The sequence below is a fragment of the Vombatus ursinus genome, unplaced genomic scaffold (assembly GCF_900497805.2).
Source record: "Vombatus ursinus unplaced genomic scaffold, bare-nosed wombat genome assembly UNPS02014781.1, whole genome shotgun sequence".
Classification (NCBI taxonomy): domain Eukaryota; kingdom Metazoa; phylum Chordata; class Mammalia; order Diprotodontia; family Vombatidae; genus Vombatus; species Vombatus ursinus.
Window position 1 is genome coordinate 41,455,361 of NW_020954559.1, and position 65,559 is coordinate 41,520,919.

Genomic DNA, 65,559 nt, shown 5'->3' on the forward strand with positions numbered 1-65,559 from the left:
TCTCCATTGTCCTAGAAGGACCACTATTCTGCCCCATGCTCTATGTTTACCCCGAGGCACTATTTTGTCTTGTTTGTGGGGAAAATCTGGAGAACTTGGATTTTTCTGACCTATTCCACCATCTTCCCAGAATCCTCTCCTCATTGATAATTTCTTGAAATATATCTATGTTCTTTTTGTGATCATAGCTTTTAAGTTGTCAAATAATTCTTAAATTATCTCTCCTCCATCTATTTTCCAAGTCAGTTGTTTTTCTGAGATATTTCACATTTTCTTCTATCTTTTTATTCTTTTGATTTTGTTTTCTTGCTTCTTGAGGTATCACAAAGTCATTAGCTTCTACCTGTCTAAATCTAATTTTTAAGGAATTATTTTCTTCAGTGAGCTTTTGTACCTCTTTTTTTCTACTTAGCCAATTCTGCTTCTTAAGGAGCTCTTTTCTTCAGTTAATTTTTGAATCCCCCCTTCCATTTGACCTATTTTACTTTTAAAGAGTTCTTTCCTTCATTGAATTTTTTGGGCCTCTTTTACCATTAGGCCAATTCTGTTTTTTAAGCTATTTCTTTTAGTATTTTTGTACCTCTTTTAGCAAGCTGTTAATATTCCTTTCATAATTTTCTTGCATCACTATCATTTCTCTTTCCAACTTTTCCTCTAACACTCTTATCTCTTCCTTTAACTCTTCTAGGAATTCTTATTGGGCTTGGATCTAATTGGCATTTTTCTTTGAGACATTGCTTGTAGCTATTTTCCACATCACTGTCATTTTCTGAGTTTATGTCTTGGTCTTCCCTGCCAAGGGAAGGAATTTTTCTAGACTATTTCTTGATTTTGAACTTTGTGTTAAAGTTGGGCTCTGTTGGGGGGGGAAGTGGAGCGGGTACTATGGCAAGCTCTAAGCTTGCTGGTGCTGCTGTTTTCAGAGCTAGTTCTGGAGGTCTGTAAGTTTTCAGTACTTCCAAGATGGTGTGATCCAGGGAGAAATGTGATCACTGCTCTTCTGATCTGTCCTCTGATTGTTACCCAAGAAGGGTCCCTGCTGCCCTGCAGCTGCAAGTGTTAGCACTCCTCTTGGCCCCGGAACTGTGACCATGCCCCTTGCTCTCCTGTAACCACAAGCACTAGTACTCCTCTCTGCCCTGGAATTGCAATCCAGAACTGCATATGGGCTACAGAGTTGCCAATCAGCAGCAGATGTATCTAGTGCAAGGGTCCCCTGTAACCTCTTCTGACCAGTTGTCTGACCTCCTTACCATCTTTGGGCTAAGAATTCTCCAAGCTGCTGCTACTGCTGCTGTTACTACTACTACTACTACTACTACTACTACTACTACTACTACTACTACTACTACTGCTATTACTACTGCCACTGTCCCAGCTGTCTTCAAGGGTCATGGCTGGTGCTGTTGTCATGTCCTGAACTATTTCCCACAATGGCGTACCAGACCTTTCCTGCCAACCTCCTAAATTGTCTTAGGCTTGAAAAATGTCTCACTCTGATCTTTTGTTGGCTCTCCTGCTCCAAAATTTGATTTGAAGAGTTATTTTAAAGTTGTTTGAAAGCAAATGTTGGGAGAGTTCAGCTGGATTGCTGCCTGTACTCTGCCATGTTGGCTATGCCCCGCTTTTCTTTTCAGTACTCCAAAGATCCATAATTTCAAGGAATTGGCCTTTCCTTCTCTAATAGAGATTACAACCGCTTTAGATGGTCTAAATGGAATTGTTATGACAGAGATGAGCTGGGCTGATCTTTGGAAGACAAAGCCTTTCTCTGACCCTGCATTCAAAGTGTTTGGAGTTTGATAGAGCCATCCATTATGTAGGCAGGCTTTGAGAACACAGGGCCACTCCCTGCCACAATGCAGCATCACAGTAGGACATTAATTATAATAGCTAAAACTTATATGACCCTACAAGGTTTGCAGAATACGTAACATCACTTTAGAGGGGTTAAAGAAATTGTAGTGGTCACACTGCTAATAAGCATAGAAAACAGTATTTGAACCAGTCTCTCCTGACTCCAACCAAGTCCATAACTCTTTCCATTATACCATACTCCTTTCTTATTTAGTAAAGGATGTTCTCTTTACTAATCTAAGATGCCCATTCTTCTCCCTACCCTCAATGCTTTTGTAATACCTATATTACCAGTCCCTGATAAATCTCACATCTGCTTTCTCTAGCTCCCAATGTACTCAACTCTTCCAAAGAAAGTGAGAATATTAGGCATATTAGCTCTATTACAAATTCACACTATCTTGAGCATTCAACTCTGCTTGTCATTTTTTTCCACTTCTAGCTGATTGCCTATCACATTCCTGAAATTACCAATACAAACTTTTTCTATTTTCCTCAAGCCCCTAATCCTCACCTTTACACTTTTGACAGATTAATTCCAGTGTTTTATTGAGATGACTGAGACAATCTAGTGTTCTTATTGTTGTTCAGTCTTATACAACTCTTTGTGACCCCATGGATCATAGCACACCAATGCTGCCTGTGGGGTTTTCTTGGCAAAGATTAGAGTGGTTTGCCATTTCCTTCTCCAGTGGATTAAGGCAAACAGGGTTAAGTGACTTGCCCAGGGTCACACAGCTAGTAAGGATCTGAGGTCAGATCTGAACTCTGGTCTTCCTGACTCCCGGCCCAGTCCTCTATCCACTAAGCCACCTTACTGCCTCTGATGATCTAGTAAGCTTCCTCAATTTCTCTCTTCTCTAGCCCAAAGTGCCCCTATACCTTTACTTATCCTTTCTTACCTTTCATCTGTTCAACCCTCCTTAAAACTTGCTGATTTTCCCAGGAGTAAAGCTACCATGACAGAAAACTGTCTATTCAGAATCCATGTAGGGGAATCTAGAAGAGGAGGGGGAGGGTTAGCTCCATGCACAAAAACACCCATGAGCCCACAAAGCATTGAGTGTGGCAAATCATTTCTTACTTCTTATTTAACTCTGACTCTACTTGTCCTCTTACCATGCTAATCTCATGCTCAAAAAACCTTTTGGTGTTGAGGCAGCTAGGTGGCACAGTGGATAAAGCACCGGCCCTGAAGTCAGAAGGATCTGAGCTCAAATCTGGCTTCAGACCAAACACTTGACACTTACTAGATGTGTGACCCTGGGCAAGTCACTTAACCCCAATTGCCTCGCCCCAAAAAAACCAAAACAAAAAAACTTTTTGGTGGCTCCCCATTCCTCTAGGATAAAATCCGAACTCAGCATAGCCTTATTTCATACTACTTCCCTTCACAAACTATTTTGCAGCCAGACTGGACCACTAACTGCTTTATGAATTTAATATTCCATCTCTAGCTTCCATGCATTCTCATAAGCTATTCCTTAAATTCCCTCCTTTCCTCCACCTTTCAGAAAGGCATAGAGACAGGAGATAGAGTGTTATGAATTAGAATGTGAGCTCTTTGAGAGCAGGGACTGTTGCCTTTATATCTCCAGGGCTTATCACAGTGCTTTGCACATAATAAGGACTTAATAATTCATTTACATAATAATTCATTCATGAAGAATAGTAAAAAGATCAGTTTTTCTGGACAGAAGAATCAGTGAAAGAGAGATATTTATAAGCCTGGAAGAGGTAAATTATACCCCAATTGTAGAGCTTTTTAAGTGACAAACAGAGGAGTTATATTTGGTTCTAGGCCACTTGACCATCTGCAGCATGGAAGTTACACTGTCATTTCTCCCTCTATTCTTTAGGACAATCACTTTAGCAAGTGTAGGAGGGATTGTTGTTATTGTTTATCCTTCATTTTTGAAAAGAACCGATGACATTATAAGGGTGATGTCTTGACTTTCTAGTGAATTGGGTTAGATTGGAAATGAAACTGTCGAGGCAAATAGACCAGTTAGGAGGCTATCACAATAATCTAGGCAAGCGATGACAAGCCCCTGAACTAGGATATTATCTGTGTGAGAAGACAGAAGGAGACCAATGTAAGAAGGTAAAACTAATACAATAAATAATAAAAATATTTTAAAAATAATAAAACTAATAAAACTTAGCAATTTGTTAAATATGTGGGGTAAAGGGGCATGAGGAGTTGACAATTACTGAGGTTGCTAATCTGGGTAACCAGAAGATTGGTGAGACCCTCAGATAAATATAAGGAGCTTTAAAACAGGTGTGGTTGAGGTGAGAGAACATAATACGTTCTGCTTTACACCTGCAGCATTTGAGCTACCCATGAGAAATCCAGTTCAAAGTGTCAAACAGGTAGTATTAATGGGTGATATGGGACTGGAACTAAGAAAAGAGTAGAAATGTTGATCTAGCAGTCATCTGCATGGAGATAATTGGATCTATAGGAGCTGACTGGGTTGCTGAGAGAGCAGAGGGCTTAGGACCTAGTCTCGTAGCACACCAGCACCATAGTTAATGGGCATAATGGATGATGATCCAGCAAATGAGACTGAGAAGTGGTCAGCCAGGAAGGAGGTCAATCAAGAGAGAGCAGTGTCACAAAAAACCAGAGAGGAAACAACATCTAGGAAGAAAGGGTGGTAAACAGTGCCAAATACTGCAGAGAGATCAAGAAGAGGAATAAGAAAAATGCCATGGAATATGGCAATGAAGAGATTACTGGTATCTCTGATGAGAGCAGTTTCAGTTGAATGATGAGGTTTGGCTTTCAAGTCAGATTGCACATGATTTAGAAGCAAGTGAGAAGAAAGGAAGTATAGATACCACATAAAGGTTTTGAACAATACACACACACATACACACACACACACACACACACATATGACAAAACACTGGGGATCAGTGAAGGGTTTTTGTTTTTTACAGATGGGAGAAACTTATATGGGTTTGTAGTCTGAAAGGGATGAGCCAATAGGTAGAACGAAATTAAATATTGGGGTGGAAGGGGGAGGAATCTTGTGAGGATAATCTGCCAGAAAAGAAAATATAAGGGCATGGGATCAGAAGTACAAGTAAAGGAGTCTGCCTTGGTAAAGAAAAGGGCCCTGTTGTCACTAAAAACTTAAGTAAAGGAAGAGAGAATGGGGGATGATGTCAAGGAGATATTGAATAAGGGAGAAGAGGGAGTTCATGTTGAATGACCTCTCATTTCTTGGTGAAGTATGAGGAAGATCCTCAGATGAGAGGATAGTGTGGGTGGCATAAGGAGAGGAAAAAAAGATTTAGAATAGCTTCAGTGAGGAATTTTCTAGAAAGTCAATTAAAAGTAGGAGGATTGCCTTGCTGCGGTGAAGGCCTGGCTGAGATGAGATAAAAAAGTTTGCAGTGGACTCAATTAGTACCCCTATATGACTTCCATTAGAAACATTGTGAATAGATAGGAATTTTAGTTTTTTTGCATCTGAAAGATAGGAGGAAAAATTTAAGTATGTCCACTCCCCACCCCTTAAGGCAAAGGAAGGGAAGAAACTGTGCTTAGTAGATAAGCAGGTGTATTGCCAAAGCTCACTGGCATTCGGAAAGGTTCTTAACTGGCTGCATCTGTGGAACAGGTGAATGAATTCAGTCCATAGCCCAGGCATGCAAATACTAAATCGTCAGGAGGGAGGAGGAAGATAGCATTCTCTTGGTAGACAATGAGGAAGTGGAACATTGTAGGATGGGCTCCAGTCTTAGAGGTGACTATGAACGCTAAGCTAGGCCCTAAACTAGATGAATACCTTAGAAACTTAAGTAACTTTTAATCTGTGCTGGATGGAATCTCGTGCACTTGCTTCTGAATACCTTATCCCGGTGTGTTATTTTTGGATTAATGGTCTCTTTTGCTTTGTTAGTAAATATCTTTGCTTAAACCTAGGATGACTCAGGTGTGATAAAAGAGAGCAAGAGGATGCTAAAATAAATGTCAGCAGAACGATGGGAGGGGTAAAAAGGTTAGGTACAAAAGACCCTGCAAACCAAGCAGACTCGAGGACCAGGAAGGTCAAGGGAGCTTGGTGCTTTGAGTTAATGGTTAGAGATCAGTGAAATTTAAAAGTTAGTAAAGGAGAAAGGCCTGGGACCAAAAGTAGTGAGTACACCAAGATTTCTTTCTTCATCAAGGCCAAAGGATAAAGCTTTTACCTCCTGAACATCTTACTCTCTGACTCCCCCCACCCAAAATCACTGTGTTATTGGCTACCACTTCCACCTTGATATTCACATCTTTCTTGGTTTCTTTATCACTGTTCTTTTTCTCTTTTCTTTCTTTCTTTCTGTCTCTTTTCTTTTGCTGACTCTTCTTTCTTCTCCTGCCCATAAAATGTCGGCATTCAATTCAATTCCACAAATACTGTGTACAAGCCTTGTACTAGGGATACAGAGACAAAAACAAAGCAGTACCTGTCATTGGTTCTCCAGGGACCCTTTTAAGGCCAGCTACATCGTACATGGATAGAAAGCTAGGCCTGGGTTCGAGGCCAAGGAGCGAGGGGAGAGGGTGTTTCTGGAGCACAGCCAGCCGGTCGAGGGCCGGTGACCTTGAGCAAGGGATGAGCGAGCGCCCCCAGGGCTCACTCCCTGCTCCAGCTGCTCCTGCTCACTGCCACCCCTCCCTCCCGTGCCCAGATCTGGGCAGGGTCTGGTGGCTGAGAACCCTAGGAGGAGCCCTGAGGAGGGCATTGGCTGCCTCTGCAGTGCTGCCCTCTTCCACTTGGGCATGTGTCAGGCAGCATCTTGCAGCTCCCAAAGGGATGGAGCCCGTGGTCCCTGAGGCCATTAGCCTGACCTTCCTCCCTTTCTGATTCATCATCTGCCTAAGGAGATGGAAGAAAAAGAGAGATGTGGTCAAGCCCCCTCGGCACTCTTCAGTTAAAGTTCACACTTTCTCAGAAGCAAGGAAGAAGGGGACGATGGTCCTGGGTTTTGGACCTTTTTTTTTGGTATCCAGCACTTTAGCAGTAAGAGATAATGGCAAAATAAACTGAGGCATAAAGAGTTGTTTTTCTACTGAAAACAGGATTTTTGGAGGTTTTTATTACTGCTATTTCCAGCCTCTTCTCTGAGATAAATCATGGCCCCTAGAGACCGAGGTGAACCCCCACCAATCCCAGAAAGGAGGCTACATTCTTCCTCATAGGGGAAGGGTGGGGAGCTTCTGAGGCCACCGCTTCCTGGAAAATAAAAACATGAGTTGCATGCCATGGAGAGGTGACAAGACCAAAGCAGAATCATTGGGATTGCCCCAGCCAGCAACTCCCCTCCCAATCTACCATGAGAAGCAGCGCTGGGAGCTGTGTTGAGCTCCACACACTCAACAACGTCTTCCAAGACAGCAATGCTTTCACTCAGGAAACACTACAGGAGATCTTCCAGAGGCTGTCTCCAAAGACCGTGGTGATGTCTCACAAGAAGAGCATGCTGGGAAATGGGAACTACGATGTGAATGTTACTGGGGCAGCCCTTCAGACCCAAAGCTACGAAGCAGTTTGGTGGGACAGCAAAGGGGTGTCGGTGGTGTTGCCCTCCCCTCTAGCCTCTGCTGGGGCCTGTTGAAGCTTCCGCTCAAAAAGCAGCATTGGATCTGTGTCCGAGAAGTGGGAGGCACCTACTACCACCTTGGCTCAAAGCTCAAGGTGCCCAAGTGGATTGGAGAGGAGAGTGAGCTCAGGAAAATTTTGAAACATCAGCTCTGAGGAAAGAACGAGCTGCTGCTTGTGGTCCCAGAAGAGGTGGAGGTCCACCAGAGTTAGAAGACAGAAGTCTAATCCAGCTTGGCCTTTCTTTGCCTCTCCTCCTCCCTGCCTCCCCTCTCCCGGAGAGCCTTCGTTATCTGGCGGCCTCTGCCACCATAGGTCTCTCCCTCTCCTGCCCCCACATCTTGTTGAGTTTGTCCTTCCCAGACTTGACAATGCAATAGGTCAGCTGGGAGGAGAGCCGCTTGTTCCTGGAGAAGGAAGGAAGTGAGGATGTGGTCCAAGTTCCCCTGGGCTTGCTCTCAGAGCAGAGGAGGAGAAAGGATGGTCCTAGCGTTGACTTTCTCCTTCCATGTAGAGGTCATACGTTGGACTTGACACAACCCTTGCAGGAGTTAACCACCCCTTGCCCCTGATCTGGAGATGCTGCCTCCACTTTCCCTTTCAAGTCAAACTAATGGGTCTGAAGAGACTCACATAGCCCAGATGACTGGCTTAGAGGGCCAAAAGCATAGGGATCTCTCAGAAAATCATCTTCATAACCTTACTTAACAATGGTACTGCATGCTGAATGACTCCAACCCTCAGCCCCACCTTAACTGAGAGTATATCACTAAAGGAAAGGAGTATTTTTCAAAAGGAAAGTTTCTTCAAATTGGGTATTAGTTGAATTCTGCTGGGTTTAGGAGGGGCAAGGGTGGGGTAGCTACACATACACTAAGTGAGGGTGTGGCCTGGCCTTGGGTGGCTGGTTTTGTGAAGTCCCCACCATTTCACTACATTTTGCGGAAGTCAGGGGGAGGACATTGTAGTAGGAAGGGAAGTGGACATCTTCAATTTAAACCCCAAGTGTCTCAAGAGAATGAGCTGAAAACATTCTTTTATACAGGGATTTTAGTAGCTGAGGACTAGAATGACATGAAAAGTGTTGGGAGCCAGCAGAAGGACTGGGAACAGAGGCAGCTCCAAGAGCCGGAGCCCTCAAATCAGGTGGCATGAGCTTTGTGGGTCATGGCCTTTGACAAGGTAGCTCAGGAATGATCCTTTTCAGGCGACCACTTTTCTCTTATAACTCTGGAACATGAAGAGCAGAAGGCAAGTAATGGTGATTTGGCTCCTCTGACCCCGATCATCTGAGCACAGTTGTGGCTACTATGGAAACAAAGGCACGGGAGTCACCTGTTTGCCTATTGATGATGGTGCTGACGGGTAAGAGCAGCACAAAGGGCAGACTTCTCTTCAGCAGCAGAACTAGGACCATAGGACAAGCCTGTGCAGGCCTAGCTGGCCTGAACAATCAGTAGTGTTCTCCCACCTGTGACTGGAGCACCTGTTTACCAGCACTCTTCTGCACACTTACCTACAATCCAACAAGGCCATTTTTTTAAGCTGAATGATGGCGGCCAGAAAGCAGTTCCTGCATCATACTCTCCCAGCACCTGGTCACAATGTCTCCTGCACAGTTTTCCGTACTAGACTTGCTGCTTGGCCCCTGAGGAGCTCTTTACCCCTTTCAGATGACATTTCATTCACCACCACAGCCAGAAGATCCAGCCAACTTTGGTGGGCTATAGGAGGAGCTCTGTCCATGACAGCAAGCCATTTCCTGGGAAGGAAATGGAAGATCCATGTAAATGGCACAAGAGGCCATGGAATCCACAAGCCAATGAAATATGCAAAGATGCTTTGCAAAGATGCTTTACAAACATTTCAGGGCTGGTTTCTCTGTTCATATCCAACTCTGGTGCTCAGGAACAGGGACCCATGCTGATGCCCAAGGGCATGGAGACTCCTATCCCTATAAGGAAGGGGGTTCCCCCAGCCTTATTGCCCATCAGTGGACAACCATAGGCTGTTTATTTTTCTTGCTTCCCTTTCTCCCTTTTGTTGGCCCTGTGCTGGGTTTATTTACAGAGAATGTATTTTGTTTGATATTTTTAAAAAATGGAAAACTTTTCACATATAAATCCCCCCCCCAAAAAAAGGATGCTGGACCTGGAACCAGGGAGACCTGAGTTCGAATCCAGCCTCATACACTTAATAGCTGTGTGGTTCTGGACAAGTCATTTAGCCTTTGTCTGCCTCAGTTTCCTCATCTGCAAAATAGGGTTAAAAATAGCACCTACCTCCCAAGGTTGTGAAAATTAAACGAGATAATAATTATAAAGTGCTTAGCAAGTACCTGGAACATAGCCTTTAATAAATGTTCTTTCCTCCCTTCCTTTTTCCTCCTACATTCTTTCTTACAGTGAGTTCATCTACTTCATCACCTACTACCTCTTTGTGAATCATTCCCAAATCTCTATTTCAAACCTTGATCTTTATTTCTAACCTATGATCTTGATTTCTAAGGTTGATTCCAAGCTTCATAACTATATGTCAAATAATTTTCCAGCTACCTCAAACTTAAGATATAAAAAGACTAACTCATCTTCCTCCTCCCTCTCCCAGGAAAAAAAAAAAGGTACTGCCCCTGCTCTTGACTACCTGATGCTAATGGCACCATTATCCTACTACTCAGTTAGCTGTTTAAAATCTCAGTGTCCTTTTCCACTCATCTTTGCCCTTGCCTTTCATATCCAATCAGTTGCCAAGGTGCTGTCAATTTTCCTTCAGCAACATTCATTAATTCCATTCTCTCACCTCCCTACCTTAATTTGGGAGCTTTTTACCTCTTTCTTGCATTTTTGTAGTTGTTTCTATGCTTCCTGTCTTTCTCTTTCTAATATATCTTACACACTAAATGTCAATCATATTCCTAAAACATAGCTCTGATGAAAGACTTGAAGGGACCTTCAGAGATCATAAATCATCAATTTGAAAGAAAGAAAGAGAAAGAAAAAGAAAGAAAACTGAGGACTATTCCTCATTGCCTATAGATTAAAGTCTAAACTCCTTTTCCTGGCACTCAGGGTTCTCCATGGTTTGGTTCAAACTACTGTTTCATCTTTATCTACAGTTTATCAACCTGTGTTCTATGGTGTTAGACTACTAATTATTTCCAAAATGTACCCCACACATTGCCACATTCTTACCTTTGCCCAAATTGTTGACTTTATATGTAATAACTTATTTTATCTCTACTACCTCCTTCACCCTATCAAAGCACTGCCAATTCTACCCTTTTCAAGGCCAAGCTCAATTCCATGTTCTCCACAAAGCCTTTCCTAATTCTTCCTCTTGCATCTAAAGCAAAAAGTAATCCCCTCCCCCCCACTCTCTCTCTCTCCTTTAAACTCCCAAAGTACTCAATTTGTACTTCTCTTATTATCATACTTCTATATTCTGCTATGTATTTTGGTTATGAAAAATCACAGGCTATTATAAGTGGAAGAAACCTCTGACATTCAATTTCTTCATTTACAATTTTTTAAAGTTTTATTGAGGTGTTTTATTTTTACATTACTCACATTTATATATTACTCCTACTTCCTGAAACATCACTTATAACAAAGTAAAACTGATAACGTAGTGATCTCATCTGAAATCACATGCAACATTTCATGCCTATGGAACAAATGCACAACTCTAATGTATGGTTAGCTCAAATTTTCAGGTAGGTCACCTTGGGGGAGGGAGTCAGAAAGTGAGTGATAGGAGAAAAACAAGGGGTAGAGAGAAGGAAGATTGATATTACCTAAGATCTCAAGAAGAAGAGAACTCAAAGATTTTGAACATAAAAGATAAATCAACAGAGAAAGCATTAACAATACATGGAAATATAGCCTCCAAATCTAGTAAAGAAGTCCAAGGGTCTATGAATAAATACTTCAAAATAAAGAATGCTTAATGAAACAGAAGACCTGTGGAATTTAACACACTGTTCCTGAATGGCTCAAAAGAGAAATGAAAATTTTGAGAGCAGAATTTATGGCCCGCATAGACACTTACTAGCTGTGTGACCCTGGGCAAGTCACTTAACCTTGTTTCCTTATCTATAAAATGAGCTGGAAATGGCAAACCACTCCACTATCTTTGCCAAGAAAACCCCAAATGGGATCATAAAGACTCAGACCTGACTGAAAAAAAGACTGAATAACAACAATAGCAAAAAATAATGAACAATTAGAAAAACTGGAATCTGCACTGGCAAATCTTACCAAATAAATAAGAGAGAACAACAGATTGGAAATGCAACTATATATAAGTAAAGGACAATCTAGAAGAAGAGAAGCAAAAATTAAAAAGAAAATATGTTTACTATGGAAGCAAAATATACTGATCTTGAAAATACACAGAGACAACCTAAAGATCATAGGTCTCCCAGGACATGATAGAACATAAAAACCTTAACAGCATAATACAGGAAATAAAAGAGCACTGGCCAGAACTTCTGAACATACAAAGTGAAATACCAATTGGAAAAAATTCACAGATTACCTCCAGAAGGAAAAAAGGGGGGGAAGGGAGATTGTAAATGCCAAGACATAAAGTGGCTAAATTTACCAATTCAATTCAGAAACAACAAGTTCTGTAAGCAATCAGGAGAAAGACTTTCAAATACAACAGAATGGAAATTCAAATAACATAAGACTATTCTGTACCCACTAGAAAATGCAATAAGAAATGAAATAATGTGTTCTGAAGAGCAATGGACCTCAGAATGCACCCTTGGGTGACCTACCTTCAAAACTGAGCTTAACCACACTGAAAAAAAAAAGATAGATTTTCAATAATAAAGAGACACTTGAAATACTCTTAGAAAAAAAAAGAACTGAAAAGATTATCTGTTACCAAACAACAGAAATGGAGGAGAAAATAAATATAGAGGTCAATAAGACAACAACAGAGTGACAGTAGAGACATCAGTGAAAAAAAACTTCCTTCTAAATGTGCACAAGGAGACAAGTGAAGGCAGAGGGCTAGTGGATATAATAGTGACAAGACAGATATAGGGCATTATGGACAGAATCTGGCAATACCCTACCACCCACAGGTAAATCAATGTTTTTTGTTTGTTTTGTTTTAATGACACTACATTATAACATGGGAGGGTACGTGAAAGGGGGGTGTGAAGGAGTAGTCAGAGAGGAATGTGTGATGAGTCCAGAGCAAAATGAGGGCCAGAAATTAGGGAAGGTGACTCCTGTAGGCTCAGGAAGAGACAAGCCTTCAGGAGAATTGCTCATAAGAAACACATGTAAAAAACAGAGACATACATAAAAAACAAGTGAAAAGAAAAGCAGGAGTTATATATACATATTCTCTAACAGATACACACTATCTGACAAAGCAAAAACAAACATTCAGAAAATAAAAAGGGATAAATAAGGAAACTAGATTATGCTGAAAGGAGCCATTGAGGACAAATCAGTAGAAGTAACAAATTTATATACTCCACATGCCTTAGCATCTAAATTCATAAAGGAAACATTATCTGATCTACAAGAAGACATAGACATTAACACAATTATGACAGGAGACTTCAATATTCCTGTTTCAGTTTTGAATAAGTCAAACAGAAAGATAAACAAAAGGGAAAATATAGACCTAAACAAATTGCTGGAAAAGTTAGAATTAAAAGACTTATAGGACCTTTTACCTGAGATAATAAAAGAATATACATGTTTCTCAGCATCACATGGAAATTTTACATGTACTAGTAACCATATACTAGGGCACAGAGATATTGCAAGCAAATATAAAAAGGCAAAAACAGTAAATTCATCCTTTACAGATGATCACAATGCAATAAAAATAGTAATTGGTTCAGGGATCACAAAGAAAAGATACAGATCCAAATGGAAACTTAACAATGAAATCCCAAATAATAAATGGGTCAAAAATATGTCATAAAAAATAATAGAAAATTATAATAATGTCAAAGAAAATTATAATAATGAGACAACATGCAAAAATTTCTGGGATGCTGCTAAATTAGTCCTCAGGGGAAAATTTATATCCCTACAAATATACATTAACAACATAGTAAAAGAGAGGAATAAAACTGAACATGCATTTTAAGAAATTAGAAAGCCAACAAGTAAACAAGCCTAAAATAAACACAAAAAAGAAGATAATAAAAATGAGAGGAGAAATAGACAAATTAAAAACATGAGAAATACAAATGATAAATAAAACTTTTAAAAAATTAATAAAATTAATTTTTAAAAAACCTTAGCTAATCTGATTTTTAAAAGAGTAGAAAATCAAATCAATAAAACAACATATGAGCAAGGTCAAATCACAGCAAAACCAGAAGAAATAAAAATAATAATCAGAACATATTATACAACCATATGCTAACAAACTGAGAACAAAAAGAAATAGAGGAATACGTTCAAAATTATGAAGTATCCATACTATCAGAAGACCGGATAGAGATCTTAAATTAAGCAATGTCAGAAAAAGAATTAGATCTAGTTGTAATTGCCAAAGGAAAAAAAAACTTCTGGTCCTGATGGATTAATAGGATGTCAATCAAACTTTTAAAGAACAGTTAATACCCATACTTTACAAATTGTACTCAAAAATTGAGAAAGAAAGCACCCCACTAGAATTCTTTTATGAGAAAAATATAGTCCTAATACTTAAACCAAGGAAAGATAAAACACAGAAGGAAAACTATAGGCCAGTATCATTAATGAACACTGACTCAAAAAATTTTTAACAAAATCCTATCAAACAACTATGGCAATTTATCCAAGAAATCATTCATCATGATCAGGTGAAATTTATATCAGAGATAAAAGGATGGATAAACATTAGAAAAGCAATCAACATAATTCATCACATTAAAAACCAAAACATCCAAAACCACATAATTATCTCAACAGATGTAGAAAAAAGCCTTTGAAAAAGTACACACTTTTATGCTAAAAACCTACAAAGTATCAGTATAGTGGGACCTTTTTTAAAAATAACAGAAAATGGATCCATCTAAAACCAAAAGCTAGCATCATATGCATTAGGGCTACACTACAACCTTTTCCAATAAATACAGAAGTGAAGCAAGTATGCTCACTTTCCCCACTATTATTCGATATAGTTTAGAAATGCTAGCAATAACAATGAGAGAAGAGAAAATAATTAAAGACATAAAGACAGATAAAGAGAAAAAAAAGCTCCTTATTTGTAGGTGATATGACAGTTTACTTGGAAAATCCTAGAGAATCAACAAAGATACTAATTGAGACAATTAACAGCTTCCACAAAATTACAGGCTATAAAATAAATCCTCAAAAATCAACAGCATTTCTATATAGCAATAACAAAATACAAGTAGTGGCAAAGAATTGGAAATTGAGGGCATGCCCATGTAACTGTGACATGCATAAAATATCTGAGGAGCAAAAAATATAGTCTTCTGGAAAATCACTCTCCTTAAAAGCACTTAAAGGAGCTTATCAATGCTGAGCAGAGGAGAGCCAGGAGTCAGCTGTGAAAGCTCACCCCTTACTGGGTGGACTACTTCCTGACAAGTAGTGACTAGCAAGGGGGTTATAATAGGTGCCATGACAGCCTATTACCAAAGCCATAGAACACAAAAAGGAAGAAATAGGAAAATTAGCCGAACAATTTAACCCTTGGGTAGCTTGGAGATGAGCGAATCCTTTTTGAAATTGCGGTGCTAGAAGATAGACACAGCCATTCCAAAGAGCACTATTGACAGCCAGGTGAAAGCATGGCTGAACAACTAAAATGGAATGTTGTTATTTGACCTTCATTTTTGAAGAGGACCAATGACATCTTGGGGCATCTTGACTTACCTGTGAACTGGATTTAAGTGAGGCAGAGCTGCACAAAATCATCAACCTCACTCAAAGTTCAGTGGAAAGATAAAAGTTAAGATGATGGCTGGGAAGCAGTGGATGACCTTGGCATCTGTGATGCCTAATGAGGCTCCAAGCACTCTGCCAGCACCTATTTCAGCCACCATCATGACCAATGGAACAAATTGTTTTCATCCACCCATTCTGCTGGGAGAAATCTTCACATGTTTAGGGTAGGCATCCCTCTATCTCTTGACAGGTCTGAGGCCCATTGGTTACCCTCAACTTGGTTTAGCCCATCACCAAGATGGTTTACTAGGTGTGGCTGATGTGTATACCACAACTTTTTGGAGCCGCAGGTGAGAGTTGAATGCCAAGTGGATGAGAAGCCCTGGAAAGGTCAGGCTCTCACACTGGAGTTGCTAGTCCTCCCATTAACGGAATAGAATCAGAATGAACCAGTAGAAAAGCCTTGGAAGACATTAATCTCCAGCATGGTAAGTGAAGCTTTCTGATGATTCAGAGAAGATCTAGAAGACTTCTGCTGGTTTATCACCTGGTGATGCACAAGCCAATGTTGGGGTAACCATGGGGCAAAAGATTAGTTCAGCCAGGAAATCTCTTAGAAGGTCATAGAATGGCCGTGTACCCATGTCCTGAAAGGTAAAATATGAACTTATCTTCTGGGTGCCATATGACTTATGGGAGAATAATTATTGGAAGAATATTTAGCTGTAAACTAAAAGATATTTAGGTTCTCTATAGTATTTGAAAATATAAAACTTTGGCCTCATTTCTAAAATATATAGAGAACTGAGTCAAATTTATAAGAATACAAGTCATTCCCCAATTGATAAATGGTCAAAGGATGTGAACAGGCAGTTTTCAGAGGAAGAAACTAAAGCTATCTATAGTCATATGAAAAATGCTCTAAATCACTATTGATTAGAGAAATGCAAGTGAAAATGACTCTTAGGTACCACATTACACCTATCAGATTGGCTAACATGACAAAAGAGGAAAATGATAAATGTTGGAGAAGATGTGGGAAAATTGGAACACTAATGCATTGTTGGTGGAGTTGTGAACTGACAACCATTCTGGAGATCAATTTGGAATTTTGTTTAAAGGGCTATAAAATTGTGAATACCCTTTGACCCAGCAATACCACTTCTGGGTCTGTATGCCAAAGAGATAAAAACAGGAAAAGGACCCACATGTACAAAAATATTTATAGCAGCTCTTTTTTTGTAGTGGCAAAGAATTGGATAATTGAGGGCATGCCCATCAATGGGGAATGGCTGAACAAGTTGTGGTATATGAATGTAATGGAATACTATTGTGCTATGAGAAATGATGAGCAGGCAGACTTCAGAAAAACCTGGAAAGACTTATATGAACTGATGCTGAGTGAAATGAGCAGAACCAGGAGAACACTGTACATAGTAACAGCCACATTGTGTGATGGCTAACTTTCACAGACTTGGCTCTTCTCAGCCATGTAAGGATCTAAGACAGCTCCAAAAGACTCATGATGGAAAATACTATCCACATCCAGAGAAAGAACTATGGAGTCTGAATGCAGATAAAAACATACTATTTGCTCTCCTTTTCTTTTGTTGTTTTGTTTTGTTTCTTCTTTCTTGTGGTTCCTCCCATTAGTTCTAATGCTTCTTTTCATCATGACTAATGTGAAAATATGTTTAATATGAATGTACAAGTAAAGCCTTTATCAGATTGCACACTGTCTTGGGGAGGGAGGAGAGCGAAGGGGAGAAAATGTTAAACTCAAAATCTTATGGAAGCAAATGTTGAAAACTAAAAATAAATAAATAAATTATAAAAAAAGAAAAAGAAAAGAAAATATGAAGCTTTGGGGTGGACATGAGAAAGCAATTCCCCTAAGGAATCTTGCAACTCAGTGTCTCTGCCTTCAGTCTCTATCTTCTTTAAGTTCATCTTATATGCAACTGTGAAATGAATCTTCCTAATGTAAAAATATGATCCTGTCATTCCATGGCTTAAAAACCTGCAATGACTTTGCTATCCTGTCTACTACACTCCTTAACACAGCATAACATTGAACGTAACATAGCACTGAAGGTCTTCTACAGTCTGACTCCAAACTACCTTTCCAATCTTATCTATATTTTTCCTTTCATACCCTATGCCCTAGCCAGATAAGACTACTCATCATATTCCAAATACATACTATCTCTCATACCATCTTTGCCACCTCCTCCCTCTTATTCATGCTGTTTCCTATGCCAAGACTGACTTCTACCTTCCATTTTTAAAAAATTCATTTCGTCTAATCCATCCTTCAAGGTCCCAGTTTAAATGCTACTTTTTTTATGAAACCTTCCCTGATCTACACCCTCAATTAAAAATCCTACAGCATTTAGTACTTCACATTTATACCTATCCAGTTTTCATTTGTTTTAGTGTTTATGTTTATATGTATGTTTATATATGTGTATGTTTATATATATGTTTATATATATGTTTAGCTGTCAAAGAAGTATTCCCCATAGTGTGAGGTCATCTAGATGCTCCTGTTTGCGGGTATCACATTGCTAATTGTCTTAGAGGTTGGAGCATTGCTGAAATTCCTGAATAAGATCCATAACTATTCAAAAGAGTGTTCTAACCAACCACATATGAAAAACCAAGTGTATTAAAAATGCTTGTTTTCCATATTGTATCAGTTATATGCATACCTATAAAATTTGTCCACTAGTGTCATATATTTTAGACAGAAACTGGAGAGAGAAGGGGGAGGGAGGGAGGGAGGGAGAAGGAGAGAGAGAGAGAGAAGCAGAAGGAGAGACAGAGAAGGAGAGAGAAGGAGGGAGAGAAAGAGAGGGAGAGAAAGAATGAGGAAGAGGGATAGAGGGGGAGGGAGAAAAGAGAGGGAAAGAGTGAGGGGGAGGGAGGGAGAGAAAGAGTGAGGGGGAAGGAGGGAGGGAGAGAAGGAGAGAGACAGACAGACAGAGAGAGAGAGACAGAGAGAGAAGTGGAAGAGGTAAAAGAGAAAATAGGTAAGCAGGGAGAGGCAGACTATGAAGGGCCTAGAAGGTATGCTGAGTCATTTGAACTTGATCCTACAGATAATAGTGAGCCATTGAAAGTTTTTATTAGTTTTAACAGAAGAGGAGTATGGTGTAGGAGGAAGAACACTGGACTTGAATTCTAGCTCTGGCTCTGCCATTGACTAGCAATGTGGCATTAGCAAGTTACTTCAGTTTTCTCATACTCACTTTCCTCATCTATGAAATGGAAATGTTACTTGCCCTAACTCACAAGGTTATTGTGAGGAAAGCACACTATAGAAATGAGTTATTGTTAATGAAGAATTATTTTGGGAAGACTAAGATTCCTGCAGCATGCAAAATGGATTAAAATTGGATGAAGATATGAAGTTAACATATCAATTAGGAGCTGGTTACAATAATCTAATCACAGGTGATGAAGGGTAGCAGCAACAGGGAATTTATTTTTTTTTAAATAGTATTTTATTTTTTTCCAATTATATGTAAAGAGAATTTTTAACATCCACTTTTTATAAAATTTTGAGTTCCAAATTTTCTCCCTCCCTCCTCCCTAAGATGATAAGCAAACAGATACAGGATATATATTTCATAGATAGATAGATAGATAGATAGATAGATAGATAGATATGTGTATATATATGTATATATATACATACACATACATACACACATATACATATATACACATACACATATATATTCTTCCATGTACGTATATATATGCAATCATGTAAAACATAATTCCATATTAGTCATGTTGTGAAAGAAGAAACAGACCAAAAAAAAAAAAAACAAACAAGAAAAGAATAAAGAAAGTGAAAATAGTATGCTTCAAGCTGCATTCAGACTCCATCAGTTCTTTCTCTGGAGGTGGATAGCATCTTCTGTCATGAGTCTTTTGAAATTGTCTTGAATCATTGTATTGCTGAGAAGAGCTAAGTCAATCATAGTTGATCATTGCACAATGAGCAACTGGGAATTTAAAGAAAAGGACAGACAACTAAGACTAAGACTAATATTGCTTGTAGGCTTGACAACTAATTGGAGGTGTGGTAAGAGAGGGAAAAAAGTGTCAAAGATAGTCCCTAGGGTTTCTAGTCTGAAAAGACTAAGTATGTGATACATACATATACACATGTATATGTGTATATACACATGTGTGTATATAAATATGGATATGTGAAAATAGTAATATTGTGTGCATGTATATATGCATAAATTATATGTGTATAAATATGTGCATATAATATTTTGCATAAATATATGTATGTATGTTTGTGTTTGTGTATATATTTCTTGTATATGCACGTGTGTCTACATTATATGTGTGCACATGTGTATGTGCATCATATATTAATGTGTGTGTGCAAACTTGCGCCTGTGTTTACATGTACATATATATACCTGTAAATCTGTATATATAAGGCATTGCTTGATGTTGGGATGCAAAAATAAACCTCAAAACTGCTCCGCTCTCAAGAAACTTCATTGTACTGGGAAGAAATAACATGCAAATGGGAAAGTATATAAACAGTTATTTGAATAACAGGAGAGAATTTAATAAAGAACCTGAAAAAAAAGTTACCAATTCCCCTGAATGAGGAATGCCTCTACAAAGGCTTAGAGGTAGAGTGAGGAAGGGAATGGCTTTTATTCTCAGGATTTCTGTCATTAAGCATCTTGAAGGTAGGAGCTATGGAAGTCTTCATCTCTATATATTTGGAGGTAGGAAAGGGAGAGAGAGAAGGGAGACCTGTGAATTCCTTAGTGTAGGGAACTCCTATTTGGGAAGGGAGTTTCCTGAGGACATTGAAAAGTTTTGACCTAGCCAGGGTCCCACATCTGGTGGAAGGACTGGAATACAGGTCTTCCTTCATGATTGGAAGCCAGCTCTCTTTCTTGTACTATCTCTTGACCTTGCACATGATACACTTAATAAATGTTTATTGAATTTGAATCAAATTAAATGATATTACAGCACAAGTTGCTTCATAGATGTGGTCTGATGTTATACATATATGTAAGCATATACATGTGTATATGCTTATGTATTTATATATACCTTTTCAAATTTGCTGTAGAAATTAAGGAAATTGAAGAATAATTATTGCCTACAAAAAGTATCTATACAATGTCACAAAAATACACTCGCATTAATATACACATACATGTACATAAATACACATTAACACATACATGCATGTATATAGAGTACACATTAATACATGTATGCAGTGCATTTATATACATATAAACACATGTGAACCTAACATTGATATACCTATTTATGCACATATAAACATGCATACAGTTTATGCGTGTATATATACAATATACATTGCAATTAATTTTATGCCAATTATGATCGGTTTCAGTGATCTGACAATGTTATGTTTCAATATTAAAAGATCCTTAATTTAGCAAAATGCTTTACAAAAACAGACTCCAAGAGGTATATATAATAATCCCAACAGGTGATTTCTGAAGAAAAGACTGCCTCAGTAAGATCAAGGATCTCTTGAAATACTCCAGAGTTATAATAAATGCTTTCCTCCATTATGGAGACACACCAATATTTATTTTCATTTAGTCTCATTTTTAGGCTCTTAAGGCACTTTTCATTTGGTCGCTTATGAGAATTAAAGCCTCTGCATGGCTAGTGAAATTTAATATAATGAAGAAAGCCTTTGTGTGGGGAAAAAAACCAACACAGTCAAATATAAATTGAATATAAGAAAGCCACTAGAATAATCAAATGATAATATTCAGTTGACTAATATTTAATATCTGAACTTCTATTCTAGCAGAAAGAGATTCTAAATCATCTGAGGAAAAGTAGTCAATTATAAATAATATTGATGTATTCCTAGGAATATGTGGAATAGATCATGCAAGATATAGGTCTTAAGTAAAATAATCAATCTCAGGATAGAGTAATGAAGCCCTTTGAGGAATAACAGGATATTTATCTATTTCAGAGTAAAAGCTAAAACTGAGAATGTATGTCAAGAATTATTTTCTTTCCAAGTTGTTTCCAATCAGTAAGCCTTCTTAGTTAACATAATTTTAAGGTTTGAACATAATAATAACTCATAATTAAGTAGATTTTTGAGATTTAAAATAGTCTATTTTCCTCAAAATTACTGCGAAGTGGGTTGTGCAAGTATTGTTATTTCCATTTATAAATGAAAAAGTTCAGAGTGATCAAATCTGGTCTAAGATCAAAGTCATATAACTAGTGATTTAGTCAAAGCTGGATCACAAGTCATCTGATTCTTAGACCAGGGCTCTTTCCTCTGTACCTTGTTGTATAATATTGTTCTCCATGTCTGCACATGTCATTGCTGACAAGGTTATATTCTGTCTTCAGACATGCCTGCGAGGATCCATAACTGACCTAAAGTTCTCTCTACAGAGTGTTTATTTCTTATGTGACTCCAAAGCAACCGGCGTCACTTCCAGAAAAGGCAAACCTGAATCTTATCTATCTGGAAGAGACAATATCCTCAAAAAGCTTCACGCAGATGGCAATGTTGATTCAATCTACTAATCTTAGACCCAATTGTAAGTGCTTCTAGTCCAACATTCCACAGAAAGGAATATATCTTCTAAAATATCTCTAATATGTGGCCATCCAGCTTCTGTCTAACACTTCCAGCAGAGGGGAACCTACAACCAAACCAAGCAGCCCATTCTATTTTCATATGGCTTCTAAGGCAGTGGAAACAGCACTGGTTCTGAAGTCAGAAGACCTGGGTTCAAATCCCTCTTCTGTTACTTAAATGAAAAAAGTCACTTCACCTCAGTTTCCTTATTTATAAAATGATATTGTACTAAATGGCTCCAAATCAGTGATGATCTTGATTATCACTGTAAAAAATATCTGTATGTTAAGTCAAAATCTGCCTCTCTGTAACTGTTGCTAACGCAGCCTAGTTTTGTCTTTTGAGATTACCCAGAATAAGTCTAATCTCAGTTCTTCACATTCTTATAGACAGCTATCCCATCTTTCCTATGCCTTTCATTTTCTTGACTAAACATGCTACCACACATGAGATCCCAAGACCTCTCACCTTTCTGGTTACTCTCCTCTGGATATACTCTCATGCATTAGATTGTAATTGCTATGGGGGCAGGAGTTACATGTTTTCTGAGCTATGCATGTCCCCTTTTATCAGTCACAGTGCCTTGCACATAATATGTATTTAATAAATGATTCTTGAATCATTATATGATTCCTTTTAAGAGGTGATGCCCCAAAATGACCACAGCTAATTTAATTCTAGTGGCTTTTTAAAATAAATTTTGTTTTAAAATATCAACAAATGAATAGATAAGCAAAATGAGCAGTAGGATCCTAACTAAAGCTTTGACAATTCAGCTTATTTATATTTTGACAAAATAAAAAAGAAACTAATAATGATTTACTTGTTCTGCCCCTTCTTATCTCTTTTCTCTCTCTGTACTAATAAAAGTTTATTGCTAAAGTCATTAAAATATGTATACCCTTTGATACCACTGCTAGATCTATACTCCAAAGAGATCAAAGAAAGAAAAGAACCCATATGTACAAAAATTTATCACAGCTCTTTTTGAGGCAGTGAAATATTGGAAGCTGAAGGGATGCCCATCAATTGGAGAAAGAACTGACCAAGTTATGGCATATATTGTAATTGCATACTATTGTGCTACAAGAAATGATGAAAGAGGTAGTTTAAAAAAGAAACACCTGGGAAGAAGTGGTCAGAGCTACAAGAACAATTTATTTAGTAACAACAATAATGTACAAATAATCAATTTTTGAAAGACTTAGGAACTCTGATCAACACAATGACCGACCACAATTCCAAAAGACTCATGATGAAACAGGCTATCCACCTCTAGATAGACAGGTAATAGGCTCAGAGTGAAAATTGAACTGGTTTCCCTTTCCTTTTCTTTCTTTCTTTCTTTCTTTCTTTCTTTCTTTCTTTCTTTCTTTCTTTCTTTCTTTCTTTCTTTCTGGACAAGGCTGATTTGGGAAATTTGCTATGTTTGACTATACATGTTTGTAATTGGCTTTGTTTTGTTTTTGTTTTTTTGCCTTCTCAATGTAAAGGAGAGAGAGAATCTGAACCTGAAAATAAATAAAATTAAATATTAAAAAGTTTATTATTATATGTCATAGTCAATGTGTTTTTCCTAATTCTGTTTTCTTTATATCACTTCAACCTTTCCATATTTCCTTGTAGCTTTCATATTTGTCATTTTCCATAGTGCAATGACATTCTATTTCATTTAATATGCTCCCAATACTGTAGTGGACCTCAGATCGCACTGATGACTGCATTTGCTACAGATTCCAGCCTATCCATGCCTCCCTGTCCTTTGTGATTCTTGTCAGTTTCCTGCAAGTTCACCACAGGGGATCCATCCAATATTACAGGAGCCTTACACACTTTTTCTTACACTCTAAATTTTATCAACTGATCACACAGGTTTTTCCACTGGTCATATCTTGATTTCACCATGCAATCAGCTACATCATGCATTTTCTATTAACATACCTTACAAAATTAACCTATATAAAAGATGAGCAGAAGATTGAACTAGGGGATTGATGGATGACATTTCAGGTATGGTCATTTTTAAATCTGGGGTGGGGGGAATAAAATTGGCAAAGAAGAGTTTATCAAGATGTACCAAATGTAGTACCTGCTCAAACTCCTCTAGTTAACTCTTTAAACCTTTCACAACATATCCCCAATCCATATTTCTGACCTTTTTCTAGATTATTACCCCTCCTGCACTTTGAGATCCAGCATAAATGGTTTTCTCTCTGTTCTTTGAACATTGCACTCTCTCCTGCCTCTATACCTTGCACAGATGGCCCCCATACCTGGAATGCTCTTACTCCCCACTTCTTCCTAATAGAATCCCTCTTTCTCTTCAAGACACAAATCAAATGCCCTCTTCTACAGGAAGCTTTCCTGATCCCTCACCTGTTAGTGCCCTCTGTCTCAAGCTGCATTGTATTGAACTACTTCACATTTATTCTCTTTTATCTGTTCTATATGTAATCATACATTTCCTTGTTGTCGTCCCCCTTTACAATTTATCCTTGCAGATAGAGATAGTTTCCTTCTTTGTACTTGTATCTCCAATCAGTCAATCAAACATTTATTAAGTGCTTACTATGTGGCAGGTACTGTTTTATGTGCTGGGGATACAAAAAGGCAAAAAACAGCCCCTGCCCTCAAGGAGCTTATAATCTAAAGGGAGAGACAACATACAAACAATTATAAACAAAGCAGGCTATAGATAGGATAAATAGGAAATAATTAAAAGAGGGACAGCATTGGAATTAAGAGTGGTTAGGGAAGGTTTCCTGTAGAGGATGGGATTATAGTTGGGACTTAAACACAGTAGCCAGCACATGGTAAGCACTGAATAAATATTTGTTGATTGACTCTTGATAGAAGAGTCTTATGGGGAACATCCACTTTAAAGAAAAAAGGTTGAGGACACAGAAAAGGAGCCTATGAGAAGCAGGGGAGGGTTGTATCCATTAGGCCATGGGAAGAGTAAGTCTTCAGTAGCAGGCTCAATGGAGAATTCCTGATATAGATTCTTCCTGGTCGTAATGAATTCTTTAAATGAATCTTTAAAAGATATATAGCTACGTGTGTGTGTGTGTGTGTGTGTATAATATATATATATAATATATATATAAAGATATATGTGAATATACCTTTACTATATGTAACGATATATGTGTATATCTCTTTATATATATGTATATATAAAGATCTGTGTATATATCTTTATTCTATTGCCAATATTCAATATTTTCCATTCTGTTTCAGCCTTGTCCTTGCCATGTTTGGGAATCAAAATTAAATTTGCCCCAAAGAACTAATCAAGTAGTACATTATCTTTCCTATTTTTAGAAAAATTTAGGAATTAAATATTTTTTGGTGACTTAGAAGTCACGTAAATTCATCTGGTCCTAGTTTCTTTTTGGATGGCAGCCCATTAGTGGACTACCTGATTTTCCCTTCTGAGATTAATCTATTAGGTTATCTATTTCCTGTTTTTCCAATTAAGTATTTTGGTTTTATGGTGCTTTTTTTTTCACAAATTTATTGGCATTTCTAATTTTGGGAATTTGAGTTTTTCTCTTTTTTTAAAAACTAAAATGGACAATTAATTTTTTCTTTATGTAATGGGGCCTGGCTAATGAAACTTCATCCTCAGATCACATGCAGCATGTTCTTGCCTGTTGTCAGACTATATAAAAGAATCTGGAAAGCTTACTTCTAGAAAAGCATGATGATATGCAGTGGAAAGGCTTTACTCACCAATTTGGAGCATGAGTACACATGTAGTTTCATGTGCAATCATTTTTTTATTATATTATGTTATGGAAATGCTTGTTTTATGCCATAATTTTTTAAAATTTAAATTAAATTTTTTTTTTAAAAACAGAGGTAAATTGTTGATTGACTACTAAGCCAGAACTGAAAATGCCTTTAAAGGAGTCTAACTAGCTTATGGGACATATTTTGCAATAGTCTCTTTATTTTCCATGGTATAATTTTTTTAAAAATATGAGTTGTATTTATGCCTTTTGTTTTGACCTTAATTTCCAGATATATACCCACCACCATCACCAAATGAGTCTTTCCTTGTAACAGCAACAAAAGTTAAGCAAAACTGACACAGAGACCATTATTGATAGAGTATGCCACATTCCGCACTTGTAGACCCCCACTAGGAAAAGTTATCTACATCTTATTATGTGATCTAAGAGCATAAAGACCATTGAAACTGTCAGCTCCATTCCAGTAGTAGTAACTCAGGAAAAAAAGAAAACTGACTCTATGTCCTTTCAAAAACCACTTAGTTGTGACAAAATCATTTCTAATCTACTGAAAAAAGCTAAAAATAATTTCCACTCACATTTCATTGTCTTCTCAACCTATAAGGTACAATTGTTTCATAACTATTCACATCACACAAATGGAGAACATATTTTTATTAATCAGCAATGAGCTGCATTTGAAAGAGGCAATTTAATTAAACTTGGAATACAATAAATAACTGGTCATTAAAAACCTATTAGTGTTCTTGCATTTCCTGTGTCTGCCTGGCTTTAAGTAATCACTTGTCTATACTTACCTATGTTATCTATAATTAAATACAAAAGCCATTTTAAAATGCCATTAAGGCCCTGAATTAAATTCATATTAGCAAAGAAATTTGGAGTTAAAGTCTCCATTTCAGCCTAGCTCCTCTCAGTCTGCCAGAGTTTGCTTTGCATTAGCCATGATGGAGTGTCACCAGTGGCATGAATTTAAACTCTGTGACCATCTGCAATAGTTTCAGGTAGGCAAAAAATATCTTTCGTCAACTGCAAAATAAGCACATCTTCAATGGAAGTGAAGTCTTTTTTTAAGTCCTACAAATGATGCAGGAGCATCATTTGGTTATGACAAAATTCGGAGCTCTACAATATCTTTTTGTTTTAATGAATTTATTTTAAAATGAATTTATTTTCCATGTGTTTATAACCTGCCCCGCCAATTGAGGCAACTTCCACTAAAAAAAAAAAAAAAAAAAAAAAAAGCAAAACTCACCTTGTTTCTCTTCCTGCCAATCTCCAGATGTCTCCTTGCACTTTCTTAGCTTCTTGGCTCTCTTGCTGCATTTTCTGTCAATATACTCAGCTCTACCAGGACAATGAAAGGACCAGTTTAGGAAATACCAACCAAGAGGCCCCTTGGCCCGTTTTGGTAAGCTGTGTCAGGATGGGAGAGAGGCCCACCCACACCCTCATTAGTGAAAGTGTCAATAGCTGCTACCTCCTGAGCCTACAGCTGCCCTGAAGGTCATGAATAATTCTAGTTTGAAGAAACGAGACCAATAGAATTAAAAGAGCTGCCCACTTCTCAGCTCTTCTTTCATTTTGAGAGTATTCTGTATGTGTAGGGGAATTTGGAATGTGCCTGCTGTAAACATAATCCTGTGTTCTCTTTTGGTAGGGAAGAACATTAGGAAGATGGTGAATATTGTTTTGCAGGGTAGACGCTGGCAAATGTGGACACTTGCAACAAATGTTTTGTTATGCCAAGTGGAATACTTACAGACCTGACAGTATTGGCCATGCTGACTTTGAAACTGTTGGCAATGTGTTCTGAGCCCCTTTGGGAATGACAAAATATATAAAGAAAAGAAATCATGAAAGGGGTAGTAAGTCATTTGTTTCATTTCCTTTAAGGCTTTACTTTATAGGATTTAAAGTTGGAAGAGACTTTAGACATAATGTAATCCAAGTGCCTCATTTTACAGATAAAGAAACTGAGGCCCATAGAAATAAAGTCACTTATGCAAATTTGGCCAGGAAGCAAAGAATTGGGAATTGAGGGGCTGTCTATCAGTTGGGGAATGGCTAAACAAGTTGTGACATATGATTGTGAAGGAATACTATTGTGCACTAAGAAATGAGAAGGGTGTTTAAAAAAAATCTGGAAAGACTTACATGAACTGAGGCAAAGTGAAGTGAGCAGAGCCAGAACATTGTTCACAGAAACAGCAATATTGTACAATGATCAACTGTGAATAACATTCTCAGCAAAATACAAGATAATTCCAAAGGACTGATGATGAAAAATGCTCTCCATCTCCAGTGAAAGAACTGATGGAGTCTGAACGCAGATTGAAGTATACTATTTTCCTTTCTTTATTTTGTTTGTGTGTGTGGCTATTTTTGGTCTGTGTTATCTTTCACAACATGAATAATATGGAAATTATGTTTTGTATGATTGTAATATATAACCTGTATCAAATTGGTTACTGTCTTAGGGAGGGAGAAGAGAAGGAGGGAAGGAGAGAATTTGGAACTCAAATCTTTTAAAAGCAAAAGCTTAAAATTGTTTTTATGTGTAATCGGAAAAAAATTGAATATTAAGTTAAAAATATAGCCAGGAAGTAAGTAGGAGAGCCGAGACTTGAACCCATGTTCTATGACTCCAGATTGAATTCATATTCCATCTTTTGAACCACAGTTAGGAATGAACACCATTGGACACACATATATGTGGAGAGATCTCTGACAGTATCTACCCTCAAGAAGTTTATGTTCATAAAGTTCCAATTTCCCTTTTGATTCGATGTAAGTTAAGATCTTCCTTCAAAACTATTTAAAACAGCAAACACACGTTCCTCTTCCCTCCTTTTGCCTCTTTATCATGAAATTTTATTTTTCTCATCAGCTAAACCTGTATAAACCTGTATATGTTGCCAAAATGTCCATAGGATCATAGATCTAGAGTTAGAAGGCACCTTGGAGGTCTTCCAAAGCAACACCTTCTTTTTTCTGTAATAGATGTAGAATCTAAGGCCCAGACACTTGCTCAAGGTTGCCCAGGTAATGTGTACCAGAGATGGAAATTGAACCCAAATCCCTTGATGCTAAAACCAGTTCTCTTTCCGTTGTAACATACTTTGCAGCTTCTTTTTTCCCACCCAACCTGCCCTTCCCCAAAATCCTTTTCTCAAATAATCTAATTCATTTTTTTAATTACTGGAATCCATTTGTTCTCTCAGCAAGAACTTAGGCACTAACATTATTCTTTGTGATTTAGCGAGCTGTCTGAAATGTAAAATTCTTTGAACCACAAAGGGAGAAGAACACTAGGTACTTATTGAGTTGACAGAAGAGACACTTCTTTCTATAGCCCAACTTCTCTCCACAGCCCCACCAGAGGCATTCTGACAGGGGATGGACTTTTGCAAAAATAGGGACAGCTAGGTGGTGCAGTGGATAGAATATTGGCCCTGGATTGAGGAGGACCTGAGTTCAAATCCAGCCTCAGACACATAACACTTACTAGCTGTGTGACCCTAGGCAAGTCACTTAACCCCATTGCCTAGCCAAAAAAAATAATAATAACTCCACTTTCATAAAACTATTCTTTCCAGCAGCAGAACAGCTATGTCAGGGGAGAGAAAAAATGTTCAAGTTCTATTGTCTCTTCATCAAATTATCTGTGTTGGGGGGGAAGGGAGGGAGAGTTAAAAGTGACCCAGAACAACTTTTCCTAGTCTTCCATTCTATCAGGCTCTTCTTTTAGTTTTTTGAGGGAATCTATTGATAGTTTACATTTTTATTGTAAATACATATCGAGCTATTCTTCAACCCTTTATGTTACCATATTTGAACTACTATGCCCTAGGTTTTTGTTATAGTCTCAAAAATTTAGTATCAAATTTTGATTAGGTCAGTAATGGTAGGTAGCATTTATAAAGTGCTTTATGATTGTGGTTGTGGTTTGTCCTTCATTCTCAAAGAGGACCGTGACATCAGGAAGATGATGACATGACTTGCAACTGACTTTGATTTGAGTGAGGGAGGGCTGTGCAAAGTCACCAGCCTCACTTTCTCCTCCAGAGTCATCTGAGTCCAGTGGCTAGATATGGATCAGGACAACTGGAGATGACCCAGGATGCAGTGGGAGACCCTTTTAAACTAAGGTCTTTTCAGGTTCTTACTGTAAGGGACGGAACACCCATTCAGTGAATAGGACTCTTTAGGAAGAGAGTCAAGGGATGGCTCCTTTAATTAAAAAAAAAAATCAAACTGGGAGGAGAAGACCCTCAAAGTTGCTGGCCAAAGGAGAAACAATTATTATTTACATTTACTCTGAGCCTGGAGGGCCCAAAAAATAATTGTTGTCCAATCCATGAGAGAGAGAGAGACAGAGAGAGAGAGACAGAGAGAGAGAGAGAGAGAGAGAGAAGGAGGGAGGGAGAGAGAGATCTCTACATAGAGGTATAGTTACATACTATTATAGTACCTATCTCTAAATCTATTTAGAGATAGACATCTGTCTCTATAGAGATAGAGATAGCTATCTAAAGAGATAGAGATATAATCTTATGATACAACAACCCAGAGAGGTAGGTACTATTATTATTCCCACTTTAAAGATGAGGAAACTGAGGCTCAAAAAGGTTAAGTGAATTGCCCAGGGTCACAGAGCTGGTAAGCATCAGAAACAAGATTCAAAGTCAGTGTGAACCATTCTGGAGAGCAATTTGGAACTATGCTCAAAGGGCTATAAAACTGTACATACCCTTTGATCCAGTAATACCACTACCAGTCTGTACCCCAAAGAGATCCTAAAAAAGGGAAAAGGACCCATATGTACAAAAATCTTTATACCAGCTCTTTTGGTGGTGACAAAGAATTGGAAATTGAGGGGAAGCCCATCAGTTGGGGAATGGCTAAACAAGTTGTGGTATAGGAATGTAATGAAATACTATTGTTCTATAAGAAATGATGAGCAGGCAGATTTCAGAAAACCTGGAAAGATTTACATGAACTGATGTTGAATGAAGTGAGCAGAACCTGGAGCACATTGTACACAGTAACAGCAACACTGTGCAATGATCAACTGTAATAGACTTAGCTCTTCTCAGTAATACAAGGATCTAAGAAGACTTCAAAAAACTCATGATGGAAAATGTTATCCACATCCAGAGAAAAAACTATGGAGTCTGAATGCAGATCAAAGCATACTATTTTTATTTCATTTTTGTTTGTGTTTTCTTTCTTGTGGTTTTTCCCTTCTGTTCTCATTCTTCTTTCACAACATGACTAAGGTGGAAATACGTTTAATGTGATTGTACATGTATAACCTATATCAGATCTTGGGGAGGTGGGAAGGGAAGAAAGGAGGGAGAAAAAATTTGGAACTCAAAATCTTACAAAAATGAATGTTGAAAATGATTTTTACATGTAATTGGAAAAAATAAAATACTATCAAGTGGTGGAGGAAAAGACATAAACTCAGATCTCACAGCCCTGTTAAGGAAGCATTTGTGACTTGGAGAGAAAGCAGTTAACCGTGGAAGATGGGCCCAATAAGAACTGAATGTGAATCCTAGCTCTGCTATTTACTACTGATGTACCCTTGTGCAGGTCACCAACTCTCTGAGACTTAGTTTTCTCATCCGTAAAATGAAGGCACTGGATTAAATTATTTCTCAGGTCCTTTTTCCATCTTTAAATACAATGTCCTATGAATTCGGGTGTCAATACCCACAAACATTTAGTTAGTACTTTTTCTGTCACACAGTACTATACCTAGGGATATAGTATCAAAGATAGTATCCCTAAAATACAAACAGTTCTCACTTTACATAAAACCTCTACATAAAACAATTTTTACATAATGTGAATTTGCCCCTACCCGCCCATTTCACTTAGTCTGTGTAACAAAGGCATACACAAAATGATACCTTTCCTCAAGTCATAAAATGTACTGAAGTGCAGATATATTACATACTCTAACCATAATAATAAACAAAATTATGAAATGAAGGATAAAGTTAATGATAAAGTATACATAATACTGTATAGTAAAATTAACATAGGTGTGTAGTATGTTGCCCTTCCCCCACCCACTCCATCTAGCCTTTATCACTAGTGATTGGCTGTACATTTTTTATGAAGCTATTCAGAGATGGTTGAACAGTAGCTTTCTTTTTTTCCTTGTATACCTGATGATAGTAGGCAATATTATCCTTAATCTTTGAACTTTTAAAAATCTTGAAGCATCTGGATCCATCTTGACAACACAAGAAAAAAAAATTCACTCAGATAATGAAATGCTTCTGCCAACTATTTCATTGTAAACCTTTTTGGTTCGACCTCTAGTTCCAAAGTTTTCCCTTTCTTCTTCTGAAATCTTTGTGCCTAGTAGCTGTATTAGATTCTCATCCAACAGTTCTTCTCCATGAGACTCAATCAATTCTTCCACAGCATTCTCGTCTACTTCTAGCTCCAATACTTGTGCTAATTTTACAATCATTGTGTTTCATCTTTGTCAAATCCATGAAAATCAGGAACAAACTGCAGGCACATTTTTTTCCAAACTCTCTTCAAACATGTTTCTGTTACATCTTTTTTTTTTTTTAAGCAACTTTCTCTTTAAATCCTCTTGGGATTTGGAAAATGAAAGCCCCTGAGCTGTTTCCTCCATCTCCCACCCTTAGGTAGCCTATCCTCCCTGCACTTCTCATTCAGTAGAATTCTTTACATAAAGCTGAATTTGCATAATGAAAATTCATGTAAAGCAAGAACTATCTGTACTATTTCCCCAGCAAGGACCAAGATGGAGCAGTCCATAATGCTTATTGAATCCTCCTTCAATTGGAGATCTGTCCATGTGGGCATCAGTTTAAAGGTCAGGAATCAGGCAGACAAGGCATAGATCAAAGGACCAGAGACACTAAGTGGATTCAAAGAGAAGGATGATTTAAACTAAGAGTCATGGCAAGGCCGGAGAGGTGCTAGTAAGAAGCAAGGCCCAGGGTTCAGGTTTAAGGAGACTGGCAATAGGAAAACGACAAAGTATTGAGCCAGAAAATGTGTTGATTCTAACTTGCAACCGGATTATTTGGCTTATGTGTAAGTATTTGATTGTGTTTTTTTTTCCTGAGCCATGAACCCCATTCTTCAGCCTGACCCAAACTCATCTCAGCTGGAGAGTTGCCCCTACCACCATCTTCACTATTTTGCACAACAAAGGAGTCCATGTAGTGATGGACATATATCCCAAACAGGACTATATTTTTTCACAAATATTCATGTGATGCCATTCAACAAATATATGAGTGTTAGTCATGCTAATACTTTGCAAGAGATACATAAACCTACAAGACAGTTCCTTCTCTGACAAAGCTTATGGTCCATTGAGGGAGACAAAATATATACGCAATTTACTAAAATAAGGGAACACATACAATGAAAGAGTATAGGAGTTCAAAGGGTAACATATCACTTTTTGCTGGGTGTAAGCATGAAAGGTTTTGTGGAAGAAATGACATTTGAGCTGAACCCTGATATGGAGATATGGATTCAATCCAAAGAACTACTATTTCAAGTGGAAGGAAATAAGAGTATGGAGACAGGAACACTCAGAAGTATAGTGTGTGTGAAGTAGAAGAATACTTGGAAAGAAAACATGGGTATAAATCTTGAATGAGATCCATATTGTAATTTTGAAAGTTATCTCTAGTTACACCTAACAAGAAACCTTGTATGCTCTTAATTTATGCATTAGAAATGTCTCAACAGGTAAAATTTAGGTAAACTCCAAACCCTGCTTACATTGATAAAAATACTATCTGTGACCGTTTCTATTAGTTGGAAGCTGAGAGAGGAGGGAGGGGGAAGAGAGAAGGAGAGGAAAAGAAAAAGAGAGGGAAAAGAGAGAGAGAGGATAAAGGAAAGGGGAGAGATTCAGACACATATATATGTGTGTGTATAGGAGGGATTCTTAAACTTTTTTGTGTCAGGGACTCCTTTGGCAGCCTGGTAAAGCCTACAGACCTCTTTTCAGAATGATGTTGTGGGGTTTTTTAAATGTATTTTCTTTTTTTTTTTTAACTTATCATTTGTTTTTAGCAAGCTTTTCTTTTTAAATTTTGAATTCCAAATTCTTTACCTCCCTCCTATTTTTCCTCCTACCCACTAAGAAAGCAAAAAAAAAATGATATCAATTATATATGTGAAATCATGCAAACACATTTCCATGTTATCTATATCGCAATAATAACAATAATAATAATAATAATAATAAAGAGAGAAAATTATGCTTCAGTTTGCACTCAGAGCTCATAAGTTCTCTTTCTGGAGATGGACAGCATTTTTTCATCATGAGTCATTTGTAATGGTCTTTGATCATTGTATTGATCAGAATAGCCAAGTTTTTCACAGCTGATCACCATTAGAGCATTGCTGTTACAGTGAACCATTATTTCCCAGTTCTGCTCACTGCACTTTGCATTAGTTCATGTAGGTCTTACCATGTTTTTCTGAAACCACTTCCCTTGCCATTTCTTATAGCACAATAGTATTCCATTACATTCATATACCACAGCTTGTTCAGCCATTCCCCAACTGATGGGCATCCCCTAGTTTTCCAATTCTTTGCCACCACAAAAAAAACTGCTATAAATTTTTTTGTACATATAGGTGCTTTTACTTTTTCTTTGAGCTCTTTGGGGTACAGACCTAGTAGCAATATTGCTAGATCAAAAGGTATGCACAGTTTTATAGCCCTTTGGCCTTAGTTCCAGATTGTTCTCCAGAATGGTTGGACCAGTTCACTACTCCACCAATAGTTTATTAGTGTACCTATTTTCCCTCACCCCCTCCAGCATTTGTCATTTCTGATAGGTGTGAGGTGGTACCTCAGAGTTCTTTTACTTTGCTTTTTTCTACTCAATAGTGATTTGGAGCATTTGTCATACAATTATAGACAGTTTTTATTTCTTCTTCTTCTGAAAACTGCCTGTTCATATGTTTTGACCATTTATCAATCTGGGAATGACTAGTATGTTTATAAATTGGACTCAGTTCCCTATATATTTGAGAAATAAGGCCTTTATCAGAAAAACTTGCTATGAAATTTTTTGATATTACTTCATTGTCTATGGTACCTTTTAGCAAAATATAGTTTCCCTGATTATCTCTTCTAATTAGGTCTATTTTTGCTTTTGCTTTGTCTGAGATCAAGATTGTTACCCCTGCCTTTTTTTTTAATAGATTTTGCTCCAGCCCTTTACTTTAACTCTGTATGTATAGAACAGGGGTGGGGAACCTCAAGGCCACATGTGGCCCTCTCTCAAGTGTGGCCCTTTGACTGAATCCAAATGTCACAAAACAAATCCCCTTAATAAAAGGATCTGCTTTGTAAAACTTGAACTCAATCAAAAGGCTGTACCCAAGGACCTAAAAGGCCACATGTGGTCTCCAGGCCACAGGTTCCCCACTAATTGCCTAGTAAAATGTTTTTAAAAATATAAAATAAAATACATAAGATTACATAGGATACCAATTACATTGAAATACAGCTATCAAAATAATTTTTAAAAAAATAAGTTCATGGACCCCCAAGTCAAGGACCCTTGATTTAAAGCAATGAAAACAGGATAATGGATATAACACTAAATTAGGAAGAGAATCTTTGGATTCCAGTATTCCTTCCATCTGTAGAATCACCTTGGTTAAGTCACTCAAGCCTTTGAACCCACAGCAGGTTTCTTATCAGTAAAAAGGGAATAATGATAATTATACCTCTCTAGGTTGGTTGTGAGGGCCAAACGAAGTAAGAACCTTTGTGCAAGCCCCTTGCAAAGCAATATGTGTAACTAATTTTTGTATTATTATTGGAATTCTGTGTCTACACAAGAGTCAGTCAATTATTTAAAATGAATTTTCCATAGATATTATTTACCTATAACATTTGTTATAGGTATGTACATTCCTTATTATGATAGAGGCAGTCTATTATAGTAGATAGAGCACTAAATGTAGTCAGGATGACTTGGGATTAAATTCGACTTCAGATAATGACTAGCTCTCTAACTCAGTTTCCTCAACTATAAAATGAGAGGAGTATGTGTATACTCAATGGCTGCTAAGACGTCTTGCAGCTTTAAATCTGTGAATTTGTGAACAGTTTGAAGAATATAAAGTTGTCAATGCTTATTTTTCACATTTCTGAAACAAATATTTTGAAGAAATGATTTCCCTAAAGATTGACTGAGCCTCATATTTGCCCTTCAGTACTTTAAGAAATGAGGTCACTTTAATTCCAAAAGACTCCTGCTGGAAAATGCTATCCACATCCAAAGAAAGAATTATGGCATCTGAATGCAGATCGAAGCATATTACTTGCTCTCTCTCTCTCTCTCTCTTTTTTTGTTTCCTCTTTCTCGTGGTTTTTCCCCTTTGGTTCTAATTCTTCTTTGTAACATGACTAATGTGGAAATATGTTTAATATGATTGTACACATATAACCTATATCAGATTGCATGCCATCTTGGGGAAGGGGAGTGAAGGAAGGGGGAGAAAATTTAGAACTCAAAATCTTATAGATGTGAATGTTGAAAACTAAAAACAAATAAATAAAATTTTTTTTAAAAAAAAGAGGTCACTCAAAGGGAAAACGTATATGTCACAGCATCAAATAAACAGTGATGAAATATTATAATTCTAAGGATAGGGAAGCATTGTTCTTGATAATAGTAAACAACTTCCAAAGGTCTCCAATTTTTAAGAAATCTAAGGTGGAGCTCCTTGGATCACTTGTAAGAAGGAACTGATTCTCCTTGGAAACTGAGGTCCTCATAGATTCTACCATCTAAAACATATCATTAACTGCTTAAGTCCAGAAGAAGGAAAGTGTTCCTTGATAATAGTTTGTGAGGGAAAAAATATTTGAAGATTTTAGTAGATTTGCCAAAGTAGAATGGGCTTCCTTGGGAAGTTGTGGTTTCTCCCTCCTTAGAAGTCTTCAATCAGAGTCTGGATGACATTTGTTGGGGATATTATAGAAGTGATTGGATATTTCCTTTCATGTTTGTGTTAGACTTGATGGCTACTGGGCTTCCAGTCTTCAAATTCTGTGACTTTGTGGCTAGAAATGTAATGTGAATCAACATTTCAACAAAGCAGTCAAAAACACAAATAAAAACTCTTTTCATTGATAGACACATAAGGTTAAGAGTGAAAGGGACTGTTTGATAAACCCAAAGATTCCGGCTTCTGGGATGAGAATTCACTTTTGACAAAAGCTGCTTAGAAAACTGGAAACTAGTATGGCAGAAACACAATATATACCACCATCTCATACCGTATACCAAGATAAGGTCACAAAATGGGTACATGATTTAGACATAAAGGGTGATACCATAAGCAAAATAGGAGAGGAAAGAATAGTTTACCTGCCAGATCTACAGAGAAGGGAAGAATTTCTTTTTTTGCATTTAAAAGTATTTTTCCAATTACATGTAAAGATAGTTTTTAGCATTCATTTTTGTAAGATTTTGAATTCCAAATTTTTTCCCTCCCTCCCATTCCCTCTGTCCTCCACGAGACAGATATAGGTTCAGATATAGGTTATACATGTCCAATCATGTTAAACATATTTCCATATTAGTCATATTGTGAAAGAAGAATCAGAACAAAAGGGAAAAACCACAAGAAAGAAAAAACAAAAAACTAGTGAAAATAGTATGCTTTGATTTGCATTCAGATTCCATAGTTCTTTCTCTGGATATGGATAGCATTTTCCATCAGGAGTCTTTTGGAATTTTCTTGGATCATTGTATTGCTGAAAAGAGCAAAGTCTATTATAGTTGATCATCACACAATGTTGTTGCTACTACGTACTATGTTTACCTGGTTCTACTCACTTCAGTCAGCATCAGTTCATGTAAGTCTTTCCAAGTTTTCCTGAAATCTGCCTGCTCATCATTTCTTATAGAACAACAGTATTCCATTACATTCATATACCACAACTTGTTCAGCCATTCCCCAATTGATGAACATCCCCTCAATTTCCAATTCTTTGCCACCACAAAAAGACCTGGTATAAATATTTTTGTACATGTGGGTCCTTTTCCCTTTTTTAGAATCTCTTTGGGTTACAGACCTAATAGTGGTATTGCTGGATCAAAGAGTTTTATAGTCCTTTGGGCATAGCTCCAAATTGCTCTCCAGAATGGTTGGATCAGTTCACAGCTCCACCACCAATGTTGGTGTTGCAATTTTCCCACAACTTCTTCAACATTTATCATTTTCTTTTTCCATCATATTAGCCAATCTGATAGGTGTGAGGTGGTACCTCAAAGTTGTTTTAATTTGCATTTCTCTAACCATATAACCATTTCTCTAACCATAACTATATTATTTTAATATAATAAAAATTATCCATTTTGCATTTTATAATGTTCGCTATCTCTTGTTTGGACATAAATTCTGCCCTTCTCCATAGATCTGACAGGTAAACTATTCCTTGATCTCCTAATTTATTTATGGTATCACCCTATATATCTAAATCATATAGTCATTTTAACTTTATCTTGGTACAGGATGTGAGATGTTGATCTATGCCTAGTTTCTGCCACACCATTTTCCAGTTTTCCCAGCAGTTTTTGTCAAATAGTGAATTCTTATCCCAGAAGGTGGAGTCTTTTGGTTTATCAAATATTAGATTACTACAGTCATTTACTCCTGTGTCTTGTGTACCTAACCTATTCCACTGATCCAGCACTCTATTTCTTAGCCAGTACCAAATAGTTTCAATGATTGCCACTTTATAATACAGTTTTAGGTCTAGTACAGCTAGGCCACAGAGAAGGGAAGAATTTATGACCAAACAAGAGATAAAGAACATCATGAAATGCAAAATGGATAATTTTTATTATATTAAACCAAAGGATTTTTGCACAAACAAAACCAGTGTAACCAAAATTAGAAGGAAAGCAGAAAATGGGGAAATTTTTTACATCATGAGTCTCTGATAAAGGTTTCATTTCTCAAATATATAGAGAACTAAGTCAAATTTACAAGAATACAAGTCATTCTCCAATTGATAAATGGTCAAAGGATATGAACAGGCAGTTTTCAGATGAAGTCAAAGCTATCTATAGTCATATGAAAAAATGTTCTATATCACTATTGATTAGAGAAATGCAAATTAAAACAACTCAACCACCTCACACCTATCAGACTGGCTATATGACAGAAAAAGAAAATGACAAATGTTTGAGAAGATGTGGGAAAATTGGGACACTAATGTATTGTTGGTGGAGTTGTGAACTGATCCATCCACTCTGGAGAGCAAGTTGGAACTATGCCCAAAGGGCAAACTGTGCATACCCTTTGATCTAACAATACCATTACTAGGTCTGTATCTCAAAGAGATCATAAAAAAGAGAAAAGGACATACATGTAAAAAATATTTATAGCAGATCTTTTTGTGGTGGCAAAGAATTAGAAATTGAGGGGATGTCCATTAATTAGGGAATGGCTAAACCAGTTGTGGTATATGAATGTTACGGAATACTATTGTTCTATAAGTAATGATGAGCAGGCAGATTGCATAAAAACCTGGAAGGACTTACATGAACTGATTTTGAATGAAATGAGCAGAACCTAGACAACATAGTACACAGTAGCAACAACATTGTGTGATGATCAACTATGATTAACTTAGCTCTTTTGAGCAATATAATGATCCAATACAATTCCCAAAGACCCATGAGAGAAAATGCTATCCACAGCCAGAGAAATAACTGATGGAGATTGAATGCAGATTGAAACATACTATTTGGGGTTTTTTTTGTCTTTTTTTCCCTTTTGTTCTATTTCTACTTTCACAACACAACTAATGTGGAAATGTGTTTTACATGATTGCACATATATAACATATATCAGATTGCCTGCCATCTTGGGGAAGGGAGAAAGCAGAGAGAAAGAGAAAAAAATTTGGAACTCAAAATCTTTCAAAAAATGAATGTTGAAAATTATTTTTACATGTAATTGGAAAAAAATAAAATACTATTTTTTTAAAGAGTGAGAGGGGTTATAGCCTCACTGTACTCTTCCCTGGTCAGACCATATCCAGAGAATTGTGTTGAATTCTGAGCATAACATTTTAGGAATAACATTGCCACCCTTAAGTGCAACTAGAAGAGGGTGAGTAAGATGGAAAGAGGCCTAGAAGCTAAATGATGTGAGGACTAGTTAAAGGAACTGGGTCTATTTGGGGCTGAAGAAAAGAATACTTGGAGGGAGAGTGGGACATGTGATCAGTCTTCAAGTGTTTGTAGGGATGTCATCCAGAAGAATGATTTGACTTGTCTTGCTTGAAAATTGGAAATCTCAAGTTGGAAGTTGCAGTAAGTCAGGTTTTAGTCCAATACAAAGTACAACTTCCTGATAATTGAAGATGTCCAAAAGTGAAGTAGGCTGCCTTGAGAAATTTTCAAACTAGCTTAATGATCACTTGCTGGGGATGTTATCAAGAAGATTCTTGTTCAGATACAGGCACTAGATGGTCTCTGAGATCTCATCCAACATTGAGATTGTGTAATGCTTGACATGTGCTAGAATTCATACAACATAATAAGAATAATCAGATGGATCTCCTAATGCCAAAAGAATATAAAATAACTGTGGCCACATGATGTAATAGAAAGTGCTGGATTTAGAGTAAGATGGCCTGGGTTCAAATCCAGATAGGTCACTAACCACCTATGTCACTAATCTCCCTATGCCTTGGTTTCCTCATCTGTGTGTGTGTGTGTGTGTGTGAGAGAGAGAGAGAGAGAGAGAGAGAGAGAGAGAGAGAAAGTGGAGGGAATGGTAGAATTAAACTATCACCAAGTTTTCTTATAGCCATGGTTGTATGGCCTATGAAAAATCAGGAAATAAGGCACTTAATAAATTTCATTGATTGATTAGCAAAGTATTTGCATAATATGTTTATCTCAGAGAAAAGTATCTTTCTATGCAAAGAGACACACAAAATTCAGAAATTAAGAGTCACAATTGAAGACAAGTAAAGACAGCTATCATACCACCACTTCTAAAACTTCTCTTGTATAATTAATGCTGTATCATAAGTTGGAAGTTTGTTCCAAGGTCAGACCAGATCCAAGATAACTGAAAGTTTTCCTCCAATCTAGGGATTCTTAACCTGAAGTCTATGGACCTAAAGGTATCCATGAATAGATTTCAAGTGGTCTGTGTACTTAGATGGGAAATAAATTATATCCTTGTTTTCACTAACTTCTAACTGAAACTTAGCATTTTTTTCCATTATCTAAAACACTATTCTAAGACAGGGTCTACAGACTTTACCAATCTGTCAAAAAGGTCCATGATATATACACAAAAGGTTATATGAAATTGAAAATTGACTTTTAATTCTATTTTGTTATGACTTAAGCTAAATTTAATATTCCTCTTCACTGTTCCTTACCCTTGCAAGTCTACTTAGGTAACCTCAGGTCACTTGGATCACAATCCTAACTTCAAGTCACTTGGATTCTGCTCTTGCAATTTGTACCTCCACCCGCATGTTGAGACTTGCACCTCCACTCTTGTAACTTCCCCAACACACACATTCCAGAGGAAACTTATTTAATCTAAAGATCAAGCTATTCAGTCAAAGCTGTTGTAGCCACTCCCAAATTCCCCAATCATGTTTTTTATTTATGTTTAAGAGAATTTCAGAAGGGGAGTCCAAATGATGTAATATCAAGCCGATGCCAGGGGTTTTTACTTTCTAGCCAATAAGAAGGCATACCTATGTCACTTGAGATTTTGCTCTGTCCTCCTGTTAATCACTATAAAAGACCCTGTCAGTCCTTACTTGGGGTCTTTGGTCACTGAAAGGCCATTGACTCCATTTAACGGCAATTGTTAGCCTTGCTAATAAAAGAATCATGCTCAGAACCTTGCCTTTTAGAATTTCTCTCACAACAGTTGGCAACCATGAAGGGATTTGAGTGCAGGACTCCAATCCCCCTGGATGGTCCTTCAGAAGAACTCCCCACAGCATGCTACAGTTGATTTCACTGATGGACTTCTCTTCGGGGGACCATCCCCAGAGGTTGAACTCTCCCTCCAATCTGATCCAAATTCTTCTGAGCCAAGGTAAGACACACAATAGGCAGGCCTGGGAAATTCTCTTCAAGGGTAAGAGATTAAGTAGGATCTCTCATTTAGTGATCTGGAAGCTGATAGGACCTGGATGTAAGTCCCAGGAAGTCTCTACAGGAGTAAGAAAATAAGTAGACCTCCCTTCCATTGTTGATAGAGGGGAAAGGACCAATTTATAAGAGGATCTTAAGATTCAGAGATTGTGCACAAAGTGAAAGGGAAATCTAAAACTCTTAAATTAATGAGACTGTAACTACTAAAAGATTCCAAATTTGGCTAAGAAAGGGACTCTCTCACAAATTAAAGTCTTTGTTATTGTCTATATGTGTGCTTCTGAAGGGGTGCATTTGCCAAACAGCTCTTCCTGATAACATGGATTTAACTCTTACATTACTGAGGGTTATAACAGTTAAAATTAAAGTAGACTGAGGCACAAAGTTCCAAGCCTGATCAATTTATTAATAAAGAATGAATTTACCAATAAATAGGATCTCACAGGTTGTGATTTGTCCTTCGTTCTCAGAGGACCATGACATCAGGAAGATGATGCCATGACTTGCAAAAGAATTGGTTTTAAGTGAGGTAGGGCTGTGTAAGGTCACCAGCTTCACTTTCTCCTCAGGAGTCATCTGGTCCAGTGGCAAGATATAGATCAGAAAAACTGGAGATGGCCCAGACTGCAAGTGGGAGACCTTGGCCTTTTTAGGTTAAGGTCTTTGAGTTCTTACTTTGACTGAGGCAATACCTATTCAATGATTAGGGCTGTTTAAGAAGTAAGCCAAGGGATGGCCATTTAATTAAAAAAAGAAATTAATCTGGGAGGGCAAGACCTCCAGGGTTTCTGGCCAAAATAGAACAATTTCTGTTTACATTCACTCTGATCCACCAATCGCTGTCCAATCAATTAGAGCCAGAGTGAATTTGAGTTGAAGGCATGGTCATTAAAAAAGAAATCAGCCAGTAAACCTCAAGATATCTAGGTGGGTTTCAACCTTCGAAACATACTTTCCTTTGAGCAGAGCACCCTCAGGTAAAGGTATGACATGAGAGAAGAGGAGAGTAGAGGAAAGAAGTTAGCCAACTAGAACTGGTCTGTTGGGTCCCCAGTAGGGCAGCTCAGACTACACACAAGTTGTGGTTTGTACTTTGTTCTCAAAGAGGACCATGACATTAGGAAGATGATGCCATGACTTGCAAGTGAATTGCTTTTAAATGAGGGAGAGCTATGCAAAGTCACCAGACTCACTTTCTCCTCTGGAGCCATCTGGGTCCAATGGCAAGATATAGATCATGGTAACTGGAGATGGCAAAAACGAATCTCAGCTTCCTCAACAAAGCTAATGCCTCAAATAAGGGAAACAGCTTTCTTTTATAGTCTTAGGGAGTACAGAAAATAGAAAGGCCAACATCATAGATGGAATAAAATATGATTGGATGTAAATTTGTGAATGGGGGTTAGCAACAACCCCCTCCTTCCCTCCTATGATTAAGAAATATTTATTGTTTGAATACAGTTGCATCCGCAAGGACAGAGATAGTGGACTAGACTTTTTTGGATAATAAACCAGACATCCTTGAAGGAAACCTTGGCGATGTAAAGATACTAGACCAGACTCCCTGGTGTCCATCTGCATCCCTCAAGGATAACAGATTTCCTTGAGGCAAGAAGAGGAAAGTGATTAGCAGTAGAATTGGTTTTCTAAACTTAACTCATTACAGGCCAGTTGAATTTCTGAATTAAGTTCAGAGACAAAGAACCATCATTTAGACAGTAAGAGGACAAAATCAATTAATTGTAAATAGGATCAATTTTTAAAAAGACACCAAATCAACCTGATCATTTCAGGGTTAAGGAGGAAGACTGCCAGCAAGAGCTTCTGTGTATCTGTCTATGGTTTTATGTCTTGGCAATAGAGAGTGCTCATATGTCTGTCTACTTTGTGTTCAGTTTCAGTTTATCAGACTTTGAGCTTGCCCTTATACCTTGTGTTCATACACTAGACACCTGCACTGGTACTACAATTAGTAGTAGCCACCCTGAGACTATCTTAAGTAAGGTACCGTGACAGCAGTCTCAAAAACAAGGGCTATTCATTGGAACACTGTGGACCACTAAGAGGGACTCCCTGTTAAAGTCTTCCTGGCTTTCATTTAGCCTCATAAGCCTAGAACTACGTCCCCACTTGGCCAGCTTGACTGTGCTCCAGTGTAAAGCAGGGACCAAGGGGCTCAGCCAAATCACATGATTCCCTAAAATAGAAACCCTGGAGTAAAATTATAAATTTAGATCACATCTCTTAAGTCTCACTTTTACAGTGAGCTCTGCTTGCCCAACTGCAGGACAGCAAGAACTGTTAGTTCTGCTTCTTGAGCCACAGAACAATCCTTGAAACTATTTCTGTGCAAGTCTGTCTGTGAAATATCAAAGGGTTATTTCCCCTGACATCTCTGATTAACCCACAGGCTTTTCCTTAGACATAAAGGATTTAACCTATTGACAGCCGCATCTGCACTGAGGGAGTCTGTGAGCCCAGTCATAGAAAGCAAAGGTCAATAAGGGAACCCTACATCTTTCCACTAGGAATTCCCTCATGCTGGAGAACTATCACAAAACACCTCACCTGTCTCGTCTGTCTAATTTAAAATTAGCCAGCAAATCTACGAGCAAGCATGCATCACCAGTGTTTTAGTGTATCCTGGTAAATTAAACTAGCTTCCTTTTTCTGTGGCCTGAATTACAACGAATAACTTTTTCAGAGAAAATTTCTTTCTCGTCTTCAGGCTTTTAGAAAATTGTGACAGCAAGTTCATATCTATCTTATCATATTTGTTTTTCTTTTTGTTAACTTTTCTCTGTGGCTTTCTCAGCCTAAGGAAAAGAGCGTTATCTAAGTAAAGCACCACTCTATAAAATTGAGTTTCAAAGAGGGGGACCTCTGTGGATAAATCAGGAAGAAAAAATATATGAGAGGTTTAAAATTCTCACAAACTTAGAACTGTCCTACAAATATTTATGACATCAAACTGAAATTGCAGTTGTACATTGCTTGCCTGTACCCACATGACTACAGAGCTATAAAATAAAGGCCACCTAAGTTGAAAGATCATCATAAGTAAGAAGGGTGTAGTCTGACAATGAGAATGAAGGGAGTGAGGGCTAAAGGAATTCAGGGGGTAGATGAAAGTCAGAGAAGTGATGGGTTCAGAGTATGGAAGAAATAATGTAGGTGCATTTTAAGGTCTTTATTGCAATTGAAAGATTAAGAACAAACACTACAAATCTCTCCTCCTTGGAGGATGAGGGATATATCATTCTAGTAGAGACAATTTCAAAGGACTTTATACATGAGGAAGAGAAAAAAGTTTAAACAAATAGGGATGAGAATGGGTAGAATACTACAGAAAGATAGAGTCATGTGAGTTGAGGTTAACATGAAGGGAAGGATATGGAGTTGGGAGAGAGGTTTGGGAAAGGATGATTAAATTTTTAGAAATGCCTCTTTCACAAGCACCAAATGTCTTCTTCAGTACCTCTTCTCCCCATCAATTTAAGATTACAAAAGAAAATTCCTAGGACTTTGAATAGGTCCAAGAAATCATCCCTTCTCTTTTTCATATCTGATATGACACTACTTGTTGTTGAGTCATATCTGACTCTTCATAGCCCCATTTGGGGTTTGCTTGGCAAAGGTACTGGAGTGGTTTGTCGTTTCCTTCTCCAGCTCATTTTACAGGTGAGGAAACTGAGACAAACAGGGTTAAGTGACTTGCCCAGGGTCACACAGCTAATACGTGTCTGAGGCCAGATTTGAACTCAGGAAGATGAGTCTTCCTGACTCCACTGTGCCACCAAGCTTCCCAAGACACTTTGTAAGAGCTTAACAAACTTTCATTAACTAAATGACTGGTGAAGAAGATGTTGTTTTCTTTGGTCTGGTGTAACTAGTTACACTAATAGCCTTTGTAAAAAAAAAAAGTGTCTTTTTTATATATAAGTGACCTGTCCTCTTCTACCTTTCCAGGATTACAACTGAAAAGCCTTTAAGGTATGGGAAATGGGCCCTTTATCCAATCCCTTAAGATATCTGGGATGGGTTAGGTTGAGGAAACAAAAATAATTGATTTGACTCTTTGAGTGATTTTAAAGCAAAAAGGAAAGAAAAAAAGTGCCACCATGAAAATTTTTAACCTGAGCTAACTGGAAACAGTGGGCCCTTGGGAAAACTGAGATTTTAAATGTTACCATTAGTGGTTATAAATCCAGATTTGATTTGGTCAAAATTTGTTCTGAAACTAAATCATAATGTGGTCTCACAGTGAGATATGTTCTCCTATTAGAGTAATTGTAGTAAATCAGAACTTAATGCAAATCATATTTTCTATTTGCCATTAAGGCATTAAGCTAGAAAGTACATGGATCAGAAAATCCAATCTCAGAAATTTATTAACTGTATGACCTTAAAAAAAGTTACTTCACTTCTGCCTACTTTAGTTACCTAATCTGTAAAGGGGATAATAATAATAGCACCCACCGCACCCTGGTTGTTGTGAGTACCATATAATTGAGAAGCGTTTAACACAGTGTTTGGCATGTGATAAGCACTATAAAAATGTTAACTGTTGTCATTAGTGTTATTTTTATTATTTATTTGATTGAATATAATTACTCTATATTGGATTTTAGATGTGATTAGTACAAAATACCGAAAGTGATTGGATGAATGATTTTCTATGTAAGGTAAGCTGGAAATGCGTTGATGTCATCTGACTAATTTTAAGTTTAGTTTCATGTTTTAAATACGTGATATCATGTATGTTATTATTGTGTTTCTAAAATATTTTCTTATATTATGAAACATGGTAAACTTTTGTGCTGGAAATGCTGTTAGAGAAGTAATTATTCTATACATACTTCTATTTATCAGTTCTTTCTATGGATGTAGATAGTGTCTTTCTTCATATGCCCATTGTAGTTAATTTAGGTATTTATAACAGTAAAAATAACTTAGTCACTCAAAGTCATACTTAAAACAATATTGCTGTTACTGTATACAGTGTTGTATTAGTTCTGTTCATTTCACTCTTCATTATTTCGTTCAAATCTTTCAATGGTTTTCTAAAATCATTGAGGTCATCATTTTTTATAACACAGTAGGATTCCATCACAATCACATACCACAACTTCTTCAGCTATTCCCCAACTGATGGGCATCCCTGCAATTTCTAATTCTTTGCCACCACAAAGAGAGCTCTATAAATATTTTAGAATATTTAGGTTCTTTTCTTTTTTCCCTAGTTACCTTTGGAAATAGACCAAGTAGTGTTATTGCTGGGTCAAAGGGTATAGGTAGTTTAATAACTCTTTGGACATACTTCCAGGTTGCTCTCCAAAATGGTTAGATCAATCAGTTCACAATTCCACCAACAATGAATTAGTGTCCCAATTTTTCCACATCCCCTCCAACACTTGTCACTTTCCCCTTCTGTCATTTTAGCCAATCTGATAGGTAAAAAATGATATCTCAAGGTTGTTTTCATTTGCATTTCTCTAATCAATAATGATTTAGAACATTTTTTCATATGACCATAAATTGTTTTGGAGGTACACTGGCATGACTGTGGGGGTGGTGGGCTCAAGCTGCCTGTGCCCTCTCCCACAAAGGGAGAGCTCCTTGAGCTTTGCAGCATGAGCTATTGGCCCACAGCAGACTTGAATTCTGCCTGTTCACCTTTTCCAACCCCAAGCTGGGTTGCACCATGCACCTACTGCACCAGCAAAGGATCTGCATCTGCATGGTCACTAACTGTGACTACATGGCCCTCAGTGGTTCCCAGATCCACGGCCTGTATGAGGCAGGTATCCAGTACATCATGATCAAGGTGCTGGATACCTGCATCACAAATTTGCTATTGTAAATAAGAAAATGCTTATTACTGGTTCTCTCAACTGGACCACACAAGCCATTCAGAATTATAGAGAGAATGTTTTGATTGTAGAGGATGAAGAATATGTCAGACTTTTCTTAGAAGAATCTGAATGTATTCAGGAGGAGTTCAATCCTATAAACTACACTTTTTTCCCTCAGAAAAAGTAAAGCAAAGTAAGCCCAAGCCCTGCTCTAATATTTTACTTAGTGTTATGGCTAAAACAACTTACAATGGGGTCCTTTGGATGATTTGGATGATTTGTCTAAAGTTTTATTAAACCAATAAACCACCATTCAAGGGATATTCTTTGTGTGGCAGTCTGTGAACTGCTACAAGTGGATGTCTGTCCCTTGGGAAAGTTGAGAGGATAACTTTGACATGGACAAAGATAAGATCCTCTTGATTGTTTCCCTATTATGCTATTTTCTTTCTAAACAGGAAATTTTCCCATCTGGTTAATTCTGAACCTGACTATGACACCCTGTGAATAAACATGGAACTTTGCTACATGATTATTAAATACGACTCATGCCTAAGACTCAAAACAGAGGTAAGGGAGTTTTTTCCTTGTTATGGCTTACATCAAGTCAGTCTGTGCCCTTGAAGGGATGGTCTTGATATTGTCATAACTATGTCCCTCTTTTTTCCTTTCATAGCAAATTTCTATGCTCAAGGAGGTAACCCATAGCATCCATTTGTACCAGTACTAAATATATTAACATATCAATTGAAATTGAAATATCTGAGCATTATAAGTTCTCCTGCTTGCCATATACTTGCTATGGTCATTGTTGATCCTCTCTTAGTAGAGCACTCTTTTCTCCTTATGCTGAAATCACCTGTTATTTTAACCACTATTTCATGCTTCCCTATTGGCTCTTTGTCCCTGGAGATTTCTAAGAACTCCCTTTCCCTTGTCTGCAATGTGTCTGCGCTCTGGGAACTCCTGCAGGTAGCCCACTCCTTCCTGGGGTTTCTATCACCAGGTAACAAACACTATTAGGCATTTAACTAACATGTCTTCCAAAATGTTGCCTCTGGTGGTTGTTGTTAGGCTTATATATCACTAATTGGCACTATATATCCCATTATGTTTGATAATATAGGGATAATTTCCTCCTAAGGGGGGAATCATTGTCCTTAAAATTAGTTGGCCATTTGGGATAAACTTTTATTAAGTATTGAACATGAAGACATCTGAGTAACTGCAGGCTCATATTAAAAACACTAAGATGCCAGTTGGTAATATAAATTCCATATCCCAACCAACTAAATAAAAGAATTTTTTGAGCTTGTCTTAAGAATTGTGTGTTCATCATGAGAACATGTTTTTGAAAGACCTCATTCCTTCAAAATGATACAGTAATAATGTCCTCTTAAGGGGGGGGGATTAGATTTAAATAAGGATGTAAGATAAACACATAATGTAAAAATTTTCAAAATTGAATGGAGAGGAAGATTTATCTTTAAAACTTAACTTAAAGAGTTTCAGAACCCTGTCTTTTGTGATATTTTAAAATGTTTAGTTTTTTATTTCTCAGCAGCACAACAATTTGATCACAAATCACAGGGCAGTTATAAGTAGTAAAACTGAAGGTGTTCCTTTTATGCACCCTAGCTTACATGTTTACTCTGATAAATATTGATCTTTACCCAGAAGGGCTCATCTTCCAAGTCAGCCTCTCATGGGTCTCTTTTTAAGATTCTCTATTTGGCTTGTTGATAGCACTGTCCATATAAGGTACAATGTTCAGGTAACAGCAGGTGAGATGTAAAACCTTAAATTCTCTGAAGCTTTGGGTGAATTATGGGTTCCTGATGCTTGAGCTGGTTATCGGAAAACCAAATTTAGGAAGGTGTACCAAATTGTATTGAGGTAGATTTTGCAAAAGATTATAGCAGAAACATCTAAGAATCTCTACAAGTAACCCAAACCAGAGAAGCTCCTTCTTTCAGAACTGCTCTGAGGACAGGCCTATTCCAGAATGCCCAAAAGGAGATGTTTTCAGAAACCAGATAACTACATGAGACAGCTGAGTCTTAAGATATGATGTACTGATAAAATGAATACTGTGAATGGGTTACTAGGAAGAAGGCTTAATATTCACCTTTCTCTTTCCTTCTTTCCCCATGCGCTGCTGCCTCTGTAAAGCCTACTTATTTAAGGCAGAGTTTGTTAATGTGTCAGTCAAGGGTGGTCTCAAAGACCAATGGGTGAGTTGTTATAAATTTAAGCCTGATGGTTTGGGGGCCATTCCCCTCCCAAATTAGTCCCATTAAAGTAGAAGATGTGTGATAAAATTTCTTTAGTCCCTATTCTCATATATTGGGGTTATAGCTTTAGAATAAGCTGAGATACTATCCCAAACTACATGTGAGTTCTTCAAGGGGCCTGTGCCATGCCATATGTCTTTCCTAGCCCCAGACCTCATAATTGTCTTTTGGCTTTGACAAATTGATTCCTAAAAAACTCATGATTGTTCACGACAATTCAAATTTCTTATTCACAACATTTTTGCTTCTGTAATCATAACTTTATTTTGGAGTGTTATGCATGATTTTTACTACATTTTGATTTGTAACTTTAATCAGGTTAAATGATTCAGAAGAGGTGTGGCCTCCCTTGAGAGTCAACAGGGAGAATTATGAAACTGAAAATTGATTTTTAATTCTGTATTGTGAAGACTTAAGCTAGATTTAAAATTCCCCTTCATTGTTCCTTACACTTGCAAGTCTACTCAGATAACTTGGGTCACTTGGGCCATGATTCTCCCCCCTAATCTTGTAACTTGTACCTCTACTCTTGTAACTTCACCCACTACCCATATTTCAGAGAAAACTTTAACCTAAAGGTCAAGTTGATTCAATCAAAGCTGTTGTATTGTTCCTCAGTCATTTTCAGCTGTGTCTGACTCTCTGACACCCCATTTTGAGGTTTCTTTGACAAAAAATACTACAGTGGTTTGCCATTTCCTTTTCCAGCCCATTTCACAGATGAAGAAACTGAGGCAAACAGGGTTAAGTGACTTGCTCAGGATCACAATTTGAATCAGGAAGATGAGTCTTCCTGATTCCAAACCCAGTGTGCTCTATCCACTGCTCCACTTAGTTACCCAAAGTTATTGTAGCCACTCCCAAATTCCCCAAATCACATGTCTTGTTTATGGTTATGAGACTTTCTGAAAGGGAGGTCCAAATGATGTAATGCCGAGCTGATGTCAGAGGTTTTTACTTGTTAGCCAGTCAGAAGAAGGCACACCTATATTACTGGATATTTTGCTCTGTCATCCTGTTAATCACTATAAAAGACCCTGCAGGCCCTCACTTTAGGGTCTTTGGCTCCTAAGAAGTCATTGACCCTATTTATTGGCAATTGCTACACTTGCTAATAAATGGATCGTCCTCAGAATTTTGTCTCTCAACAGTTAAAGACTCTGCTTTAATCACTACAGGAATTACATGGTGATTTCCATAGGAGTCTCTAGAAATAACTTCCAGGAGAATATTGATTGTCACCCAAGGACACCTACAGTCCAATGTGAAGTTCTAGGTGTAGCTACGGCAGTAGTAGAGATATCTGCCAGGTTGGACAATAACTCACTGATATTTGCCAAGTAGAATGATATTGATCCTGAGACAGATGTCCTCCAAGGAACATTAACCTCCTAGTCTGATGTTTTACAAGACAGCATTCTTTTCGGGTTTCACAGAACAGGCAATGGCCCAACTGTTCAGCAATAAGTAATGACTCTTTATTAATTTTAATAACAGCATCATCATCATCAATATCATTTTTCTCATATAAAGCTTTGTAATTATCAAAGTTCTGTCCTATCTCATCTCATACAGTTCTTATGAGTTTACATATAAAAAGTATTTATAGATTATCAATAATTAAAATTCTCCTGTCACCAAAAGAAAACCAGAACAGAATGCCCATAGATCTTGCACATCAATTTCTCGTAAACTCAATAATCTCAAATTCTTATTGTTTTTCCTTTACCTATTTCATTCTTCTCCTTCCCCAATGCCTTCTAGGTAGTTTATTTTTATATACTTCAGTATTACTGCTAATCCACAGCCTTTTATCTCAAATACAGTTTTTCATCATCTCCACACCATGGCTTCATACATATCACACCCCATTCCTCTTCATGCTTTGTCTCTCCTTTCTCAACTTCCTATCATGTGTTTTCCCATTAAGAATGTAACTATTTAGGGGCAGTTAGGTGGCACAGTGGATCGAGCTCTGACCTTGAAGTCAGGAGGACATGAGTTCAAATCCAGTCTCAGACACATGACACTTACTAGCTGTGTGACCCTGGGCAAGTTACTTAACCCCAGTTGCCTCCCCAAAAAAAGAAGAAATGTAACTATTTGAAAGCCAGGACTGTATTCCTTTTTTGTGTTTTATCCCCAGCACTTAGCATAGTCTTTGATACATAGTAAGTGCTTCATAAATGCTCTATCTACCAATCTCTCTATCATCTATCTTTTCTGCCACACAATTCTGCCTAGATGACTCCAAAAGCTTTTTACTGTGGTTCATTCAAAGTCAAAGCTTTACTATCTCTTTTCCTCCCCACATCCTTCTATAGGGTAGGTCCTATCCCTATCTCCCATGAGTTGATACGGACTTTAAACAGCAGTTTGTCGCTTAAGATGGTACATACAACATTACTTCTTCATATTCATTTGATTTCCTAAAGCCTCTTAAAATTCTTTTCTTATGTCTCCATTCTTGAGTATTAGCAATTTCTATTTTATAAGCATAAATCTTCCTTGATATTTCTTTGTGTAACACTCTCCTGAGTTTATTTTTCAGGTCTTTGATCTTCACAAACACATACACATACACACACACACACACACGTACACATCATGTTGCCATCTTCTTTACCACAGCCTTTTGGTCAATTGACCTTTTCTGTTGTTAAAAAAAAAACAAAACAGCAAGGATTTTAAGTCTATTTCCCCATGAGGAAGTATTGACTCTGCAAATCTACTATAAGTTAAATCCTATCTATAGAGTTGGCCTTAGCAATCTACTTCCTATTGTACTGGCTTCTTAATTCTACTCATCCAATCTTACCACCTTAGGAATAGTGGATTCACACTAATCTAACAATCTAACCCAATAAACATTTTTTAAAAGCATGTTATTAAGTGCTATGTTTAGTATGAGAGACAGTGCAATATAATTGAAAGTATACTGGAGTTAGAAGAGTTGAGTTCAAATCCTGGCTCTGTCACTTCCTATTTGTGGCACCTTGGGCAAGGTATTTAACTTCTCTGGGCCTCAATTTCCAAGACTGTAAAATGAGGATGTTGGACCAGGTGACCTCTGAGGTCTCTTCCAGCTCTGAATCTGTGATCCTAAGGGGCATATATGAAAGCCAGTATGAAGCAGTGAATTTATTAAGTACCTATATGCCAGGCAATGGCTTAAATGTTAGAGTACAAAGAAAGGCAAAAGACAGTCCTGCTCTTAAGGATCTCACAGGCTAATGGGGAAGTTGTTTTAATGTTATTTCCCTCCTTAGACCCCAATCTCCTTGCTTTTGCACGGGCTGACTCCATAAATAGAATTCACTCCTTTTTCATCTCCACCTCAGAGAGTTTCTCTCAATGAGTCTTCAAGAATCAGCTCAAATACATTATACATGAAGCACTTCCTGATAACTGCAAGTACCAGTGCCTTTCTTCCCCAACTACTTAATATTAATTTTGCGTCTATTCTGTCTATATTTATGGGAATACATGTTGTTTCCCCTGGTTGAATGTAATCTCCTTCATATCAGGGATTAGTTCATTTTTTGTCTTTATATCCCTAGTACTTAGTATAGTATCTGACACATAGTAGGGCTTAATAAATGCTTATTTGATCCATATTACTCTTTTTCCACATACTCCAGGTTTTAGCCAAATAGGATAAAAGTCTGCCACCTAAAAGTATCCTATGTTTCCTACCTCTATGCCTTTGCTCACATAGTTCCCTAGACCTGGACTTTCTTCACTCTCTTTCTTTCTTTCTTTTCTTTTTTTTTGGGGGGGGGGGGGCAATTGGGGTTAAGTGATTTGCCCAGGGTCACACAGCTAGTAAGTGTCAAGTGTTTGGTCTGAAGCTGGATTTGAACTCATGTCCTCCTGACTTCAGGGCCAGTGCTCTATCCACTGTGCCACCTTGCTGCCCCTCACTCCCTTTCTCTACCTGATAAATCCTTACTCCCTTTAAAGAGCAACTCAAATACTATTATCTCCATGAGGACTTCCTTTATTCCCTCAGTGATAATTTTCACCCTCAGAATTCACATAGAACTTGGTTTTGTAAATCTCCAGTGTAACATGTATTATTACTAAATGTGTTTGTGTCTTTTCCCTCTGTTAGACTGTAAAGTCCTTGAGGGGAGGGATAGGGCGTTCTCTAAGTTCCTTCTCCATTCCAGTATCTTGTACAGTTTTCTACATTCAGTAGTTACTTAAGAAAGAGTTGTTCTTGTTATAATAATTTTTCTTTTAAGTGGACTGTTCCTTCTCACTGGTATTTAAATATAGGCAAACGGAATGAAAAGTTTGTCCTATTCTGTCTTCTTAAAGTTGGAACACAAAAATATTAGGGTGCCATTGTGGTTAGAGCATAGGAAATGGAGTCAGGAATACCTGGGTACAAACCCTACCTCCAATATTAACTGTGTGACCATGAACAGGTCATTTCACCTCTTGGTGACTTAGTTTCCTCATCTGTAAAATGAATAGGCTATAAAATGACCTCAGAGAGTTTCTCTCAATGAGTCTTTAAGAATCAACTCAAATACATTATACATGAAGCACTTCCTGATAACTGCAAGTACCAGTGCCTTTCTTCCCCAACTACTTAATATTAATTTTGCGTCTATTCTGTCTATATTTATGGGAATACATGTTGTCGCCCCGATTGAATGTAATCTCCTTCATATCAGGGATTATTTCATTTTTTGTCTTTATATCCCTGGTACTTAGTATAGCATCTGACACAGTCTTTTCCAGCACTAAATCTATCACCCTCCAATCCAATAGATTGTATTGATTGTAACTAGACTTTCTTCCTCCGGTGGCAAATGTGAAGATGCCATATAATGAAGTTTTCCCTGTTCTTTCATAGATATAAAGGAGATCATACGTGGATATAAAGAAGGTCTCCATCAGAACTACACACCTAGTTGAAGGAGAGATAACCATCATAGAAAAAAATTGACAAAAAAAAATCTAATGAAAGACCTTCTTCTGTTCTCTTAATTGCCAAATCTGATGGTTTTTTTTCTCAATTCTCATCCTTGACTTCTCTGCATCCTTTGACAGTGTTGATCATCCCAAACCCTTCCCTTTCCCTAACTTCTTTATTACTGTTGAGGGTACCACCATCTTCCTAGTCATCCAGGATTGCAACCTAGATGTCATCCATCACTCTCTCTCACTCCACCCAATTCAATCAGCTGCCAAGTCTTGTGATTTCTACCTTTGTAACATCTCTTAAATATGTCCCCTTTTCTCCTCTAACACTGCTACTACCCAAGTGGTACCTAGCCTTTTGCAAATAGCCTAGTGGTTTGTTTCACTGACTTAAGCCTCTTTCCACTCCAATCTATCCTTCATTTATCTGTCAAATTGATTTTCCTAATGAGCATAACAATCATGTCATAATAATAATAATAATAGCTAACATTTATATAGCCCTTACTATGTGCCAGGAACTTTGCTAAGTACTTTACAATTATCATTTCATTTGAATCTCACAGTAACACTGAGAAGTAGGTGCTATAATTATCCCCATCTTACAGGTGAGAAAACTGAAGCAAATGGTATTTAAGTTATTCATTCATTTCAGTTTTTGTGACCCCATTTGGGGTTTTCTTGGCAAAGATACTGGAGTGGTTTACCATTTCCTTCTCCAGCTCATTTTACAGATGAGGAAACTGAAGCAAACAGAGTTAAGTAACTTGCTCAAGTTCACATAGCTAGTAAGTATCTGAGGCCAAATGTGAAGTCAGGTCTTCCTGAATCCAGCCTTGCTGCTCAATCCAGCTAGCTGCACTGTTCCAGCTAGCTACCTATTCGGTGAACTATCTCCCTATTCAATAAACTCCAGTGGCTCCCTATTGCTCCTAGAAGCAAACATAAAATCCACTGTTTAGCTCTTAAAGCCCCCCATAATTTGGTCCTTGACTGCCTTTCCAGTCTTCTTACAACTTACTCTCCTCCAAGTACTCTTTGATCCAGTAATACTGGTCTCTTTGCTGTGCCTCACACAAGTACTCCATTTCCCAACTTTGAGCATTTTCACTGGCTAGCCCCGATGCCTGGAATCCTCAGTCTCTTCACTTCACCCTCCTAGTTTCCATGACTTCCTTCCAGTTTCAGCCAATGTTACACCTTCTGCAGGAAACCTTTCCCAGTCCTTCTTAACCTTGGTGCTTTTCCTCTGACTACCCCCAATTTATCCTGTCACTATCTTATTTACACAAAGCTGTTTGCATGTTGTCTTCCTGTTATACCATGAGCTCCATGAGAGCAGAGACTGTTTTTTGGCTTTCTTTTATCCCCAGTACTTAACACAGTGCCTGGCACATAGCAAGCTCATAATAAATTCTAACTGATTGATTGATTCTCCAATAACTTTTGACTTCCTTACATGTTTCCTCTTTTCCACTGCCTTTATTTTCACCTCCCTGTATATTTTTGCATCCTTTTCTCTTATGAAAGTATAGGCCAAGAATTCTCACAGGCTCTTTGCCCACTTTACATCTTCAATAGTATTGTATTTCTCTTATCTCCCATGTCTATGGCTTCCCATTTTCTTTGTTGACTCTTGCCCTAGCTTCTCTGACATAATGACTACATTTTAAATGCTCCCTCCTCTTCTGCTGTTGCCGGAATGATGTCATTGGTATAAGACATAACTGGACTCAGCCTATATATCACTGCCTCAGTTTTATCTTTACACTCCACTGCCCTAGATTTTGATTAGTCTTTTTTGATGAGAAGCAGCAGTGTACCAGAAAGAACACTGGCCTTGACGCAAGCGGCCTAGATTGGAATCCTGCCCTGCTATCTGCTAGCTCTTTGGCCCTGGGTTAAATCACTTCACTGTCCTGATCATCAGATCATAATGGAGATAGGAAAATAAAAGATGCATTACCTACATCACAGGGTCAAGGTGGGGAAAGTGCTTTGGAAACCTTAAAGCACTGGAGAAATGTGAGAAATAATTAGTATTATGAGAATGTAAATATACCACACACATGGGCAGCCTTGCCTCACTTCCTTTGTCAATTCAATTTCTCTCTCTCTCTCTCTCCCTCTCTCTCTCTCTCTCTCTCTCTCTCTCTCTCTCTCTCTCTCTCTCCTACTGAGGGTTCTGGTTATATTAATAGTTTCACATATTCCTTTGCATGGTTTAAAAAAGTCATCATTCTTTGCATATACATTCAGACTCAGTTGATATGCTAGTTTTAGTTTGGCAGAATTGCTCTGTTCTCTTTTAAAAAAAAAATGATTTATTAGAAGGGATGGTTCAATGAGTAGTTGAAGTAGAATGGGTACGTTCAGAACTGAAGGTGATAAAAAAAAACAAAAGATATCAATAAAAATTTAAATTTAAAGATAATAACTAACATACAGTGTTTTAAGGTAGGTGAAGCACTTTACATGTGTTATCTCATAACAACCCTGTGAGGAAGAGGCTATTATCCCAAGAAGCTCTTAAAAAAAAAAACAGACTGCAAGAGCAGGCAAATCAGCCTAGCCAAAGCAGTAAGGCACCTTGAGGGAGAGAAAGAAGGCAGCATCTATTAGGCAAGTCAAACCATGGGCACCATCACCTTGAACACTATCTCCCTTCAGACTTTGATGGAGAGAGAACACAACAGTCTTGCAATAGCACTGCCTTCCAAACCACCAGACCTGCTTGGAGCCCAGCCCCCATAATCCCCACAGCAAGTACAGATAGGTCCCAGCAGTGCTGGAGTAGCCACATGGGGATGTAGATAGAGCACAGGACCTAGAGTCAAGAAGACTCACCTGTCTGAATTCAAATCTGGCTTCAGACACTTACAAGCTGGATGACCCTGGGGAAGTCATATAACCCTGTTTGCCTCTGTTTCCTTATCTGTAAAATGAGCTGGAGAAAGAAAGGGCAAACCAATCCAGTATCTTTGTCAAGAATACCTCAAATGGGGTCACACAGAGTTGGTCACGACTGAAATGACTTAACAACAGCAGTACGGTAGTATGAATATAAATAAATCCCCTTAAGTGGCCACATTATTTGAATTTGCAATGCATATTTCCATTGGACTAGAACCAATTATATTTTGCATAATTTTTTACATAAAAACTACATATTTATATAAATGTAATTAAAATACATATTTTACATAATTATAACTTCATATAGTATACATTCAAATATATGTGGACATTTCAGAGGATTCCATATTTGCACTGAGACCTAGCTGTATGGAGGGGAGAAATCATTGTGGAAAGGGGTCCCCACCTTCCTCATCACTACCACCAGCAACAACTGCTAACTAACTGCGCCAATAGGAAGGAGCCTTAGGAGGCTGCACCCCTCAGACCTTCTTCCAGCCCAGCCCCCACAGGCATCATCCAGGAAAACAATGCCTGTGAAAAAGGAGCCAGCCTTCCCCAGCAGCTGTCAACCAACTGCAAACCAGCTGAAACTGTAAGGCTTCAAGGGAGAGACAGGAGGCAGCATGTACTAAGCAAGTCAACCCATTACCACTGTATAAGACCCTGGTGGAGACCATCCAGACTCTGAATCTAAGAGCCCTTGGAATAGCAATCCTTTCAGTCCAGTGCCCTCAAACATCATCCTGGGAAGCAACCCCCATGAAGATGCAGGCTGGCAACTTCCCCTGTTGGTGCTATAGCTACAGTTATTATGAAAGAAAATTCTTGCCACCAAAGTCTTTGGCAATGTCAAATAGTTTGACATTGGAAAGTGATATGATTTTATCAGTGGAGACGACATTTAAAAAGAAGCACTGCCATCTGCTTTGCAGCTACACCCCTAAGGATTATGGGACTTTTCAATCTGACTTGCAACTGGCACCTTCTATATGTGTGGTCTCCTCCATTAGGATGTGAGCTCCTTGAGAGCAGGGACAGCCTTGCTCTTCCCTCTGTATTCCCAATAATTAGCATAATGCTTTGCATATAGTAAGTGCTTAATAAATATTTTACTTACTCATTCATTCATTCATTCAAGAGGAAACCAAGGCTGAGAGAGGTTATGTGACTTACCAAGAGTCACATGCCTAGTAAATATCAGGGAGAAGATTCAAACTTAGGTCTACCTGATTCCACGTCTCACACTCTACCCACCATGCCACCATTCCACCTTGCCGCTAAAAAGTTATTATTCATCTGATCAAAAGGTTTTTTCCCCTTAATCTTAATATAACAAGCATTCTTTCCACCTTTGTTATTGATATCTCTTATGATTTCTCTTATGTTCATGAAAGAATGGGTGAATTCCCATCCCTTGCTTTCCAACACAAAATGCTGTCCCTTATGAATCATGCCCTCAGCTTTTCTTTTCTTTCTTTTTTTTTTTTTTGCTTAGGTGATTGGGTTAAGTGACTTGCCCAGGGTCACACAGCTAGTAAGTGTTAAGTGTCTGAGGCTGGATTTGAACTCAGGTCCTCCTGACTCCAAGGCCAAAGCTCCATTCACTGTGCCACCTAGCTGCCCCAAAAGGTAGAATTTTATTTTATTTTATTTTTTGGTGAGGCAATCAGAGTTAAGTGCCTTGCCCAGGGTTACACACCTAGTATCAAGTGTCTGAGGCTGGATTTGAACTCAGGTCCTCCTGACTCCAAGGCCAGAGTTTTATCCACTGAGCCACCTAGTTGTCCCGCCCTCAGCTGTTCTTAACAGATTTGGAGCAATATTCCTGCTATGTTTGGTGCCCTTAATGGCCTCCAGTTTCTCACATCATCACTCTCACTGTTTATATGCTGTCTTTAATAATCTTTGTTTCATTATACTGGTCTTTCACCTTTCTTCCTCATGTCGCTGAAAACAACAGCCAAAGATCAGCTTCAGTGGTTATCAGAAAGCTTGTAGACCACAACAACGAAACCAGCAAGCCCAGGAGTCCTTCTCCTCTTCAATGAGTAGATTACACTGCCCACTTCTTGAGCTATCTGTCTACTGGAAAATCTTTTGTTTCTTTATCTTTTGCTTGTCCCCAGCAACCCAGCTCTAGTTCATATCATTGCCCCCTTTCATACCTCTTCTTGTTCTTAAAAGAGCTCCACAGTGAACTCCTCAATTCGCCACAATTTCTTTCTTAATTCCTTTTCTCTCTTCAATTCACCACTATCCTTTCCTCTCTTCTTTATACACATTTAAAAGGTCTATAAGTAGTGCCTTTATTTTTGTTTGACCTTTTTTTGATCCTTTTGTAATCTTCATTCTGTTTATACAAACTTCTCTCATTTATCCTTTGATTTTCATTTCTAAGTCTCTTTACCTTTGTATTTGCTGCCTATGATATGAGCTCCATTAAGTGCTTTTCTACTCCTTAAAATATCTATTTTCAAAAAAAAATCTATTTTCATCTTCTAAGTCTTTTTCCTGTAATTCCTATTGAGAGATGGGGAGCTGGTTGCTTTATTTTATTTATTTTATTCTGAACTTAAATAAAATATGCATTTCCATAACATAGCAGAATAGGAAAAAAAGATGATTATACATGCAACTGTAAATCTATTATGTACAACTTGTTATTCCTTTTAAAATACAATAAAGTTATCACGTAATTTTCTCTTTTTTCCTTTTTTCTTCCCTGTGTGTGTGTGTGTGTGTGTGTGTGTGTGTGTGTGTGTGTAAAACCATTCTATATATAATTCTATTTATCAATTCTTTCTCTGGATGCAGAAAATGTCTTCCTTCATATGTCCTTTGTAGTTAATTTGGGTATTTATAATAGTCAAAATGACTTAGTCACTCAAAGTTGTTCTTAAAACAATATTGTTGTTACTGTATACAACATTCTCTTGGTTCTGCTCAGTTTGCTCTTCATTATTTCATGCAAGTTTATCCATATTTTTCTAAGATCATCAAGTTCATCATTTCTTATAGCACAGTAGTATTGGTTGCTTACAGAGAGGTAAAAAACAAACAGATGGATGGGGTGGGGCAGATGGATGTGGACTAGTGGCTAGAGCGATGCACTTAGAATGAGGAAGACTTGGGTTCCAATTCTATCTCTGAGACTTTTTAGCTAGTGATCATGGGCCTCACTTAACCCATAAAATTATCATGTAACTTTTTAAGACTGTCTAATAAGCCATAGACAAATGGAAGTCTGTCTTAATCCACTGCCAAAATCACGATTTCTTCACATGCTTAATTATTTTTAAGTTTGGCCATTGCCAGTGACAGGTTGGTAAATATTTAACAATTGGCTCTCTATTGGGGGACATGTATGTATAGTACATGTTTAAGTTTAATATAAATTATTAATTCTTTCTCTGTCATTTTCCTAAGCGTAGATAATCAACAAGGATAAAATGAAACCCTGATTTGTAACATTTGCCAATTTCCAAAGCATAAGTGCTCACACTGAAAATTTAACAAATGGCTCTTGTTAGCCCATATTAGCTGGATCCAGTGCATCCCTATCTAATACCAACCCACTATCCTGAAAGAGGATAGCAGATTGGGGATCAGAGGATCCTAAATTTAAACATGGAAGAGACCTTAGATTCTCTTTTAGTCCAGCTCTCTATTTTAACAGATGAGGAAATTGAGGTCACAGCTGGGATTTGAACATGGATTCTCTGACTCCAAATCCAGTGATATTTCCATTGTACTAAGCTGATTCACATCCCTGATTATTTCTTTTATTGTGTTTTAAATTTTCTATTCTAAAAGCAACTTGCTCATCTTCCACAAACCTCTGCCAGTTCAAACAGATTTTGAGAAATTAATGTAGGCTATCACAACAACTTAATACAAAAGAATAGCATCTTGCACTACAGATTTCAGAACCTCTTGTAGTTCTTTTGCACATCTGATCAATTTTACTATCCTGTGTTATATTCTCTGCTTTAGGGAAGTAGATCCGAATGGCAGTGTAACAGAGAGCATGGGAGACTGCAGGGCACAAAGGAGGAACATTACCCAAGGAGACAGTGCCTCCTTGTGAGGCACTTAGATTTTCTTTTAGAATATAAGCTCCTTGAGGGCAGGGGCTGTTTCATTTTTATGGGTAGTTGATGAATGCTTATTGATTTAATTGATGTGCGTATGAGGAAGAAGTCCTTGGGATACCCCTATTATATTGAAGTTTCTGTAAACAACTAAAAACAAGTGATGATTAATGGCCCTAGCATTCAGGGGAGCTAAATAATAGGAAAGGGGCTAATGTATCTGGAATCAAAGCAGTCCATATATGATGGTGAGAAGAATTTCTTTTAAGACTTGAGAAAATATAGGAAAGAAACTGATTGAGGACGGGAGGATCTATATAACTGTTATGTATACAATGTTGAATTCTAGATCCATAACCATAACTAGGGTAGATCAACCAGGGCATTACCCCAGCATATCAAAATTTAGAAGGCATTGATAGTGATTGTTTTCCTTCAAAAGGTAGAAAAGGCTGGGAGTAACACTTAGCAAGAATAATTAGTTAAAATAGGAAGCTCTCAGATGGTATGTTTTCTCCTTGCCCTAACTTCACCCTACTCCTTTCCCTGCCAGTGGCTATATCAGAATTCTTTTTTTTTATTCTCCCTTTCTACTGGACCTTGTGTCCTGTGGTTCTTTTCTGGTGCTTGCCTTGGCCTATAAAATGTCTAATTACAGTTCAGCTGAGTCTCCTCCTCCTATGCCTTCCATGTGGTACGTGGATTTAGTAGCTGAATAGCTGTGTCAGTCAGGATGATGGCTGGTACTGTCCCAGGGCCCACACATGCAGACATAAGAACCAGAGAGGTAGACAATGATGAAAGCTGTGGTCAATTCCACCCTGTCTGAATTGTAATAGCTGAGTTTAATCACAATATCTAGTCCTTAAAGAATAGGGCCTGATGGAAGACATTTGGCATGTGTATCACAAAATAAACATCCTTGAATCCTGTATTTTTGCCCGAGTAGACAGAAGGGGTCAGATGGGAAAGATCTGGTGGACAGATGGGCTGGCTGATTGGATATGTGAAGTCAGAATGAGAAGTTGAGGATTATGACTTTGAGGTTGCCAGCCTGGGTGGCTATAGACTATAGTACCCCTAGACAGAAACAGGGAAACTTTAAAGAGAGATGTGCTGTGGGAAACTAGACATTTCTGGACACATGGGGTTTGAGTTATAATCTAGACATCCACTTCAAAATATTCAGTAGGCAGGTAGTGGTGTGGAAATGGAGTTCAGGAGAGAGATTCAGGTTAGAAATAGAGATCTGTGAGTTATCAAGACAGAGATAATAATTACACACATAGGAGATGCTAATATCACCAAGACAAGAAGTATAATGAGAGAAGAGAAGTGGGACCAGGGAAGAACCTTGGCATTTGCAACCATGGATAATCAGCTAAGGATACCAAGGAGTCAAGTAAAAAGAGAACCAACAGGGGCAGCTAGGTGGTGCAGTGGCTCTGGCCTTGGAGCCAGGAGGACCTGAGTTCAAATTCAGACTCAGACACTTGATACTTACTAGGTGTGTGACCCTGGGCAAGCCACTTAACCTCAACTGCCTCATCAAAAAGCAAAAAATAAAAAAGAGAGAGAGAGGGAGAGACAGAGAGACAGAGAGAGAGACAGAGAGAGAGAGAGAACCAAGAAAAAAAAAGCAAGGTCACAAAACCCAGAAAGCAGAGTATACAGGAGGAGAGGAAAGACAATAGCATAAAATACTTTGGAGGTCTAGAGTGAGGAGGACTGAGAAACTACCATCACAGTTGGCAATTATGACAATGCTGTCAGCTTTGGAGAAAGTAGTTTCAGAGAAGTTTGGAAACCAGATTACAAATGGTTGGGAAATGAAAGAAAAGATAGTAGAGACAAGGAGAATAAATAGCTTTTTCTAGGAGTTAGGCTGGGAAAGAGAGTAGAGATGCAGGATGATAGTTCGAGGGGATGGTAGGGTTTAGCGCTAGTTGTTTCGAGGATGGGTGTTAGGTGGTGCCATGGATGGATTGCTGGGTCTGGAGTGAGGAAGATTCTTCTTCCTCAGTTCGAATCTGGTCTCATTCACCCTTGGACCCAGCAGCTACAGGGAAATACCAAGGCTGAATAGATTAACTTCCCCAGTGTTATGATATCTAAGGTACCATAATGATGAAATCACAGATCTCTGATAAAGAATATTCAGCTTTGTTTCTTGTACTAAAATTACACTAACTTTCTATTTGGTACATCCAGAGGCCCATAGACAACAGCTCTGGCCTTCTGTGTTCTTATGACATTTGAGTTATATTGTAAGAGTACATAGCAAGAGGATATTGCCCTTCATTTAACCTCTATGTTACTCTCACCACCACTTCCATACCCAAATATATTCTTTCTTTTACTAATTATCTGTTCTATATGGTAAGCAATATGGTATAAAAAAAAATTCTGGATTTAACATTAGAAAGAACTGGATTTCCCTGGGTAAGTCATTTAACCCTGATTGGCTCAAAGGGGGCGGGAAGAGCAGTGGATAGAGCACTGACTCTGGAGTCAAGAGTACCTGAGTTCAAATCCAACCTCTGATACTTACTAAATGTATGACCCTGAGCAAGTCACTTAAAGCCCAAATGCCTCAAAAGAAGAAGAAGAAAAAAGACCAGACCTAGATTCAAGTTCTGACTCTGTTACTCCCTAGGTTTGTAACCTTAGGTAAGTTACTTAATGTTTTTGAGTCTCAATGTCCTCAGGGGTAAAATGAGAATGATAATGTTTGTACTCCCTACTTCACACTGTTGTTATAAGGATCAAATGAAATTTGTGTATGTAAAAATGCTATTTACTATCTAAACAATCATTCCCTTTCTCTCTCTTCAATCTTTCCCTTTTTACCAGTTTCTTCCCAGATACCTCAAAAATGCCCAAGTTTCCCACATTCTCAAAAGTTGTTGTTCAGTCATGTCTAACTCTTCATGACCCCATTTGGGGTTTTCTAGGTAAAGGTACTGGAATAATTTGCCATTTCCTTCTCCACCTCATTTTACAGATGAGGAAACAGAGGCAAACAGGGTTAAGTGACTTGCCCGAGTCACACAGCTAGTAAATATCTGAGGCCAGATTTGAACTCAGGAAGATGAGTCTTCCTCACTGCAGGCCCAGCAATCCATCCACAGCACCACCTAGCACCCATCCTCAAAACAACTAGCACTAAACCCTACCATCCGCTTAAACCATTATCCTGCATCTCTACTCCCTTTCCCAGCCTAACTCCTAGAAAAAACTATTTATTCTCCTTGTCTCTACTGTCTTTTCTTTCATTTCCCAACCATTTGTAATCTGGTTGCCAAACTTATCTGAAACTACTTTCTCCAAAGCTGCCAGCATTGTCATAATTGCCAACTGTGATGGTAGTTTCTCAGTCCTCCTCACTCTAGACCTCCAAAGTATTTTGTGCTATTGTCTTTCCTCTCCTCCTGTATACTCTACTCTCTGGGTTTTTGTGACCCTGCTCTTTCTTGGTTCTCTCTCTCTCTCTCTCTCTCTCTCTCTCTCTCTCTCTCTCTCTCT

At 37.9% G+C, this 65,559-nt stretch overlaps 2 pseudogenes; both read left to right on the forward strand.

Annotated features, from left to right (window-relative positions):
* Nucleotides 1-7,106: 7,106 nt before the first annotated feature.
* On the forward strand, nt 7,107-7,685 carry LOC114046151 (annotated as a pseudogene).
* A 39,814-nt stretch (nt 7,686-47,499) lies between these two features.
* LOC114046212 lies at nt 47,500-47,982 on the forward strand (annotated as a pseudogene).
* The last annotated feature ends 17,577 nt before the right edge of the window (nt 47,983-65,559 follow it).